The sequence below is a fragment of the Perognathus longimembris genome, chromosome 2, assembly GCF_023159225.1.
Source record: "Perognathus longimembris pacificus isolate PPM17 chromosome 2, ASM2315922v1, whole genome shotgun sequence".
Taxonomy (NCBI): domain Eukaryota; kingdom Metazoa; phylum Chordata; class Mammalia; order Rodentia; family Heteromyidae; genus Perognathus; species Perognathus longimembris.
This window is the reverse complement of record NC_063162.1, coordinates 22952984-23024416: the sequence shown is the minus strand read 5'-3', so window position 1 is coordinate 23024416 and position 71433 is coordinate 22952984. Positions and strand designations below refer to the sequence as shown.

General features: G+C 44.5%; 1 protein-coding gene and 2 long non-coding RNA genes across 3 annotated transcripts; 2 read left to right on the top strand and 1 right to left on the bottom strand.

Annotated features, from left to right (window-relative positions):
- The first annotated feature begins 14551 nt into the window (after positions 1-14551).
- Positions 14552-19218, top strand: LOC125346165. The gene is made up of 3 exons (XR_007209877.1): positions 14552-14922; positions 15993-15997; positions 19174-19218. It is a non-coding gene; the product is annotated as an uncharacterized LOC125346165 (long non-coding RNA).
- Positions 19219-30205: 10987 nt separating this feature from the next.
- LOC125346162 lies at positions 30206-44938 on the bottom strand. The gene is made up of 4 exons (XR_007209876.1): positions 44812-44938; positions 43677-43679; positions 39566-39572; positions 30206-30747 (listed from the first exon to the last, which is right to left on the bottom strand). It is a non-coding gene; the product is annotated as an uncharacterized LOC125346162 (long non-coding RNA).
- Positions 33137-44963, top strand: LOC125346161 (acyl-CoA desaturase 1). The gene is made up of 6 exons (XM_048338472.1): positions 33137-33544; positions 34070-34346; positions 38486-38616; positions 40091-40296; positions 42507-42739; positions 44281-44963. The coding sequence occupies exons 1-6, from the start codon at positions 33521-33523 to the stop codon at positions 44478-44480; spliced, it is 1071 nt and encodes a 356-aa protein (XP_048194429.1). The 5' UTR covers positions 33137-33520; the 3' UTR covers positions 44481-44963.
- Positions 44964-71433: the final 26470 nt, after the last annotated feature.

Below are 71433 nucleotides of genomic sequence, written 5' to 3'. Positions count from 1 at the left end.
GTTCATACATTTTTATAAAAACGGAATCTGAGATGTGTCCAGCATTACAAATAATTATAATGACACCCCCCCCCTCCAATTTCAACTGACTTATGACTAGCCTTTTTGTTGTTGTTGTTATTGGTGTTTTTTTTGTTTTGTTTTGTTTTTGGCCAGTCCTGGGGCTTGGACTCAGGGCCTGAGCACTGTCCCTGGCTTCTTTTTGCTCAAGGCTAGCACTCTGCCACTTGAGCCACAGCGCCACTTCTGGCCATTTTCTGTATATGTGGTGCTGGGGAACTGAACCCAGGGCCTCATGTATACGAGGCAAGCACTCTTGCCACTAGGCCATATCCCCAGCCCCTGGTTTTGTTTTTGTTGCCAGTCCTGGGGCTTGAACTCAGGGCCTGAGCACTGCCCTGACTTCTTTTTGTTCAAGGCTAGCACTCTGCCACTTGAGCCACAGCCCCACTTCCAGCTTTTTCTATATATGTGGTGCTGAGGAATTGAACCCAGGGCCTCATGTGTACGAGGTGAGCACTTTACCACTAGGCCATATTCCCAGCCCCATGACTAGCCTTTTAAAGTGGCTGCCAGTCTCCTATTTGGTCTCCATTGTTGCTTTCTTCTGTATGCCTGCTCTTTCCTGCATTCTATCCCACCCTGTGTCTCCTCCAGCTGTTTCCTGCCATTCTATTTCTTTTGCTTCTTGAACTGCTGTTCTCAGTCACATTTTCTTCTCCCTGAGCACACTGACCTTCCCTTAAGCCTGCACTGACATGCCTCCTCCTGCCCAGGCTGCCACACATGATCCTCCTCCTTTGCAATGTGACACCCATAGGTCTGGTGAATGCTCACTCAGATCATGGCTGTGAACAGCAGTGTGGAAGTTAGCAGTCCTCTGCCAGAACACTTAGCCTTGGCCTTATCCCCCAGCTCCCAGCCTTCTTCCTTCATACTATGAACTATCTGTGTACAGAGTAATGAAATACCTTTAGAGTCCTAGCTGGAGACTTATTTGGCAGGACTTCATCACTAGCTTGCTATTTAGATTATTCTTACTCTATTTGGAGGCACTTTTGTTGTAGATATGTAAATATATATATATATATGCATTTAGTTAGTTAGCTCTTCATGTATTTTAATACAGTGTCTACTTATGTAACCTAGACTAGCCAGGAACTCACAATTCTCACCAGTGCTGGGATTATAATTATTGTAAGGTAAATCCAGTTGGTGAGATAGAGAGAAGCCACATTTGGAGAGACTGAATGAGGAGTCTTTATTAGAAAGCCTGCAAATGCATGGTGGACTATTGTCTCAAACACCAGCAGCCTTGTACAGAGCTTGTACAAAGCTTTTAAAGCCAAAACCCACATGCTTGGGTGGAGACAAAGCCCCCACATAAACAAAGCACAAGGGGCAGCTTCCTGGGAGCTAACCAACTCTAAAGCAGAGCTGAGCTAGGCTTCTACAGTTCAAAGGATGGCTTGTCTTACCTGTTGGCCTCTGAAGCTGGGTAGACAGCATCACCTAGTTAGGCACCAGGATGGCTGTGAGAACTGACTTAGACCTAGTCTTTCCTTTACTTCATTCCCCAACTGGTTTTATGTACATAAAATCAAATCATTTTTTTCTTAGAGAGCTGCATCAGGGCCTTAGAACCAAGAGCCTAACCAAGTTACTTTAACCAAGGGGTCCTCCTGGCCTAAATCTGTTTCCTTAGCATAACAACAGAGCCAGCCTTTCCCAGGTCAGGCTGGGTAAGATGTATAGAAAGAATGTCCCACAAAAGTCTTTGTTTTAGCAGATCCAAAGCAGCATCCACCAGGAATCAGCTGTGTGTGATGGAGCCATGTAGGGATCCCCTCTACTTTTACCATGGGGGTGGGGGTGGTCAGGATGACAATGTAGAGCCCCTTCCAGGCAGGAGTGAGGCCATCTTGAACCTTTTAAGCCAAATGGAATCCCCAGGTTGGAAAGGATGGGCTAGATCTGGACTGGGCAGCAGCAGAGTCTCCCAGTGTCTCTTGGATGAATTGTCACACCTTTTCTGGGTTGCCTGCAAATGTCAGTGAAATTTCACAGTATTCTCCTCGTTGCTTTCTCTGAGTACATGGGCTTTGCAGGCTGGTGCCCCATTGTTTTGGTTTGAGTTTTGTTTTTTTTAGGACAGCTGTAGGAGGTGGCCCCTGGGTAATTTACTAGGGTGACAACTTTTATTAACCAGATTTCCTCCCCAATAATGCTAGAATTTTCTGGGCATGCATAGAAGGCTTGAGCCTATAACTATTTCTCACAAGTATAGTCTACACAATTGCATACTTATTACCATGGTTTCCCATGCCTCTCTTTCTTTCATCTATCCTGCCTCATTTTCCAAAAATGATTTTGTTTTTATTTTTGTTTTTGTTGCCAGTCCTGGGGCGTGGCCTCAGGGCCTGAGCACTGTCCCTGGCTTCTTTTTGCTCAAGGCTAGTACTCTGCCACTTGAGCGACAGCGCCACTTCTGGCCTTTTCTATATACGTGGTGCTGAGGAATCGAACCCAGGGCTTCATCTATACGAGGCGAGCACTTTACCACTAGGCCATATTCCCAGCCCCTCCAAAAATGATTTTGGTATTTTGATCTTAAGGGGAGTTGATGGACAAAGATCCATCTTCTGTAACTTCTTCAAGCTGACTCAGGGACTCTGACCCTGCCTAGCCAGGGACCTAAAGCCTTAGCCTATTTGTCACTAGAAACAATATTTTAACTCCAACCAGGGGGCTGAGAATATGGTCTAGTGGCAAGAGTGCTTGCCTCATATACATGAAGCCCTGGGTTCGATTCCTCAGGACTACATATATAGAAAACGGCCAGAAGTGGCGCTGTGGCTCAAGTGGCAGAGTGCTAGCCTTGAGCAAAAAGAAGCCAGGGACAATGTTCAGGCCCAGAGTTCAAGGCCCAGGACTGGCAAAACAAACAAACAAAACACCACCACCAACCAGGGTATAACAGACCCTTTATGGGGGGGGGGGGCTGGTTTAGCACTTTGGTCTATAAAAGCATTTTCCTGGCTGCTGGGGGGAACTGATCTTTGCATAATGGCTACCTGTGAGGATTCCCTCCCTGACAGCCCTCAATAGGAACAAGATCTCAGGTCCACAAATTTCCTTTCTTGAACAGATGAGTTTATGTGACTAGAACCAGATCAAAATTCACTGTCAATTAAGGTTTTGAGCAAATACTCGGAGCTGGGATTTTTGTTAACTTTAAACTACTCTCCCCCACTGGACAACCTTAGCTTATTACTACCCACCATACCAGATAATTGATAAGCAAGGGTGTAAGTGCTTGACCAGTTGCAAAACAGACAGACATGGACATTAGATAGGCATGATTATAAACTATTCTCTTATGACCTCCCAGCTCTGATTAATTTTTTTAATTTTTTATTTTTTGCCAGTCCTGGGCCTTGGGCTCAGGGCCTGAGCACTGTCCCTGGCTTCTTTTTTGCTCAAGGCTAGCACTCTGCCACTTGAGCCACAGCGCCACTTCTGGCCATTTTCTATATATGTGGTGCTGGGGAATCGAACCCTGGGCTTCACGTATACGAGGCAAGCACTCTTGCCACTAGGCCATATTCCCAGCCCCTCTGATTAATTTTTGAGGGCCAAGCACAAGTGACTCCAGGATCTGACACTATCTCTGTCATCTGAGCAGTATGTCAACTGCCTCTTGATGCCTGTTGTTGCACAATAATGTTAAATGCAAAAATGAATATTAGCCATATATTTTCTGGAATTTCAGTGGCAAGAACTATTTTTACCAATGAAGAAGTAGAATCTCTTACTCTTCCAGATGACCAAGATTTATTTTTATTTTTTTATTTTTTTATTTTTTATTTTGGCCAGTCCTGGGCCTTGGACTCAGGGCCTGAGCACTGTCCCTGGCTTCTTTTTTGCTCAAGGCTAGCACTCTGCCACTTGAGCCACAGCGCCACTTCTGGCCGTTTTCTGTATATGTGGTGCTGGGGAATCGAACCCAGGGCCTCATGTATACGAGGCAAGCTCTCTCGCCACTAGGCCTTATCCCCAGCCCCCAGATGACCAAGATTTAACAAATCACCTTAGCACCCCCCCAGACCCATTTCTCCAGGTTAGCCGGTACATTACCATACTCATGGACCTTTGAATACATGCAGATAGAAGAAGGGAGGGGGTTACCTGAAGCTAAACTGGCCTGACCCTCTCTTTTATCCAATTTTAGGCAAGAGCACTTTTACAAATTTTACACTGACAGGATTAGTTAGATGTCTGAACCATCTCTGTGGCCGTCTGCACCCAGCCTCCAATTTCCTCTACTGAGGGGACACAGCCTGAACTTTGTAACTTTAGTCAGATGCTAGAGGATCAAACCAGGCCTGCCACCATCTACGCCCTGCTCCTTGATTGCTGCCATGCAGAGGGGACATAGCAGGCTTATGAGTGGGCTCAGCTGGAGGCTGACATTTTTATTCTCCCACAGTTGTACAAATAAAGAACAAAGACACAGAAAACAAGGATCCACAGACAGGAACACAAAGACCAAAGGCCACTGGCTGGGCCACTCCCACCTCACCATAACCCTGAACTCTCTACTGTCCTGAGAGCCAAGACTCTACACAGTATGTGAGAACTACCAGGAGGAAAAAAATCTATTATCTTGTATAGAAGAAAAACTACTCCTGAAACAGGCAATATCTTCTTCTTATCATCTTAAAGAAAACAAGAGACTACTTTGTTCCTGTTCTGTTCTAGTAATAAAGTGAAAACAATTTGTTTGGGACACCTCCAAGAACAAAGATGGTCAACTAGGCCATAAACTGTGACTTGAGACTCTTATAACTATGAGACTATTTGAACTTCTCATTTCCTTGCCCTTAAATTTTCCAATTTAGGGGCTGGGGATGTCGCCTAATGGCAAGAGTGCTTGCCTCCTATACATGAGGCCCTGGGTTCGATTCCCCAGCACCACATATACAGAAAATGGCCAGAAGTGGCGCTGTGGCTCAAGTGGAAGAGTCCTAGCCTTGAGCGGGAAGAAGCCAGGGACAGTGCTCAGGCCCTGAGTCCAAGGCCCAGGACTGGCCAAAAAAAAAAAAAATTCCAATTTAACCTGAAGCCAATGTCTATATCCTTAAAAATGGGTGAAGATATACTGAAGTGCTGTCCTCTCATGGCTATCATGTAATAAGTCTCTTCCTCTGCCCTTCACCATGTCTCTTTGTTTGGCACATGGGAACTCCTGGACTTTGGGCCTAGAGTCTAAAAACCCAGTTTTAATTTTACTTTGAAAGGAAAATAAGCATTCTAGATTGAAGACAGTTTCTGTAGTGGGTACCTGTTTGGAAATTCCCAACTCTGGGCAGGACACTTCTTTCTGAACCAATCTTAACAGTGTCCACAACTGAAGTTTCTCAGGTTAGGGTAAAGAGCACAGCGCATTCCAGGCTCAAAGGTCAGAAAATTAGAAGCCAGAACAGCCAACTGGAAACCAACAGTGTAGAGGAAAAGCTAGTTCTTGCCTGGACCTCCTTTTCTCTGACTTCTGGCCAGTGCTCTCCATCCTCACCGCCCCCCCCCCCCCCACCACACCACCACCACACATACACCCTGTACCCTTACAGAGAGTGTAGCCTCAGAGGGAAGATGTGCTGCTTACTCACCACTGTAAGAAACACAGTCACTGTTCTCCCTAGGTCCCTCCTTCCCCATCAAACACATGCACATATATATGCACATGGCCTGTGAGATCTCAGGCAGTAGTACCAAAGCTCAGACATTTTACAAGATATTTCCTGTATTTTCTTTCCTGATCCTCAGAGAGACAATTTTTCCCCCTCAAAAAACTACTCCCAGGGGCTGGGGATATGGCCTAGCGGCAAGAGTGCCTGCCTCGGATACACGAGGCCCTAGGTTCGATTCCCCAGCACCACATATACAGAAAACGGCCAGAAGCGGCGCTGTGGCTCAAGTGGCAGAGTGCTAGCCTTGAGCGGGAAGAAGCCAGGGACAGTGCTCAGGCCCTGAGTCCAAGGCCCAGGACTGGCAAAAAAAAAAAAAAACTACTCCCAGGCATGGGAATTTGAGTAGGATATCTCAGCTCATTGCTAAGGATGCCTCTGAGGCCATCTATTTGCTTTAGAGTAGAAGGCACTGGGTTTACCATTCACTCAATTACAGCAAGATTCTCCAAGGTTTACAGGACCTGCTAGGTAAGAAATGTTCAAAGATGAGAAAACAGCAATCTGCTGAGTTCCCTACCTGTTCTCCTTGCTTCTCTTCCAGGTGAAGGCTTCCACAATTACCACCACTCCTTCCCCTATGACTACTCTGCCAGTGAGTACCGCTGGAGCCTCAACTTCACCACATTCTTCATTGACTGCATGGCTGCCTTTGGGTTGGCTTATGACCTGAAGAAAGTATCCAAGGCCACCATGTTGGCCAGGATTAAGAGAACTGGAGATGGTAGCTATCAGAGTGGCTGAGGGGATTTGTCCAGTTTCTTTTTCCAAAAGCCATCTGATCAGATGTCCTGATTATTAACTACTGACTGATGCTTTGTTAATAAACTAGGAGTAATGCTAAAGGCAATGACCACTCATTCTAGTTTTCTTTTACACTATGCATTTTGAAAGCAACAATTCTTTATGATGCTATACAATTATTGCTATCTTCTTCTATGTTCATTTGCCGTTTTATTGCTTTGTCTTTATTTCTCCACTCTCCTTTCTCTCTACCTGCCCCCTAGACAAGCAGCTGGTCTTGTTAGGTAGCTTGGTTGAGAACAAGTGGTTAGTGTCTACCTTCCAAAGCCTAGCTGCCTTTCTAGAGTCGAAATCTCTCTTCTGGACTTGTACTTGGTCAAGAAGGTGACTCAAGCTTGAAATGACAACTTCTGAGAAATTGTTGGTTAATTATCACCAGCCTGTGTTTTGTTAAATGGGACTGAAAATGAACTTTCTTTGGTACAGACTTTGCAAAGCAGGTAACTTACCAGGGAAGAGTCAGGATGCAGTTATAATTTTTAGGTTAGGATAATACTGAGATGGAAATAAGCCAAAAGAATGTCTTTTCTGAGCTCAGATCTGTTGTCTATGTAGCAAAGAAATGGAGTTTCTCCACATAAGTTTTTTCTTTCTCTCCTGACTGAGCAGGCAATGGCCCAATAAAACAGCAAATCTTAATGTCTAAATATATAGGAGTAAAAATATTAAAGGAGAACTTAATTAATATGAAAATAATTTAATACTTTAATGTGAAAATTTATTTCTGCTAGAAAGAATTTTCTTCTTCAAGGGGGGTTGAGTCATATGGAAATAACCTGTCCTCTACTTCCTAAGGATAACTTATTAAGCCATAGAAGCAGGAAATCAAGTGTCTGTGACATCAAATCAAACACAAATACCAGATGACACCTTGGCATGGGGCAGTGCCAGGACTCCATGTGTAATTGAACACAGGCCCAAGAGAGAGAGCCAGGAGGAGGCTGAAAGCAACAGCAAGAAACTGCCTGTGAAAGTTTGGTTTTTTTTTTTGGCCAGTCCTGGGCCTTGAACTCAGGGCCTGAGCACTGTCCCTGGCTTCCTTTTTGCTCAAGGCTAGCACTCTGCCACTTGAGCCACAGCGCCACTTCTGGCCGTTTTCTGTATATGTGGTGCTGGGGAATTGAACTCAGGGCCTCATGTATACGAGGCAAGCTCTCTTGCCACTAGGCCATATCCCCAGCCCTGAAAGTTGTTGTTGTTTTTTTTTTTTTTTTAACTTGCAGTCCAGATGACAAGCCCAGGTTACTCCAGGGCAGAAAAAGTAAAAAAAGGAGGCATCTTGGTTGGAAAGGAGTAAAACAATCATTACTTGCCTAGGATGACACATTGTATATAGAAAGTTATAAAGATGTCAGCCAAGCTGACTCAAGCTGGTAATCTGACCATTTGGAAGTCTGAGGCAGGAGTATTAAGAAATCAAGTAGGGGCTGGGAATATGGCCTAGAGGCAAGAGTGCTTGCCTCCTATGCAGGAAGCCCTGAGTTCAATTTCCCAGCACAACATATATAGAAAACAGCCAAAAGTGGCATTATGGCTCAAGTGACAGAGTGCTAGCCTTGAGCAAAAAGAACCCAGGGACAGTGCTCAGGCCCTGAGTCCAAGCTCTAGGGCTGGACTGGCCAAATAAATAAATAAATAAAATAAGAAATCAAGTACAACTAGGTTACATACAAATACTCTGTCTCAACAGCAAACAAAAACAAAAAGCAGTCCAGCACAGTTTATGCTATAATACTAGCTACCCAGGAGGTAAAAGTTTGAGGGGGCTGGGGATATAGCCTAGTGGCAAGAGTGCCTGCCTCGTATACACGAGGCCCTAGGTTCGATTCCCCAGCACCACATATACAGAAAACGGCCAGAAGCGGCGCTGTGGCTCAAGTGGCAGAGTGTTAGCCTTGAGCGGGAAGAAGCCAGGGACAGTGCTCAGGCCCTGAGTCCAAGGCCCAGGACTGGCCAAAAAAAAAAAAGTTTGAGGCCAGGTCAGGCAAAATGTTAGTGAGACATCATCTTTTTTTTGTTTGTTTGTTTTGGCCAGTCCTGGGCCTTGGACTCAGGGCCTAAGCACCTTCCCCGGCTTCTTCCCACTCAAGGCTAGCACTCTGCCACCTGAGCCACAGCGCCCCTTCTGGCCGTTTTCCATATATGTGGTGCTGGGGAATCGAACCCAGGGCTTCATGTATATGAGGCAAGCACTCTTGCCACTAGGCCATATTCCCAGCCCATGAGACATCATCTTAACGAACAAGCTGAGCAGAGTGATATGTACTTGTCACCTCAGCTATGACGGAGACCAGGGTTGGAGAACTATGGTCTGAGGCCAGCCTAGGCAAAAATGTAACACCCTATCTAAAAACTAAGTAAAGCCAAAAAGACCTGAGGATGTGGCTCAAGTGATTAAGGCACCTGCCCAGCAAGACCAAGACTCTTGAAATCTCAGTACCCAGTACAACAATAACAAAAATCTTAAAGAATTCATATATACAAGCAAACTATGATCCAATATCATCTATACAAAACTGAATTGTAGCCAGGAGCACTCCTGCATACTTGTGATCCTAGCTATATGAGAGTCACAGATTGGCAAGATTTGAGGTCAACCCAGGTCTAAAAGAAAAGGAAAGTCAGCTAGATACCATCTCAATGAAAAAAAGCTGGGCATACTAGTACACGCCTATTATCCCAGATATAAAGAATGCTTAAACTAGGACGACTGCAGTTCAAGCTGGCCTCAAAAAGAAAAGTGAGGCCTTCCTTGAAAAATAATTGAAATATAGAGGGGTGGAAATATGGTTCAAGTGGTAGAACACCTACATAGTAGATGCAAGGCTTTGACTTCATCCCCTAGTACTGCCAAAATAAAAATCAGTTGTGCTTCTCTTAACTAATAATGAGTAATATGAAATTTTCAGTGGGAAATACAAGTTTTCAGTCTTACCAATGGAAGGATCCAGTGGTAACGCCAATAACTACATTTCTCCAGGCAGGCACTGCATATTGCAGGCTGGCGGATGCATTGCCTCACTACATCAGCAGCAGATGCTGTTACTGTGCACACCTGGCTCATGAAGAGGCAGAGGAAGAAGTAGTGAGAGTGGGTAGTGGTGCTGTGGTCTGGCTACGGAACTGTAGCCCTATCTCCCGATATCCTGGGTATGGAAAAGAGAACAAAGTGACCATACCAGAAATCTAAATACCTAAGTACGTGTGTGATATCCAGTTATTGGTGGTGTGACTCTCTTCTCTGGCTGGCAATGGTAGGAAACTGAACTTGATTCCAGCTAACTTGTACAAGCATCCTTTGTTCTTAAGACCTCAACTTATTCCCGCTGGGTGACTCATCTTAACTTTCAACCACACCTGTGTAACAGGCTCTGCTCAGTCCATAGAAGCTGATCTGATATTACTTTTCAATCATAACCATCTTCCTTTAAAGCTCCAAGCTCCTTTAAGCAGCTTTCTCTGTTGGAAATGTGTCCCTGCACCTAAATAGTCTGTTCTTAAGAAAATGATAAGATATTCTGTGTTTGAAGGTCAGGATCTGCTACAAAATGTTGTGTCATAGTGAGTGGGAGTCCTATTCTGTAACCTACAGTTAACTGCCTATGTGGTAGATTTTTGTACAATGAATTTGGGACAAATGACTCAGGCAATAATCATAGACCACAAGGAGCTAAGACTATCCTGGAATTGCCAGAGGCAAAAAGAACCTTCTTCCTTTGGATACTCAGATCTGTCCCTCCTCACTGTCCTCCCCAAGTTTCTATACCCAGGCCACTGAGAGTCACAAGAGGGTGGCCCATGCTGTGTTGACTCATGGAGGTTCTGGGTCCAGGAGAAAACTTGTTGAGAAAGGTCAAACAGGCTCTGCCACAGAGGCATCTCTCTGGCAGGAGTGAGTAGCCAGGCTAATTGTGACCAATTAGAGGAAATGTGAGGAACATGAAAGGCAGCAGAAGGCTGTCTGGAATTCCTCATGCTTCTACTTCTATTTTAGAGAATTCTAGATGGCAGCCTCTCCTTCTAGTAGTTTCATATATTCATATATATATATATATGCACACATAGATAAGGATTTTTTCATATGTATGGAAAAATAAATTTATTTGCAGTTTTAGCCCAAACTAGGGAATGAGATCATCTCAAGCCAACACTACCTTGCTCACAACAGTGACCCATGCAGGAAGAAAGAAACAAAAGCCTGGAGATGGTCTTTCTTCCTGCATCAGGGCTCCTGCAGGTAGCCCTTCTTCACACAACATAAGACTTCCTAGGACAGTCCTATCTGGAGCCCCTGTTACACGGTGAGAACTAATTGCTCTTCTGTTCTATAGATTACATAGAAAGGGAATTGTGCAGTATGCTACTTCTGTCTCTGGTTCCCTTCTCTCAGCATATTGTTTTGGGGCAGTCATGGACACCTGTAGCTCAAATTACTACTTTACTGCTTGATTTGCTGATTAAGATCTCACTGTATGTGTAAGCCTCAATTTATCCATTCATTAATTGATACTCATTTGAGTTGTCTCTGCCTTCTATTGAGTACCACTCTGGGAATGTAGCTTAGTGGTAGAATGCTTGGCTAGGATAAATGAAGCCATGGGTTCAATTCCTCAGGACAGCATAAACAGAAAAGGCTGGAAGTGGTGCTGTGGATCAAGTGGTAGTACAGTACCCAACCCTGAATTCAAATCCCAGGAATGGCAAACAAAAACAAAAAGACATTGAGCACCAGCTTTCAATTCATTTGGGTGCATAACTAAAGTGGTGGTGCTTGGTAAAAAGACAATATTGTTTTACTTTTGGTGTGACAGCCAAACTGTTTCCACAGTGGCTGCAACACTTTATACTCCCACCAGCAATGTGTTAAGAGTCAGCTTCGATTCTTCATGAGTACTTGGTTTTTTTCCTCCTTCCTCTTTCCAGGAAAGTCATATCCACAGACCAGCTAGTCCCTGGGACAAAAGCCAGAGCGGCTGCCCTCCTAGGAGCACGACTCTCACCCTTACAGCCTCCATCCAGCCATGCCTTTCCAGAACAAGGCAGCGTGAGCAGGAGCAGGGAGGCCAGGCTGCCACCTCCTGGAGTCGTCAGACACAGCAACCACTGCCCTTCCAGGACCCAGTAAACTACTATCCTAGTGACCTAGGAGTCTGTCCTCCATTAACTCTGGACTAAAGGAAGCGATCCCCTTGAGGCCACAGATCTGGCCACCTGGTGGTGAATTCTCAGCCCCAGCTAAAAAGCTCTAGCCCCAATTCTAGGCCTTTTTCCACCAGGTCTGAAGCAACTGGAGGGAGAAGCCAGCTCAGCACCTCCCCTCTCCCGCAGCCCCACCCCGGGGTTACTACCGGTCACTCACTTGGCCTCGGGGTTATTTTCCTTCACTCGGCTCACAGCGCCTGACTCCATGCAGCCAATCAGCAGCCGCCTAGCTCATGTGTCCAACCCTGCTCCAATCAGGAGGCGTGGCCCCCTAGCCCCGTGCACCCAGGCTGCAGCATTTTTCCTTTGTGGGCTCCTGTCTCTGGCAATACTCACAGGGCCCAGCCCTTCGTCTGGTGTGCAGTACCTGTAGCGGGGCAATGCAAGGGAACGTTTTAAGTCGAGCCAGGTGAACACTAGAATAGAGTTTTCCATAGAATAGCAGGCCGGTCCTCCACAGCTTGTGTAGGCTTGGTTCCCCAACTCCTTGGAGGTGGAAAAGACCTGGCTTGTGGGCAGGGCACATTTCTGTTCTTGGCCACCTTGTGCAACACCCATCACGTAGGAAGTAAAGTGCCAGGAGTAAGCAAAATAGAACAAAGACTGGGTGGTGGCTCAGACAAGCGCGCAAGAAATCACACATAGAGAAAGTGTTAAGGAACGTTCAAGGCTGATGTCACCCTGCACAAAGAAGAGGTATGAAGAATAGGGAGAACTGGAGAGGAGATCATAGGAAGAGGGTAGGTGGCTTCTCTTCCCCACACTCTGTACTTCAGCCCCACTCCCAGCACCCCAGGTTTCCAATCTTCAAGCCTAAGTGGAAAGTCACTGTTCAAGAAGTTACAGTGCTGGTAATAGCAGAGCACATGGGACAGACTAGGACTGGCAGGTAGGATGGAAGCTTTGTTATAACTCAAAGAAGTATCAGATACAGAAATTCCATAAAATCCTCTAAAGGGTGTGGAAAAAAATAATTCCAGAAGAGGTCAAAACACCATGCTAATAAATGATCGATGTATATTAAAATCATATTTTAGCTGGGAAAGTGGCTTAGCAGTAGAGTGTTTGCCTAACATACACAAAGCCCTGGATTCGATTCCTCAGCACCACATAAACAGAAAAGGCTGGAAGTGGTGCTGTGGCTCAAGAAATAGAGTGCTAGTCTTGAGCCAAAGAAGCTCAGAGACAGTGCCCAGGCCCTGAGTTCAAGCCCTGGGACTGGCTAAATAAAAAATTGCATGGGGGGTGAGGGAAGGAATCAGGTTCTGTTTGGGAGGGGTAGTACTAGGAAGAGGGCGTTGGACTACTGAAGGTAAAGGAGAATGGATATCAAAATAGATTTTCAACCAATATAAGAATAGAATAGGGCTGGGAATATGGCCTAGTGGCAAGAGTGCTTGCCTCATATACATGAAGCTCTGGGTTCAATTCCCCAGCACCACATATATAGAAAACGGCCAGAAGTGGCGCTGTGGCTCAAGTGATAGAGTGCTAGCCTTGAGCAAAAAGAAGCCAGGGACAGAGCTCAGGCCCTGAGTCCAAGCCCAAGACTGGCAAAAAATAATAATAATAATAATAGAATAATAAAACCTCTTAAAATAGTAGTAGGAAGGGGGAGAAGCTAAGGGAGAGTAATGGTGAAGCTGGTTGTAATATAACTCTGGAAATGGGACCATGAAATCCCCTTTCCTATAAATAATGTATAATAAAAATAGTATGTACACTACTAGTTTTTTTAAAAAACATTACATATGTGACTTCAAAAAAGTCATGAGAGACCTTTTCTGTGTCTTAAAAAGGAGGAGGATATACAGCTGAAGCTTACAGAGTGACTGAAGTCCTCAAGGAAGGAACTGTTGATAGTTCCCACTTCAAAGGGTGGTGCTGGGGATTAAATGGCAAAGGGAGCTGGGTGCCTGGGTCACAGGAAAGGCTCAGTGTAGAATGGAAGGATAACCCAGGAGTACTGAATGGAGGAGGAGGGACTGGGAACAGGCCTTAAGAATGAGAAGAGATAATTCCTGACCTTCCTAAATCAGCCCCACACAAAAGACACTGCATGAATCTATAATGAAAAGAAAAACACTAGAAATTACTTTCAGAAGCCCTGGGCCCAGTGGTTCAGGCCTGTAATCCTCCTCCCTACTCAGGAGGCTGAGATCTGAGATGGAGGTTCAATGCCAGCCCATGCAATAAAGTCTGGCAGACTCTTATCTCCAATTAACCACCAATTAACTGGAAGTGGTACTGTGGTTTAAGTGGTAGAGTGCTAGTCTTGAGGTGAAGAGCTCAGGGGCAGAGCCTAGGCCCAGAGTTCAAGCCCTACAACCAACCAAAAACAAAACAAAACAAAAAAGAAACATGAAAAAGAAAATAAGTTGCTGGGCTGGGAATATGGTCTAGTGGTAGAGTCCTTGCCTTGTATACATGAAGTCCTGGGTTTGATTCCTCAGCACTACATACATAGAAAAAGCCAGAAGTGGCACTGTGGCTCAAGTGGCAGAGTGCTAGCCTTGAGCAAAAAGAAGCCAGGGACAGTGTCAGGCCCTGAGCTCAACCCCCAGGACTGACAAAAGAAAAAAGAAAAAAAAAGAATTGCTTTCAGACTGAATAAAAGAATGCTTTGGAATGAACATGACAAAATTATTTCATAGCTGATTGAAAATATGCCTCCCCAGCCTGATGCAGGTGGATCCTAGCTACTGAAGAAGGTGAGACCTGAAGGACTGAGATTTGAAACCAGTCTAGGCACAAAAGTCTGTGAAACTTTGTCTCCAATTAACCAGAAAAATGCCAGATTGGAGGTATGGCTCAAGTGGTAGAGCTCCAGCTGTGATCAAGAAAGCCAAAGAGTATGAGGCCCTGGGTTCCAGCACATGTACCAGTGCAAATAAAACATGTCACAGATGGGCAAACAGGCCTTTTCCTTATTTCTCCAGAGATCTGAGTAAGGCAGTCAAAGTACATGTGAATGTCAGTGTGGCTGTCAAAAGGGAGAGTGAATGGCTGTCAAGGTCAAAATAATTTCAGCTATCCATTATGTGCTAAGAGGAATAAACTGTATCCCACCAGATTTGTCCAACCTGTCCCAGATGCTGAGAAGATTCTTTCATAGAAAATAATGAAAAGATTTCTTCTAGGCTCTATCATGTTTTAAGATGGATTTGAAGTATATGAAAGCCATTTATTCCAACATTATGAAACAGTAATTTTTTTTTTTTTTTTTTTGCCAGTGCTAGAGCTTGAACTCAGAGCCTGAGCATTGTCTCTGGCTTCTTTTTGCTCAAGACTAGCACTCTGCCACTTGAGCCACAGCGCCACTTCTGGCTTTTTCTATATATGTGGTGCTGAGGAATCAAATCTAGGGCTTCATGTTTAAGAGGCAAGCACTCTACCACTAGGCCATATTCCTAGCCCCCAGAGTAAATTTTATTATCATCAGTCTATGGAATAGATGTTAATTTTGTCTCTTAAAACTTAGGTATGTTTCATTTCTTCATTTTCTTTGTGTGTGTGTGTGTGTGTGTGTGTGTGTGTGTGTTTGAAAACAATAAAGCTTTTATTAAGCAATTGCCAGAAACATGGGTTGTATAAGGTGGGACCAAGGAAGTAATGAATCCAAATAAACAAGCAGCAAATGAAATAATGATTGGTTAACATCAGATATGTATATGTGGCACAAATGCCACTCCTGGGGCTTGAACTCAGGGCACTAGTCCTGAGATTATTTTGCTCAAGGCTAGCACTATAGCACTCAACCACTTGAGCCACTACCCTACTTCTGGCTTTTTAAGAGTACCACCCAGCTAACATTAGATAGTAAAACATAATAGCAAATCTCAATGTCTCCATGCTTTAGACTGAGGATGAAGGAGAAACAATACAATTTGCATAGTAGGAAAAATGGTTTCTGCTGTGAGGGGTCTTATTTTCTTTTAATACCAAGGAGAGCTGTTTTTGTTTTAATGTATATGCTAGTCCTGGAGCTTCAACTCAGGGCCTGTGCACCATCCTTGAGCTTTTTTGTTCATGACTAGCACTCTATCAACTTGAGCTATAGCTGTCTATTTGAGGCTTTTTGCTGGTTAATTGGAGATAAGTGTTTCACAGATTTTCCTGCCCAGGCTGGCGTCAAACCACAATCCTCAGATCTCAGTAGCTAGGATTATAGGCATAAACCACCAACATCCAGCTACAAGGGGATTTTTTTTTTAATTTCATAGAACAAGAAGTCTTCAGGTAGAGTGTGTTCAAAATTGGTGGCTACAAATTATAAGAGTTTTGGGTGTCCTTCAGCTGTTCATCTAACTTCTCATAGTGTTGAGATGACCATGGTATTTCCAATCATCCAAAACAAGGCCTTTAGAAGGCAGACTTGGGTCAATCAGAGTGTGTGTCGGTGTGTAAAACATGAACAGGTATGTTTTAATCCTAGCAGTTTGGATGGTGAGGCAGGAAGATCAAGAGTTCAAGGGCTACATGGTGAGATCCAGGCCAACCTGGGCTACATAGCAAGATCTCATTTTGAAAACAAACAAAAAATGCTGATGTTGTGCTACTAAGTCAGCCACACAGCAAAAAAACTTTATTGTTCGTCTCCTCAGTCTGGGTGAGAACAGAGAGCCTGCTGAATGCCCCCTGTGTTTCCAGAAAGGCTGCTTCAGCTGCTCAGTACATGCAGCTCACAGTGCAATGCTTTCATGAGGAGAAGGAAAAGGTGGAGGAGGAGGGGAGGGGAGGGAGGAGGAAGAGGAGGAGGAGGAGGCAGCGGAAACCTAGTCCTCTGGGAAACAAACAGAGCAAGGGCAAGTTCCCAAGGTCATCACATTAAAAGGACACCAGATCCTTGGAGTCAGCATGTGCTCAAAGCAGAAGTGTCATGAACTTTGCTGGAAACAGCTTCTGTTTAGCAAATTAAGTGGCATGCTCTATCGACCAGGACAGATATTAGGTTAGAAGTCTGGAAAAACACATTTTGTTGTTGTTGTTGGTTGTGGGGCTTGAACTCAAGTCCTGGGCGCTGTCCCTGAGATCTTTTGCTCAAGGCTAGGGCTCTACCACTTTGAGCCACAGCTCCACTTCCGGTTTTCTGGTGGTTAATTGGAGGTAAGAGTCTCAGGGACATTCCTGCCTGGGCTGGCTTTGAACTGGGATCCTCAGATCTCATCCTCCTGAGTAGCTATGATTACAGAAGTGAAAACACAATGTTTTGAAGATTAGGAACTCTACTTTCCTCAGTCATGAGTATAGAAGGCTGGCTCTGCTCTGTTAGGATTGGGCATGTGTAATACCAAATGTTCTGTCCACACCTGAGTCCCAGTTGTGGGAGGGAACAGGGCCTTTCTTCCTGTGCTAAGTGAAAAGAGGCTATAAGGAGCAACCTGCACTAAGCCAGCCTTGTCTTTGAGCTATTCATCTCATAGAAAAGAATCTCACGGAAGATCAGATTAGACCTGCTGAACTGTGTATGTACTCCAGGGAAATGTCCCTTGGGTGATGTTCATGGTTCAGGCCATGGGATGCTTGCTTTATGATATATGAACTTTTTTTTTTTTTTGTGGCCAGTCCTGGGCCTTGAACTCAGGGCCTGAGCACTGTCCCTGGCTTCCTTTTGCTCAAGGCTAGCACTCTGCCACTTGAGCCACAGCACCACTTCTGGCCATTTGTGGTGTTGGGGAATCGAACCCAGGGCTTCAAATATACGAGGCAAGCGCTCTTGCCACTAGGCCACATTCCCAGCCCCATATGAACATTTTTTTTACAAGGGAGTTTCTCGTCTTTTAATACTGCTCACTGGATCTGATCCATGCCATCCATGTCCTGAAGTGATGAAGATAATTAATCTGTTGCTATGCTAGCTTTCAACAACAAAAGTGTTCAATGTAGAACTTTTCTTTTACTGTTTTGTATTGTTCAATGTAAAACTCTTCTGAAGCTGGCCCCTGCTGTAAAGTTAGGTAGTTGTATTTTCCCAACTTGCTTTGGACTTGTTTAGCTCTGTATTGATCACACCTGGAACCTCCTCCTGGAGCGTTTCATCCTGCTTTGGCATCTGGTGCTAGGTGATTTCCAGTGAAGGTCAACCTGTTTGTTGTGACTGACACCTCTTAGAAGTGACAAGCCCCTATAGTTAAGCTAACGGGAAAATTCCTGTCGTTTTTGTAGTTTTTGAGTTTATAAGCAACCTTCTGAGATGGCCAGGGACTGCCTCTTGAGATTCCCCACCTGCAGTCCTGGTGCACCAGTACTTTCTCGCTCAATAAAATCTTTTTTAATTTTTCTAATCTGAGTGTCTAATTGCCTGTCGATCGGTGGAGCCCATAACAGTCCCTACAAAAGAATGGATGAATGACTCAGGCTTTGTTGGTAAGTTGTAAGATTCTGTTTCAGTAAAGAGCACCATTTTCAAAATTCTAGTGGGGCAAAAGGCCCACACATACAATCCTAGCTACTCAAGAGACTAAGATCTGAGGATCACAGTTCTGAGCTAGCCAGAGCATGAAAGTATATGAGACTCATCTGCAGTTAACCAGCAAAATGTGGAAAGTAAAGCTATGGCTCAAGTGGTAGAACACTAGCCTTGGGTGACAAAAGCTAAAGAATAGCACCCAGGTCCTCAGTCCAAGCCCCAGCACTGGTTTTAAGAAAAGAAGCTGGGCGCTGGTGGCTCACACTTGTAATACTAGCTACTCAGGAGGCTGAGATCTGAGAGGATCTTGATTCAAAGCCAGCCCAGGCAGGAAAGTCCATGAGACTCTTACCTCCAATTAACCAAAACTGGAAGTGGTATTGTGGCTCAAAGTGGTAGAGCACCAGCCTTGAGCAAAAGAGTTAAAGGATAGTACCCAGGCCATGAGTTCAAGCCCAACGACTGCCAAAAAAAAATAAAAATTATGGCTTAATTCAAATGAAACAGTAGTGAGAAACTGATCCTATCAAGGACTGAAATGCCAAATGGTACTGACTCCATCTTAGGCTGACACTATTTGAGTTTTGTTTTTGTTTTTGTTTTGGCCAGTCCTGGGCCTTGGACTCAGGGCCTGAGCACTGTCCCTGGCTTCTTTTTTGCTCAAGGCTAGCACTCTGCCACTTGAGTCACAGCGCCACTTCTGGCCATTTTCTGTATATGTGGTGCTGGGGAATCGAACCCAGGGCTTCAAGTATAGGAGGCAAGCACTCTTGCCACTAGGCCATATCCCCAGCCATGGCTGACACTATTTGTATCAGAGCTTACTTGGGGTTTAAAAAAAAAAAAAGGCCATCCCAGCTGGCAACCTACTAACAGTCAAACCCATAACTGTCACACTTTGTTTGGACTAGGAAAACATATGATATCACTTCTTTACCTTCCCTTTTCTGTGCCTCTTCATGACACCAGCTTGTGTAATTTGCAGTTTTGCCTTTAAGAACTCTGCTTAAGGGACTGGGAATGTGGCTTAGTGGTAGACTGCGTGCCTAGCAAGCAAGTGGCACTATGTAAGAGGCAGAGTGCTAGCCTTAAGAAGCTCAGGGACAGTGCCCAGGCCCTGAAGTCAAGCCCCAGGACTGAGGAAAAAAAAAAAAAAAGAACTCTGTTTAACTTGCCTTCAGGGTTGAGAGTTCTTTTTGGCAATAGCCTGCTCTACGCCCTTGCTTCAATAAAGGACCTTCAAATTTCTCAGTGTTTGGCACTCCTCTGTTTCCATTCTCCAGGGTACAACAGGATGAATTTCTTTTGTTGTTATTTTTGAAACATGGTCTTACTATGTACCCAGAAAAACTTAGAACTCACTATGTAGCAAACTTATGAACAGTAACAAAGTATACATGAATATGTACACTGCACACTGTTCTTTTCTGTGTGTATAGTAGTTATCTATAACCTAAGAATAATTTTAGAATAATTATATTAATATCAACCCTGAAGCTGGCTGAACTGATCTGAGATTGTGACTATTCTTTTTTTTTTTGGCCAGTCATGGGCCTTGGACTCAGGGCCTGAGCACTGTCCCTGGCTTCTTCCCGCTCAAGGCTAGCACTCTGCCACGTGAGCCACAGCGCCGCTTCTGGCCGTTTTTTCTGTATATGTGGTGCTGGGGAATCGAACCTAGGGCCTCGTGTATCCGAGGCAGGCACTCTTGCCACTAGGCTATATCCCCAGCCCCGTGACTATTCTTAATAAAACTGAAGGGGCTGGGGATATGGCCTAGTGGCAAGAGTGCTTGCCTCGTATACATGAGGCCCTGGGTTCAATTCCCCAGTACCACATATACAGAAAACGGCCAGAAGTGGCGCTGTGGCTCGAGTGGCAGAGTGCTAGCCTTGAGCAAAAAGAAGCCAGGGACAGTGCTCAGACCCTGAGTCCAAGCTCCAGGACTGGCCAAAAAAAAAAAAAAAAAAACTGAAGTGAATCTGATTTTACTGTGTCAGGGAGCTTTGGGGCTGTGTTAAAGTCTCCTGAGATCTGTCTCTGTGGCCCATCAACCTTAGCCATGTCCTGTAACTTTAAAAGTGAAAAAGTAGAAGCTTCAAAGGTGGAGTCATACCCTAGTAACCTGCCCCCTGCTTCCTAAGGGTAACCAGAGGTTAAACTCTGGTAAGCAGGAAATCAAGTGTCTGCTGGCATTAAACAGAAAGCACCAGCTGACACCTCAGCCTGGGATAGTGCCAAGTCTTCATGTGTCACATGGCACAATCCCAAGATAGAAATCCCAGAAGAGGATGAGAGCAGCAGCAGGAACTGCCTAGAAAAGCATTTTTTTTTTTTTTTTGCCAGTCCTGGGGCTTGAACTTAGGGCCTGACCATTGTCCCTGACTTCTTTTTGCTCAAGGCTAGCACTCTACCTCTTGAGTCACAGCACCACTTCCGGCCTTTTCTGTTTATGTGGTGCTGAGGAATGGAACCCAGGGCTACATGCATGCTAGGCAAGCACTCTACCATTAAACCACATTCCCAGCCCTTAGAAAAGCATTTCTTAACCTTGAGATCCAGACTGGGCAGTCCAGCTCATTTCTGTCCCTGGAATGCCCTGCCTCTTAGGAACAAATGGCTTCCTGACAATGCTAATACATGGCAGCAGGAAAAAAGGAAGGAATACAGTCCTCTGCAGCTTTGTAAGCATCTGGAATAGAGAGAATTTCATGATCCTGACATGGGAAAGGTGGGCTGCTTTGCTTTGTTCTTTTATTTTGCTTCACAATGTTTTTCTTGATCTGAAAGAGTGAGACAGGCTTTATTCAGTAAGACCCTACTTGACCAACATCTAGGCCGCTAAGAGTTCCAAGAACCAACTCTGCCAATCATATATTGTCTAATTCTATTTATATGAAATGTCTAGAATAGACAAATAAGTCAGAGAATAGATTGGCAATTGCTAGGGGATGAAGGGGAGAAGAATGGGTGTGACTGCTAATGATTGCTAATGTCAGTTGACTTTTCACTGTTTTGACAAAATTTAGTTTGCCTCATGGTATCACAGGTTTCAGATCATAGTCTTGGTCCCATTACTGTGGCTCACACTGACAGAGCATCATAGTGGAACAGCTACTTGCTTCATGATGATGGTTGGGAAGTAAGAGACTGAGAGGGAGGGACAGAGTTCAAGCTATGTCCTTCACAGGCCTACCTACAAGTGACCTACTTTTTCCTCTGCCCAGCTCCTAATACTCCACTTAGCTATGAAAGCAGCCTCCTTGTTTTTCAATCACTTCACAATGACATCACCAGCTGGGGACTGAGATTTCAATACATAAGCCTTTTGGGGTGAACATTTCCTATCCAAACTGTAACATTTGGTCCCTGGATTCCCAAGAGACTTATAATATCCATTTCATAATGTAAATTACATTCATTTCTACCTCCAAGAGTCCCCAAAACAATTCTAGCATGGGTCAAAAGTCCAGTTTTCCTTTGAGATTCAAGGCAAACTCTTAGCTCTAAGTGTATATATATATTTAATTTCAATACTCCCAACAAGCACTGGAACAGGGTAAATATTCATATTCCAAAACAGAGGACTAGAGTTGCAAGGAAGACCAAAGCAAGACCAATATCCAGCAGAGCAAACATTAAATCCTATAGTTCCAACATCCATGGCAAGTGGCTCCATGATGTGGGATCCTCATCTCAGGGTCTCCTGGGCAGCCCATCCTATGGCCTTGCCAACTGTAACCTACACAGCCTCTCTCCTGGGCTGGCTCTGCTATAGCATAGGGCTTTCCTGAAAAGCTATTTCAGGTTCTTGGCATATCCAATTTGCTAGATGTCCACTGCTTTAGCTTTACTCTCTTAGCTTCAAACATTGCCCTCTAGAAGGCTGCCTTGAAGAGACTCCAATCCTCCCATATACTGCCCTGGCCTCCCAGGCCTTCCCTTGAAATGTGAGCAGAAGCCCACGACCCTGCAACTCCTGTACTCCTCATGTCTTCAGAACCAGCAGTATGTGGATGGCCCAAAGGTTTACTACCAATCTGGGTAGTAATGGGGGCCTGGTGGACCAAGGCTACATCAGCCATCAGATGGCTAAACACAAGGAAACACTTCCCTATGCAATTCTGCTCTAAAAGGGTACCAGGAGCCCTCTTGTCAGTCTTTCAAATGCATTGACACCTTTTCATACTAGAGCCTATGATAGGTAGGATCTGGCCAATTCTTGAAATGGCCTCCAGGCACATTTTCTATCATCACTGGTGCACAGTATTTAGCATAAGTGTTTAGTTTTGCTTTGTTTTAAAGTCAGGGCTTTGTACTTGTTAGGGTGTCAAGTTACCACTGAGCCACAGAGACATACCTCTAACCCTGTTATTCTCGGATTATTCTTACTTCCACTCCCTACCAATCCCCACCCCCCCCCTACACCTAAACCTAAACCACAATCTGCCTGGATTGTGGCACAGGCTTACTGGATCACAGGTGTGCATTACGGTGTCCAGCCTGGGCAGGAAAGTCTGAGAGATTCTTATCTCCAATTAACTACCTGAAAACTGGAAGTGAAACTATGGCTCAAAGTGGTAGAGCACTAGCCTTGTGCACAAAATCTCAGGGCCCTGAGTTCAGTCCCCTTGACTGACCAAAAAAAAAAAAAAAGAAAAAAAAAAAGTCAAAGAACAACAACCTCGCTTATCAGTACCAATTTTGTATGTGAAGTAGGGTTCCTTAGAGGAACAGAAACAATATTCATAATTCATATATATATATGTATATACTATAAGGGGACTAGATTGACTTACATGTTTGAAGTCTGGATAGGCCCACAATGGCCACCTGAATATCAAAGACATCAGTTACTGCACAGTCCAAGAAGATGGAAGTCGGGGGCTGGGGATATAGCCTAGTGGCAAGAGTGCCTGCCTCGGATACACGAGGCCCTAGGTTCGATTCCCCAGCACCACATATACAGAAAACGGCCAGAAGCGGCGCTGTGGCTCAAGTGGCAGAGTGCTAGCCTTGAGCGGGAAGAAGCCAGGGACAGTGCTCAGGCCCTGAGTCCAAGGCCCAGGACTGGCCAAAAAAAAAAGAAGATGGAAGTCTTAGGATAAGAGGGACCAGTGATATATACCCATTCAAATGGTGAAGGGCTAAATGTCCTCTGGAAAACTGCTGGTACAAGTCTATACTGGAAGGCTGAAGAATCTGGAGTCTGAAGTCCATGGATGATAGCAGCAGTAATGGATTAACCTATTCAGGAAGAATTGGGATTTCACATGTAGACAGGCTTCTTCCTTCTCATCACTTCCAAGCCCCCAGTCTATTGGACGGTGCCACCCATACTCAGGGAAGTCCTTCCTCATTACTTGCTATCCCACATGCCAATCATATCTGGGAAGGCATTCACAGACACACCCAGAAGAGTGCTGTAACAAGCTCTCAATCTAATCAAGTTGACAATCAAGATCAACATTACAATACTGTTTATGGGGAGTGACAAAAATGTTCAAAAGGTTAAGATTGTGATGATGGCTTCATGACTGTGAAATACTAAAAATGGTTAAGGTGATTTTTCTGCTTGCCAGCCAAGGAAGAAGGACACATCACCAGGCTTCACCTCTATGTAAAAATTATATTATATGATGAAAAAGTACACTATATCTTATTATTTTTCACCCTGTGTAGTAGCTGAGACTCAAGCCTGAATCTGAGCAGATTAAGGAGCACTGATGAAATTCAAGTCTTTAATTAATGAAAACACTCTGTATTTTCTTAACTTCACTGTGATGTGGTTTCCAGTCACAAAGTTAAAGACAAAGACTAACCACATGACAAGAAACAGTTGCTATAAGCCAGAATCTAAGTTTATAATCTTGCTACATCAAATTATGGTAATTGTGAACATCTAGATAGCATGTTCTAAATACAGAAAAAAAAATATATGAAAGAGGTGTAGGCAACAGCATAAAACCAAACCTAACTTATTTTTTATTAGGAAAGTCTAGTTCTAAGTATACCTGGCTGGAAGACATAATAATAATACCAATAATGCCATTTTTTTTTCTGTTCAGGTACTACATAGAGGCTGGAGGATGCATCATCTCTCAAATCAACAGCAGGTGCTGCTGATAAAGGGGCTGAGTAAAAAGAGAAGCAAATGAGAGTGTGGATAGTGGTGTGGTAAATTGGCTACAGACTTGTAGTCTTATCTCTTGGCTATCCTGGCTATGGAGTAGAAAGGACAAAGGGGTCATGTCAGAATCTTCCTTATACCCAAGTACCTGACCAGTAATACTCATTTAAACTCAGAGGTGAAGCCTGGTGTAGTAAGTAGCTCTCCTCCCTGACTAGCAATAACAGGGAACTGAACTCAAGCACAGTGAACCTGCTTAAGCTGCTTTTTATTTCAATCACACGACTCACTACACCTTGTTATTCAACAACCACACCTTACTTTTAAGCCTTTCTCTCAAATCATAGAACTGCCTAATATTTCCTCTCTACATTTCCCTCCCCCTATAAACTTTTGAACTCCTCAAAGGCATTTTCCTCTTTTAGAAATACCTCCATAACACTATAAACAGTCAATCCTGTATGCAGTGATGGAAAGGTCTTATGTGTTATAAGTTCTATCTGGACTACATCTTGTGGAAAATGTGTCAAGAAGTGACAGTAATAATCTGTGAACATTCATTTCTATGGCACAAAGAACTAATTTTATACACTGACTTTTAGACAAATGTGTCTGTCAAGCAATAATCATAAGCTGCAAAGGAGCTGAGAAGCTATCAGAACTTTCCCCCACCCAAAGGTCTTTCCTCCTCCACTGTTCTCAGGCTTCTATACACTGTCCACAGAGAGCTCACAAAGTGAGCAGGTAGGTTGTATAGGTCAGTGTGATAAAGTATTTGCGTAGAATCTGCAAAACTTTGAATTTAAAACAAAATAATACAACAAAAAACAAAGGGGTTATGTGTGTTCTGTTGATTCACAGTGACTCAGGCCTTAATGAACTGTGAAAGATTTTGAAAACAAGCAGAGGAAATGAGGAAAGTGAATGTGGAAAGAAATATAGGGCCCAGGCAATGGCAGGACCGAGCAGTCCGCTGTGGGCCTGGCCAAGAACACTGCCCTTTAAAAAAAAAAAAAAAAATCTGCTTCCTTGTTAAGCCCTATGTAAACCCAGCCCAAACTCCAGTCCCTTGCACAACCTCCAGACCCACTGGAAGATCTGTGCCTCTCGCTGGCAATAAACAGTCCTCACCTGTTGATCACTCTGGCCTATTGCTTTTCCATTCTCCTCCATTTTTCTATCATACACTCACACACACACACACACACACACCCCGTAAGAGGAATTCCAGAGCATAAAAATAACCACTAATGGCACTAATGGCTCATACCTGCAATCCTAGCTACTCGAGAGGCTGAGATGTGAAGATCACGGTTCAAGCCATCTGGGGCAGGGAAGTCTGTGAGACTCTCCAATTAATCACAGAAAAAGCTGGATGTGGGGGGCTGGGGATATGGCCTAGTGGCAAGAGTGCTTGCCTCTTATACATGAAGCCCTGCGTTCAATTCCCCAGCACCACATATACAGAAAATGGCCAGAAGTGGTTCTGTGGTTCAAGTGACAGAGTGCTAGCCTTGAGCAAAAAGAAGCCAGGGACAGTGCTCAGGCCCTGAGTCCAAGGCCCAGGACTGACAAAAATTTTTTTAAAAAATCACAATGATATTATTTTCTGTTCTCCCAAGCACCAGTCCCACATGGTTTCCTTTTCTCTTTGAGGCAACAAATGTGCTTTCTATCTCTAGGAGTTACTGTTAAGAAACTGGGTCCTTAGGGCATTAGAAGAACAGAAAGCAAACTCAACAGACCAGATCAACTTGAATGGAAGGTTGAAGAGGGATGCCTTGGTTATCTGAGGAGTCAGGAAATGAGAGGCATAATGGGGGCAGGTGGAAGGACTCAATAGCAACCTAGGTGGGGCCATGGTGGACAGTAGCTGGAGAGTTGCAAGGAGGTTGGGAGTGTCTAGAGAGTATGCAGTAATGGCTTGGTTCTGGGGAACTTTTTGTGTGGGTTAATGGCTTGGCCAGGTGTGGCCTGCTTGGAAGAACTCAGGTGCTTGTTACCTGAGGGGTGTGGATGGGTAGGGCAGTTAAGAATCTGGGCTGGAGAATGGGGGGGGGGAGTCAGTGGGCCAGGCCACGGGAGAACATTGAGTTAGAATAAAGCAGATTCCTATCATTTACTAGTCATGATTCAACAGAAAAAAATGCCGTGAAGTATGATCTTGTGTGTCTGGCTCCTTTCTTCAATATATTTTGAGCATTTATTCACACTGTAGCATAAATCATTCCATCATTCCCTTTTACTGATGAATAACTCTGTGTATATCACAAGTGGTTTACTATTTCACCTACTGATGATCATGTATTCCACTCTCTGGCAAGTGGGAATAGGGCTGACATGAACCTTCAGGTCACCCTTCTTTTGTGGCACCCTTATTTGGGTGCTCAGCCAGAAGTGGTTAAGCTTGGTCATATGGTAATTGTTTTAATTTTGCGAGGCCAACTATTTCACAGAGACATAAACACTCATATTCCCACTAGCAATGTGTGAGCGTCAGCCCTGGCTCTTTCCATGCCCTTTTCCTTCTAGCTCCTACCTGGGAAGGAGCCTCACAGCTACTCTCAGAATGCGACAGCGTGAGCAGGAGAGGCAAGGACATGCTGCCACTCCGAGGAGTCAATAAGAAACACCTCGGCAGCCATTCCGGTGATCCCAACCAACCCAGAGACCTCCCCCTCTTGGGTCTACACCCCAGCCTCCACCCCCCCACCCCCCCCCAACAAAGCTGAGGATGGATGAAAGCAGCCCTGTTGTCGGTCTCAGCACTGCTCACCTGAGGCCCGGCTGGAACTCAGGAGAGCACACGCTAACCAGCACTTTAGTTCCTCCCACTCGACTTGCTCAGCCTGGGCGGGTCTCAGCCGGCGGCGCCAACGCGACAGGAAAGAGAGGCCCTCTCGGCCCCGCCTCCAGGGTTACTGTCGGTCACTCACCGGGCCTCGGGGTTATTTTCGTTCACTCAGCCCACAGCGCCCGACCCCGCGCAGCCAATCAGCAGCCCCCCTCCTTGTGCGCCGGCGCCTGCTCCAATCAGGAGGCGTGACCGCGGCAGCCGAGCCCCGCGGGGCCCGCATCGCGCCCTTTTTTTTTTTTTTTTTTTTTGCCGACCTCAGTCTCGTTGGGAGTTGGGCTCCCAGCTCTTTAACCCCCGAGCCCCAGCCCCAGCCCCAGCCCCTTGAACCCTAGACTAGAAGAGCTTCGGCAGAGTGCGAGCGGTTTTCTCCCAGCACCCGCTCTCCTTTGAGGAGGGAAAAAAAAAGCAATAAAGAGCTGCCAGCCCCTCCCCCTGCTCCCGGGGATGAAGCCTGGGTGGGCTCCGGCTTCCCAGCTGTCCTGGAGGTGGGGTAGACCTGGCTGAGCAGGGCAGGAGGGGGGTAGGGAGCGTTTCTGTGCTCGTCTGCAAATACCCATCACGTAGGAGGCCAATCGCTGGGAGTCAGCGAAACAAACCCAAGATTGGGTTGTGGCGGGGGAGAGCCGGTGAGAACAGAAAGTACTGGAAAATGTTCTATGCTGATGTCATGAGGGGTGTGGAGTAGCGAGTTTAAGGGAATAGTGAAAGAGAGTCTGTGAAGATTGTTTCTTATGTGACCAAATGTTATCAAATGTGTTATCAAATATGTCCACGCAGTACAAAAAAAATCTGTTTCAGAAGGTTACTGTGTTGGCAAAAGCAGAGGACAAGCTGGAATGCCAAATCAAAGCTTGGGGACAAAGACACTCCAAATGTGGGAGAATGTTGGTGGAAATGGAAAGGGAGAGCATAGGACCCCTTTGGAGGGGAATCCATGGGCTTCAGTTGATTGAGTCTGTGAGATGGGAGAGAAGTGGAAAGTGACAGGTGTGTATTCTGAGTGCACCAACTAATGTAGGTAGTTTTGTGGGGTGTTTTTTTTTTTTTTTTTTTTTAGAAAGCATTTGAAAGGGATTAGCTGATTTTTTTTTCTTTCTTTTTGGAGGGAGTTTGATTATGGGGCTTCAGTTGAGGGCCTGTGCACTGCCCTTTTGCTCAGGGCTAGCTAGCTCTTTACCACTTTGAGTCACAGCTCCATTTCCAGTTTTCTGATGGTTAATTTGAAATAGAGTCTCAGACTTTCTTTTTTTAACTCTATTTTTTGTTGTTGTTGTTTTTTTCTTCTTTTTTGGTACTGGGGATTGAACCCAGGACGTTGCAGTTGCTAGGCAAGGGCTTTGCCACTGAGCTACAACCCAGCCCTCATATACTTTCTTACCAGAGCTGGCTTCCAACTGCCATCCTTGGACCACAGCTTTCTGAGTAGCTAGGATTATAGGCATGAGCCACCGGTATTGGGCAGGAATTGAATTCTTGACATTACAGTTGAAGTTGCAAAACAAGGAACTGAAATATTACACAGTAGGCTGTTGGAAGTCAGTATCCAGTGTTGGGTTTTTTTTGGGGGGGGGTATAGAAATGACTTCTAAAGAGTTTGTAGTGAAGCTATGGAGAAACTATCAGTAAAGTGAAAAAAAGTCGCATAAAAGAAGTACCATAAATAATTACAAAAAGATACATAGAACAACATTTAAAATAGTATTTTTAAAAATTGTTGTCTTAGGTTTTTTTGGTGCTAGTACAGGAGCTTGAACCCAGGGCCTCACCCTCTTGCTTGGCTTTTTCAAAGTATCTTTCTACCACTTAAGCCACTGTTCCACTTCTAACATTTTGCTGATTAATTGGATATAAGAGTTTCTCAGATTTGTCTGCCCTGGCTGGTTTCAAACTGAGATCCTTAGATCTCAACTTGTAGCTTATGATTACAGATGTGAACCACCTGTGTGCAGAGTAATAGTGTGTAAACTTCATTGTTACCAGGCGCAGGTGGTTCATACCTATAATACTAGCTTCTCAGGAGACTAAGATCTGAGGATCAAAGTTTGAAGCCAGCCCAGGAAGAAGAGTCTTATCTCTAATAAAAGACTCTTATCTCCGATAAAGTACTCAGAAAAGGCCATAAGTAGTGCTGTGGCTCAAGTGGTAGAGCACCAGCTTTGAGCCAAAGAAGCATGGGGACAGTGCCCAAGCCCTGAGTTCAAGCCCCAGGATTGGCAAAGAAAAGAAGCAAAACTGCACTGTCATCAAAATATACTTGCTGCAACCAGGCACTGGTGGCTCAAGCCTGTAATCCTAGCTACTCAGGAGGCTGAAATCTGAGGAATGCCAGCCCTGGCAGGAAAGTCCCTAAGACTCTTACTTCTAATTAATCACCAAAAAAACAGAAGTGAATTTGTGATGCAAGTGACAAAGTGCTAGCCTTGAGCAAAAAAATGTGCAGGACAAAAAATTAAAAATACCCCAAGTTCAAACCCCAGGACTGGCAGAAAAAGGACAAAAACTTGGCAGTCATGACTCCCATCTAAGGCAAATGAACTATAAGGGCATTCTACCCTATGAGAAGGAGAACCTAGAGAAAGGAAGAGGAAAAAAATGGTGGGACAAAGGACAAAGGGTGAGCCAGTGCAACAGCTATACAATAACATATGTTGGAAATAAACTTTACAACTTGTGGGGGGAGTTGGGGGAAAGTGGGAGAAAAACAAGGGAGGGGGAGCAATGTTTGACAAGAAATGTACTCATTACCTTTCATATGTAACTGTACATCACCTTGACAATAAAATTTAAAATAAATAATAAAAGAGATGTACATTTAAAATTAATTGTTTGGAATCAAGACATTCAGTGGAAAGTAAAGAAAGCAAATATGTGAGGATTGATGCTTGCTCATTCTGTAGTAAAACCTTGAAATAGCCTCAGGAAGAAGTCATGTAATGACAATCCATTACATCTGACCTAGGGCCTCAGACATGAGCTTGAGAGCAGATCCCAGACTCATTGTCTTTTTTCTCTCATTGTTTGAGTGGGAGAGAAATGGGGTGAAGGAAGATGGTACAATCTGAACTGTCTCGTGGTGCATCCAGTGCAAAGAGGGAAGAATATCACAAAATGAAAAAACACAGTGCTTGAAGAAGATATGATGGGAAGCAACCCTAATAAACTTTCTAGAGACTAGAAGAGGGGAAGGTATATTCTCAGGATCATAAAGTATCATGGGAATAGAAAGGAAGGAGGAAGGGTAGCCAAGATGAGAGGAAAATGTAAATAAGGCAAGAGGGGTTAGATCTCAGATGTTCTATAACGCCCATGACAAGAAACAGACCATCTTAAAACCAATAGAAAGTTCTTGCTATTGATTATTTAAGATGGCAAAAGGGGCTTGTTCTTTGCCTTTTTGAATTGAAGGATCAAAATGAAATTTTAAAAATTTACATTGTATCTTGTGCCCCTTGCCATACAGGAATGTTAACAGTTCTAATCTCCAAGTGTATTTTTCAATCTTCTCTTCTATGGGAAAATGTCCATCATCTGAGTCACTGAAAATTGTATTAGAGACAAATATTGGTCACATACTTAAGACTTCTAATTTGTCACTCACCTGCTACTTCTTAATACTAAGCATCATTATTTCTAATAATTCCATACAGCCTTATGTTGTGTGCAGTTGGAAACTCCTGAAATTGGTAAATAGTGGATGACACAGCTGAGGCAGGATAACTTAAGGAAACTGAGGCCTGGTGAAGGTTACTCAGAAATATAGTATTTACAAACACAGATGTGCCATTTTGTTTCAAAGAGAGACAACAGGATGCATGCCTTCCTGAGAAAATTGCTTCCCCAAACTTAAGCTACCTCCTGCCCCAAATGCTGGTAACAGGGTGCCTCCTTATCTCAAGGCTAAGGATCTGTTTAATGGCAGAATGCATTCTTAGCTGGAAACTCAGAAAGTAACACCAAGTATGATTAGAACAAAGACAAAACACCTATCTTTGCATAACTTTGAAGCCAGACCCTTTGCCTTACTACATAAATACCCCAACAGCCAAGGAGCTGTGTGGTGTGTGGTGTGTGTGTTCCTCTATCTCCCTGTGAGAGTATCCATATTCTGCTAGAGTTTGCCCCACCGTTCTGCTGGTCTGTTTGTCTTCTTTTTGTCTGTTTGTCTGCTTGTTTACTTAGTCAATAAAGCTCCACCAAGTTTTCTTACTTGCCATCATGACTTGTCCAGAAATTCTTACTCTGCAATCAAAGTCAAGGACCCTAAGTGAAGAGTTCCTACCTTTAAAGGAAAGCTTCACTAAACCCTCACCTGCATCCAGTGACACAGTCACATTCATCTGACACGCACAGGATGAATCAGTTGCCATTCTATCTCTATAATCAACTGAGAATGAGCTCTACCTCCCTAACCCAGACCTCTAGACTCCTCCCAATGCTTTCCCTACAGGGCAGCAGCCTGTCTTTAGAAATTCAAGACTCTTGTTCTACAGTATTTGTCTTGGCAGACTGGCTTTCTCTGGCACAAAACGAAAGCCAAGGCAACTAATCCAAGTGACACTATCAGCCTAGGTCATTATTACAGCAGTGTTAGGGACCAGAGACTAAGTAGGAGGGCAAGTTGCAAGGGACCCTGATATTTCAGATTGTTCCCTGATGATGTCTGCAAAAACTTCATTTGGTAAAGGAACTAAGATTTGATGTTGTAAAGAGAGCCCAAAGAAGAGCAACACCTGCAGACTTCTATCCCACGTTAGCACACCTGAGCTATCCATTTCTGAGGACATCTGTTTCCATTCAACACTTTTCCCACTGGCCAAGGAACCAGGCTTGGAACGGAGTGCCTGATCACTGGCCATGGAGTCAGTCTGCCTCTGAGACCAGAGTGCAGAACTCTGCCAGGTCCCTCTGTTCCTGAGAAGCCAGTTAGTTATTGCCCCCAAATCCCAATCTCCTCCTTTTCCCAGGGCAAGATACAATGGGGAGACTTGAGCATGGGAGCAGATTGTATTAGTGCACATCCCTCCTAGTAGGGCTAAAACAGACCCAGAGATGGAGTCATGAGGAAAAGGTTTAATGGGCCAGAGCACTCCAGGTTCCTAGGCCAGTGAAGTCCTGAGCAGAGATGAGAGATTAGCCAGCATTACATCTGTGCTCCACTCTTACTCCACCCCTTAATGGCTGCTCTGACCAGGAGAAAGTCCTTTCATCTCTATCTCACTTCTCTTTAAAATGGAACCATGTGAGAGTTCACAAAAACCAGTGTTGTGAATTGGCTTGCAGAAATCTTCATTCAGTACCGGCTCACTATTCAACTGTCTGCAACTACCTTTCATTCCTTGTGGAACCAGACAAGCAGAAAAATCTCCCAAATGCCGCTCCCTTCCCCCATCATTCTAGGGTAATGGTCAGAGGTTGGGCCTGGATGACTGGTGGCCTTCACAGTGTGCAGGAGGAACACAGCACTGATAGGTAGGAGAGTATAGACACTGCAACTCCCAGTCTTGAGGTTAAGCATCTTGGAGCCGGTGGGCAGGGCTGAGCCTTTGTCGGCTTTGGAGCCAAGGGGGCTACGCCGCCTGGGTGGTGATGGCCTATTTTCCCCTCCCACGCGCATGGAGAAATGGGAAGAGAGGATGGAGTTGTGAGTAGAGCACCACAGTGGCTTCCCTACTGTTTCCTGTGCAACTGCTCCGCGGGTCCCGGGTCTGCCTGGCTTTGGACCCAACCCCCACTGCAGAGTTGGGTCTTCTCTCCCAGAGAGAGCTCGAGAGCGCCCCTCAAGGACGCGGGGTGCTGGGCAAAGGACCCGGCAGCCTATTGGTGAGAAGCCAAGATGCAGAAAAAGAGGGAGGAGGAGGGAGGGCTTGGCGGCCGAGGGAACAGCCGATTGTGCCGAGCCAATGGAAACAGCAGGACGAGGTGGTACCAAATTCCCCTCGGCCAATGACTAACCAGAGTTTACAGACGCTTCATTAGCATTTCCCTTGGGGCTGGGGATGGGACTGCGCGTTGTCTGCAGTATCCCGATGCTTGGATCTCCGGACGCTGCCAGCTGCGCTTGTGTGTGCGTGCGCGTGTGTGTCCTGACTTTTCCTTTCCTTATCCCCCCCCTCGCGCGCGCGCGCGCGCACGGCGGCTTCGGCCAGCCAGCTTTGCGCTAATCGTTAATCGATAAAAACGAATTTAAAGGTGTACAGGTTCCGATCACTCCCCCTTCCCCTTAAGACAGCTCCAGCCTTAAAAACATAGCCCAGAGCACAGCGATTTCCGGCCTGGACACCCACGGAGCTTGCTCACCGCATCGCCGCACACTAGCCAGCTCAAGAAACGAAGTCATTCCTCTTTCAGTCCTGGGAACGTGAAAGCCAGAGATGCCAGCCCACATGCTGCAAGAGGTGAGTTCCCCAGAAATGGCCTCCACCCGGCTGCGTAGCAGACGCGGGTTAGGCCTCTAGGTAACTGGTTTGGAGAGACAATTCGGTTCTCCTGGGAGCCTTTGGCCCATCTTTTTCGAGTTTTGCTAGCCTTCTGTTGAATTCCCTAGCTTCTAGGTGATAAGTATATGTTTACCTTGGGCCCTAGATTCTCCAACTTGTGTTTTTAGACTTTAAAGTAAGATCCAATCCTTTATGTGTACGTGCGGGGATTTCCTTTGTGTTTCGAGGGGTGCAAATAATGCATTTCTTCCCTTCCCCACCCCCTTAAAAACCATAATTGGTCTGCATAGTTTCTGGAAATTTGTCCCTGCTCCATCTTGGGTTTACACTCGCCCTTCCTACAACCAGATACTGGAGAGTCTAGCTTGCATTGCGCCCCCCCGCCCCCCGCCCCCGCTGCATTTAGAGAGCAAAGTGCCCCCTGCCGCTCCTGCAGCTGCTTGCAGCTGCTGTCTCCTAATACTTCACTCCTTTTCCTTACAGATGTCCAGCTCCTACACCACCACCATCACAGCGCCTCCATCTGGGGGCCTGCAGAATGGGGAAGAAAGGATGGAAAGGACCCCCCGCGACTTGGGAGAAGACATTCGCCCCGAAATGAAAGAGGACATCTATGACCCCACCTACCAGGATGAGGTGGGCCCCCCTCCGAAGCTGGAGTACGTGTGGAGAAACATCATCCTCATGGCTCTGCTGCACCTGGGAGCCCTGTATGGGATCACACTGCTTCCTGCCTGCAAGGCCTACACCTGGCTCTGGGGTAAGCAGCTCCCCTCCTCCTGAGCTGTTTAATGAGGAGCGGTGCCACAGCCGCCAATGTCCCCTCTCAGTTTTCCCAGATATTTATTTGGTTCCTGGGAGGCGGACTGGTCAGGGATAGAGCCTAGTGGAATTAGAATGCAGAGTGTTAGTTCTTCATGGGTTCCCTTAAAAATGGGTGTTGAATACTGAACTCTGGAACCATGTGCAAGGCTAACCATGAAAGAGCTTTTCTATTTGAGACAATTTCCTGGCTACCTCTCCCAGCCTTGCTTTGTCCCTACCCTGTTCTAGCTCAGTAATTCGAGAGTCCTGGGTGTGGGCTCATGGTATATGGTAGGGCTGCTTTGTATGTCCACAGTGCCCGCTTTAAAAAAAAAAAAGGGTAATGGTTTATTTAATAAGGCAAAAGTAAAGACCGTTCAGGAGAGTGAGCAGAGAGACCTGGAAACGGGTTGTCTCCATACATCCCCTTTGCTGGAAAATTTTCCTCTGCTCCTGAAGCCTGAATCAGAAAAGAGGATAAGGGAGCTTTGTATACTCACACCTGTAATCTTACCTACTTGGGAGGCTGAGATCTGAGGATCTTGTTTCTAAGCCACTCCGGCAGGAAAGCCCACAAGACTCATCTCCAACTAATTACTAAAAATGTTGGAAATGGAGCTGTGCCTCAATGGTTAAGAGTACTAACCTTGATCAGAAAAGCTTAGAGACTGTGCCAGGCCCTGAGTTCAAGCCCCAGGACTAGCACCAAAAGAAAAAAAAAGGTTGGTTAAGCCATGCTTGATCTGTTGTATGCCTCCCAATATTCCTCTTTAATTTCTCTTCTTGGTGCCAGTACTGGGGCTCCAATTCAGGACCTCACTTTTTCCCTTAGCCACACCTTTCTCTGGGCCACACCTTTGCTTCTGGCTTTTTGATGTTTAATTCAAGATAAGAATTGCTTGGACTTGTCTGCCTGGGCTGGCATTGAACCTTATATTTCAGCCTTCTGAGTAGGGTGGATTACAGGTGTGCGCCACGTGTCCCCAGCTTCTCAGCTAGATTTCGAAAGACTTTCATGTTTCTGCAGACTCACATCACGTCCTCAGAGCAGGACTGAAGTGATATCTCTGACAAGACTGAGGGTAGATGGGGAGAACATCTCGATTCTACTTGGAGTAGCACTGTGCCATACTGCTTAAGAGTGTTGACATTGACACTCTTCCTCTGGGGGACACAATAAAGCGAAGTGACCTGAGCCTTCAGTTTAACAAACCCAAAGGTATCGGATGAACAGGCTGCGGAGTGCCTTGCCTATGTCTGGTCAGTTCCCTTGTTTAGATGGCATGTCGTGGCATGTTAGATGCAGGTGACAAGGCTGCCTGCAGCATGAAACAAAAATGGAGGCTTCCTTTACTTTTAGCTGAGGGCTCCTGCTTTGACCAAAGTTCTTTGTGTTCTCTCTCTCCTCTCCTTTTTTAAAATTTCCTTTTTTTTTTTAAGTGAGTAATTGGAATCAATTAAAAGAGTCTCATGGAGTTTCCTGCCTGGACTGGCTTCAAACAGCTATCCTTAGATCTCAGCCACTTGAATAGCTAGGATTACAGGTGTGAGCCACTGGTGTGTGACCCCAAAGTTCTTTCTTCATGGTTATTATGGAGCTCTGGTACCAGTTTGATTTTTGCAGGTACAGTTATGATTGTGGGAAGAACTCACACCATGTGGTCATAAGTCATTTATGGCTTATGCTGGCTCAGAGGAATTGTAGTTACTGTTTTGCTTGGGATAGATGCTGGCTTTATGGCTCTCCTAGGGATCATAATGGAAGAATACAATAGATTGAAGGAGGTAGGGGAGGGAAAGGGAAGAGGCTGTTTAGGAATCTGTTATCTGTGGCTGCAGAACACAGGACAGTTTGTTCAGTGGGTGGTGTCTCCCACTGCAACTAAGATCTGTAGCCACTGAGAATCTATTGTTTCCAGCTGCCCACCAGTAGTGGAACATTGTTAAGAATTTCTACCGCTGCCTCAATTCCTGACTTCTAAAGCTGCTTTTCAGAGGAAAAAACTGGGTACACCCAGTACCACTTTCCCTGTTAGGGGTAAATAAGGCACTTCTTGAGCAGGCCTAGAGGCAAGGCAATGTCCAGATACTCACTTGCCAGGTTTTTTTTTTTTTTTTGGCCAGTCCTGGGCCTTGGACTCAGGGCCTGAGCACTGTCCCTGGCTTCTTCCCGCTCAAGGCTAGCACTCTGCCACTTGAGCCACAGCGCCGCTTCTGGCCGTTTTCTGTATATGTGGTGCTGGGGAATCGAACCTAGGGCCTCGTGTATCCGAGGCAGGCACTCTTGCCACTAGGCTATATCCCCAGCCCCTCACTTGCCAGCTTTGAGCATCTCTATGTATTCTAGAATTCATTTGGCAGTGAGAGTCTGAGTTGATAGAGACATGGCCAAGGATAGATGAAAACTGGACATGATTTTTGGTACATGGTGGAGCTGATATAAGAGCAGGTTGATAGCTGGGTGCTGGTGGCTCACGCCTGTAATCCTAGCTACTCAGGAGGCTAGGATATGAGGATCATAGGTCAAAGCCAGCCTAGGCAAGAAAGTCCATGAGACTCTTACTTCCAAGGAACCATTAAAAAAAAAGTGGGGGGTGGGCTGGGGATACGGCCTAGTGGCAAGAGTGCTTGCCTCGTGTACATGAGGCCCTGGGTTCAATTCCCCAGCACCACATATACAGAAAATGGCCAGAAGTGGCGCTGTGGCTCAAGTGGCGGAGTGCTAGCCTTGAGCAAAAAAGAAGCCAGGGACAGTGCTCAGGCCCTGAGTCCAAGCCCTAGGACTGGCCAAAAAAAACAAAAAAACAACAAAGTGGAGCTGTGGCTTATATTGTAGAGTGCTAGTCTTGAGCAAAAAAGCTCAGGGTCTATGCCCAGGCCCTGAGTTCAAGCCCCAAGACTGGTACACACACACACACACACACACACACACACACACACACACACACACACACACACACAGAGTCTGAGATCTGAGGATCCTGATTCAAAAGCCAACAAAGGCAAGAATATCTCCAACTAACCATTAGACATCTGGAAGGAGCTGTGACTCGAGTGGTGGAGTGCTAGCTTTAAGCAAAAAAGCTAGGAACAGTGACCAGTCCCTGATGTGTGCGTGTGTGTGCATGCGCACACACGCACATACACAGCATTTTGACAGAAAAGCTACCTTTAAACCCTGTAACCTTGGATAAATGCTTCACGCAGTCTTTATTTCCTCCCTTGCCAATGTGGAGTATTAATAGCAACTATCCCATTCAAGGTGTGTAGTGATTATAAGAGTGTTAACAACCCTGGTAGAGGGGCTGGGGATATAGCCTAGTGGCGAGAGTGCCTGCCTCGGATACACGAGGCCCTAGGTTCGATTCCCCAGCACCACATATACAGAAAACGGCCAGAAGCGGCGCTGTGGCTCAAGTGGCAGAGTGCTAGCCTTGAGCGGGAAGAAGCCAGGGACAGTGCTCAGGCCCTGAGTCCAAGGCCCAGGACTGGCCAAAAAAAAAAAAACAACCCTGGTAGAGCTTGCCTCTGTGCAGGGCTGACTTTCCTGCACAATATTTGAATGTTACTGTATTGGTTGGTAAATAGCCATGCCTGCATCAGCTGAGTGTCACTTACCACTTGGTGTCTTCCAATTGGCCATTGCCTAGACTTTTCTAACTATTTTCAGGCCACAGTTTCAATGAGTACTAAGCTGGAGGACAAAGGGTAGTTTGCAGCTGAGAAAACCCTAGAGGAAAATCAGGAGAAAGTCACAGAGATAGGACCCTGAATAATGTTCCTGCAGTTTGTACTGTAATGGCACTATAATGAGGATGTATTCCCTGTCCTGGCTTCTGTTTTGCTAATTCCCGAAGGTCCTTAGTTTTTATCCCCAGTCCTAAGTGTAGAGGCTGTGAGGTCGTATTTTTTTCAAATTGTGAAAACTATGAGGCCCCAGAGACCAAGGCATGCTGGAGCATAGAAGGAAAAAAATCAGATCCTTGTCTAGAACCTAAAGAAGCAGCAGCTTCTGACATCAGAAGAGTGTCAGTAACATGTTTCACCTGATGGAACTTGCCTTTTATGACTCTCCCCCACTATCTTCTCCTGCAGTGTATCTATACTACGTAATCAGTGCCCTGGGCATCACAGCAGGGGCGCATCGCCTGTGGAGCCACCGCACATACAAAGCACGCCTGCCTCTGCGGCTTTTCCTCATCATTGCCAACACCATGGCATTCCAGGTAAGAAGCTGGTGCAACTCAACTGATTCTACCCCATTGATGATCCAGAGGGAGCCCCAGCAGGACAGCCACGGTCCTTTCTGGTCTCCTGTGGCACCTGAGGTGCAGGCTTAGTGCTGAGGTTCATCAAGCCGGAGATATTTCAGTCATTGGGAATGGAAATGTAAGGTTAATAGGAAAGTCTCAAGAGTTGGTCCTAACTGACCAGAAATGACCATGGTTTCCTAGTCTGAAAGTAGACATTTAACTCATGCTTTAAAGCAACTGTCTAATGCCTCACCACACTGGGATTCAAAGGGATGTGGCACAATTCAGTAATTGTTGATGCAGATAACAAGAACAAATACTTCATGTCACTGACTGCTAGGTACTATGCTAAGCACTTGACATAGTTTTAGAAGATAAGTGTTATCCCCAGTTTTCAAATGAGGAAAATGAATCACTGGGAGGTTGTATGGATCTTTATGGCTTTATTTGGGGCTGCTATACTTGCTAAAGTATGGATCTTTATGGCTTTCTTTGGGGCTGCTATACTTGCTAAATAAAATCTTTTTGTTTTGTTTTGTTTTTTGCCAGTCCTGGTGCTTGAACTCAGGGCCCGAGCACTGTCCCTGGCTTCTTTTTGCTCAAGGCTAGCACTCTCTGCCACTTGAGCCACAGCGCCACTTCCGGCTTTTTCTATATATGTGGTACTGAGGAATCAAACCCAGGGTTTCGTGTATACAAGGCGAACACTGTACCACTAGGGCATATTCCCAGCCCCTAAATAAAATCTTAAGGTTTGTTGAGGCAATAAGTTTTTAACAGAATGAAGGGAATTGGTAATTAGGCCCAATGAAAGTCCTAAATCCTTTGTGTGTGTGTTCTGGTCCTGGGGCTTGAACTTAGTGCCTGAGTATTGTCCCTGAGCTTTTTCAGGTCAAGGCTAGTGTTCTACCACTTGAATCACAGTTCTACTTCCAGCTTTTTAGTGGTTAGTTGGAGATTAGAGTCTCAGATTTTCTGACTTTCCTGGCTTTTGAACCAAGTAGCCAACTAAGTAGCCAAGATTCCAGGCATGAGCTGCCATTGCCCAGCTGATTCTCATTTCTTGTTTGAAGAATTGTCTTGTTCTATGTTAATGATGGAGCTCACTGCACCTTTATTCATAGAGCTGCACTCTAGGACCTAAGGGGATTTGCAGCTTCTTATCAGGGACACTATGAGCACTGTAACTTAGTACTTTCTCCTTACTACATAGCCAAGAATAGCAGTCTTATTCCTGTCCTCTGGGACTGGAAGTTGACTTTCCACATAAGCATCAGGAACAAGTTGCTCATGAGAGGGTAGGACCCTAACCTCCTTTGTAGCTAGAGGCTTGAGGACTATGAAGTTGGGCTGAGAGCTCTGGGCCCTTGCAGACATCTGAGCATTTCAATCCTCCTGAGAGGGCATCTGTCCTCATGCCTGGTTTCCTTCTCTTCTGTCCCTTCAGAATGACGTATATGAATGGGCCCGAGATCACCGCGCCCACCATAAGTTCTCCGAAACTCACGCTGATCCTCACAATTCTCGCCGTGGCTTTTTCTTCTCTCACGTGGGTTGGCTGCTTGTGCGCAAACACCGAGCTGTCAAAGAGAAGGGTGGTTTGCTAGACCTATCTGACCTCAAAGCGGAGAAACTGGTGATGTTCCAGAGGAGGTGAGTGAAAGGAGGATGGAGCTGGGGTGTGGGCCTTGGAACATAGGGTTGGAGACCTTACTGACTCTAATAGCGAATGATTTATTGGCTTGGATATCCAAGTTATTTAAAACTCCTTTGTATTAATCTAGGATAGAAACACAAAGTGTAACGACCCCAACACCTATTGAAAGAGGAAGGAATAAGTCAAGTAATTACCATCATACAAGGCAGAATATTTTCTGTGCCTGAGAAGTACCAAAAAGAGCGAGATTTTATACAAGTTCAGGTGTGGGCTTATGAAAAAAGAACAAATGAATAGACTTCACAAGTGCTGTTGTCAAGGACAACAAAAACAAAGGTCAGAAGGAGTCAAAGCAAGCATGTTCCAAGAATGAATTCCTTTTCTTGAAGTTTAAGGACTACAAGAGTGGCTGGTGGTCTTGCTGTGGAGTTGTAGATACAGTCTTAGACACAAGTCAGTCAGCAATGAGTAACCACTAAAGGATTCCCTTTGGAGATGCTGCTCTTAGGACAGGTAAAAGTACCATCGAGCCAAAGTAGTGAAAGGCAAGGACATCAAGTAGAGCAGGCTCAGCATAGGGAACGAATAGGATGCAAGGAATATCAGTGACATTAAAGCTGAAGACAGGAACTGTAATTGTACCTAAAGTGGTAGAGTGCCAGCTGTGAGGAAAACAAGGGCACAGTGTTTAAGTCCACAGTGTTAAAAAAAAAAAATGCTGCAGGGCCCTGGTGGCTGGCTCCTGTCTGTAATCCTAGTTACTCAGGAGGCTAAGGATCCAGGGTTAAAGCCTGCAGAGAAAGTTTGTGAGACTCTTATCTCCAATTAAAAACACAAAAAAAGATGAAAGTGGAACTGTGGCTCAAGTGATAGAGCATTAGCCTTGAGCAAATGAGCTTAGTGATAGTGCTCAGGCCCTGCGTTCAAGTCCTAGTACTGGCACAGGAAAAAAAAAAGGCTATGGTCAAGGATACTGAGTGTGCCTACTGCGGGAAAAGCAGAGCAAAGAACTAGGAGGCATTAGCAAGACTGGAGGCAGATATCGGAACTTGGCTGATGAAGTTGTGACTTGATCCTTCCTCTGTGAACCTCATATGCTTGGTTTTTTTTTGTTTGTTTGTTTTTGTTGTTTTTTTTTGTTTTTGGCCAGTCCTGGGGCTTGGACTCAGGGCCTGAGCACTGTCCCTGGCTTCTTTTTTGCTCAAGGCTAGCACTTTGCCACTTGAGCCACAGCGCCACTTCTGGCCATTTTCTGTATATGTGGTGCTGGGGAATTGAACCCAGGGCCTCATGTACACGAGGCAAGCACTCTTGCCACTAGGCCATATCCCCAGCCCCTCATGCTCTTGTTAAACAACAAAAACAGGAGATTTTGAATCAGGAAATGGGTGTTTCAATTCCTGCTCCACGGGTTCCCACTAAGTTGATACCAACCAATAGTCATTTACCTCCATTTGCCTCATCTAAAGAATGAGGTGGGCTGGGATGTAGCTCATTGGCAAAGCGCTTGCCTAGCAAGTGCAACGTCCTGGGTTCGATCCCCAGTTCCAAAAAAGAAAACACACACACACACATACACACACACACACACACACACACACACACACACACACACACACACACAGAATGAGGTGACTGGCTGGGAATATGGCCTAGTGGCAAGAGTGCTTGCCTTGTATACATGAGCCCTGGGTTTGATTCCCCAGCACCACGTATATAGAAAACGGCCAGAAGTGGCGCTGTGGCTCAAGTGGCAGAGTGCTAGCCTTGAGCAAAAAGAAGCCAGGGACAGTGCTCAGGCCCTGAGTTCAAGGCCCAGGACTGGCAAAAAAAAAAAAAAAAGAATGAGGTGACACCCTGTGCCCAAGGGACTTTCCACCAAATCCTCTCGTTAACTTTTTTCTTTTTGCCGGTCCTAAGGCTCGAACTCTGTCCCTGAGCCTCTGCACTCAAGGCTAGTACTCTGCCTCTTGAGGCCACTTCCGGCTTTTTCTGTTTATATGGTGCTGAGAAAGCAAACTCAGGGCTTTATGCATGTCAGGCAATTGCGCACTTTACCACTAAGCCACATTCCTAGCCTTCTTGATAACTTTTGCCCCAGCCGATGACTATTGTAAGAGAAAAGACACAGCTCAGTCCAATGAAATTAGACAATCAAGGTAGGTGAGTTCTCTACAGACTCCATCATGTACGGTCTCTCATGTAGGTACTACAAGCCTGGTCTCCTGTTGATGTGCTTCATCCTGCCCACCTTGGTGCCCTGGTACTTTTGGGGTGAAACTTTTAAACACAGCTTGTTTGTTGCCACTTTCCTGAGATATGCCATCGTGCTCAATGCCACCTGGCTGGTGAACAGTGCTGCCCACCTCTATGGATACCGCCCATATGACAAGAATATTAGCTCTCGGGAGAACATCCTGGTTTCACTGGGAGCTGTGGGTAAGTTCGCAGTGTGCAGACAAACCCAACTGTGTCTGTTAGTCTGCTATTGAGGATACATGGCTAGACTCCAGAAGAACTAGAATAAGCTGTTTTTATGAGCACTGTGTGTGCCAATTTTTCTACAGTAAAAACTAAGATCAATAGGAAACCCTTGTATGAGACAGGTAACAACAGTTGTGCAAAACAGAGTGGAAATCATCTTACTGTACATTTTAAGTTGTGAAACAATTTCCAATTGTTACCTATAATGAGCCCCTTTTAAGTTTCCTTTTTCTAGTCATCTCTGGTGGGTGTGTAGGCTTGCTTGGGGCAAGTGATACATAAGAGAAAAAGCAGGGTCATCTGCATGGCCTGCAAGCCTAGTATTTTCCATTTAACTATGCTATAAAGTGTGGGATGCTTATAATTTAGCTCAGGAAACTTGAAGTATGCTATATTTAAAGCATTTTTAGCTCCCCCTTGTATTTGAATGTGCCATCCTTTTAAGGGTAGACTGTCTTTTAGTGATGTTAATCTGAAGAGCCACTGTTGGTGGAGACCCTTTCTTACCCCACCTCCCTGTCTCTGTCTTCCATTGTATTTTGTGCTAGTCACTCCCTTCCCTTATAAGGATCCTCTGATAAAGCAGATAGTTTGTTGGCAGTTTCTTCCACTTGAATGTATTTTGCCTAAAGTGTCAAGTTAGTGTTATCCTGTGCAGTCCCAGTGGTCTTTTCTCATAAATTATCAGAGCTCTTGTTCCTCTGGTGACCAAGGAGAGGCAACTCGGAGACTTAGGCTCATTTTTTTCATAACACTAACTTTGGCTGGGTTCATGATCAATACTGTTCTTTTTGGGAGATGTATACCATAAACCATTGTATATGTTCATGTTTGGCAAAAATGAATTCGTTATACTGTATAATCTGAGATTTTCATATATGTGGAATACTACAGACTGAGGTGTATAAATGGAAATGCATTGAACTTTCCAGCCTCTTCATGGCCATCAGTTTCCTTACTTTGTCCAGCTGTTATTCACTTCTCTAAACCTGCTCTCATCTATTCCTTTTCTCTGAATTTTGGCTGTCACTGCCCATTTTGTTGGACCGTTTCAGCCTTACAGGGAGCACCGGTTCTCTGGGGGAAGGTGTGCTGCTTACTCACTTTTGTAAGAAGCATAGAAAAAATTTTTACTCTTGACCCTTTATTCCCTGCCTGAAGACACTCACTGTCCTGGGATCTTTGACTAGCATTTTCTGAGGCTTTGGCATTTTCCAGTGTAAAAATATTTTTCCCTGAAGAACCAGCTTCTCTCATCCTGTTATACTCTGAGGGAATCTTTCTTTCCAGGGTAGACATAATAAGCAGGACTTCTTGGTTCATTGATTAAGCACTGTCTCTGAGGCCATCTTTTTTCTTCAGAGTAGAAGATACTGTGTCAGCTGTTTACTCAGTAACAGCAAGATTCTCCAAGGTTCAGAGTACCTGCTAGGTAAGATGTTCAAAGATAAAGCAGAAGCCACTGAGCTCCCTAACTATTCTTGCTTCTCTTCCAGGTGAAGGCTTCCACAACTACCACCACTCCTTCCCCTATGACTACTCTGCCAGTGAGTACCGCTGGAGCCTCAACTTCACCACATTCTTCATTGATTGCATGGCTGCTCTTGGGTTGGCTTATGACCGGAAGAGAGTATCCAAGGCCGCCATCCTGGCCAGGATTAAGAGAACTGGAGATGGAAGTTACAAGAGTGGCTGAGATTCTAGGTTCCTGTTCCAAAAGCCATCTGGGCAGAGGTTTAATGTTTCATCATTAACTACTGAATAATGCTACAGGATGCTAAAGATGATGACCTTAACCCATTCTAGTACAGTGTCTTAAAAAAGTACATAAGTATTGAAAGGCAACAACTCTTCGTTATGATGATGAACTGATGTTCTTTTCTTTTATTCTTACTGTCCTTTGCTTTGTTTCTGTAAACACCCTTTTCTCCCTCATTGCCTCCCAGGCAACTATGGTCAGCCATAGGTCTATATCCCCCTCCAAAGCCTACCCGCCTTTTTAGAACCTAAAAGTGAAGCCTGGGGACAACTCTTTTCTTGAGATATCCCTCTTAATTTTCTTCAGTCCAGGTTTTGCCATAAGGAGTAAAGAATAATTGGCAGAGAGCTTGCATGGCAGGTAAATTGTCAGGGGACAAGTTTCAGCATGTAAGGTATGATTAAATAGTTAGAATGTGGTGGAGGTGGGAACTGGGCAAGGTGAAGCTCTTGCTGTGATCAAAGCCACCTGCGTGCCTAGCAGAGTGATGGCACCTCTCTTCATAGCCTTTCTCTACTGACTTTGAGTAAGTGATATCCATGGAGCTTGGTGATTTTATAACTCAGTACTTAACCTCAGTGTCTCAATATGGTTTAGGCTAAGAATAAAGGAAGAGTATTTAGTTAGTAACAAAAGTAGTCTTTGCCTCAAGCAAAGCTTTATCTTTCTTGAATAACAAGGAGATTTCTTATTTTGCAGAAAAGAAAGTCTTAGGTTTGCTGTACAGAATTGGTGAGCAAAGCCCTCACAGTTTTTAGCAATCCATGAGCTGTGCATCTAACTTCTTTCATTTTCCTGTTCTACCCATCTTCAGGATTTGGGTCACTACTTAGAGTCAGTAAGATGGCTGTGGCATTTCCAACTATCCAATGTTGAAAGAATTTTAGGAGGTAATAATATATAGATGTAAAAACTTCTATTGCAACAAGTAAGTATTCATTTGGGCATTTCCCTTTGAGAAAGATGCTAAGACATTTGAAGGAGAGGAGAAATTATCCAAGTTATCTTTTCCTGCTAGGCAGCAGCTGGAAAGGTGGAGAAGCAGAATTTATAGGCAAGCCCTAAGGGATAACTTTTCAAAGGAATGACTCAGAAAACATTGCCAGGGGATTTAGAAGTTAGAGTAAAACAAGTATTAGCTCCCTTCATTCCAGCTTCTCCTTTCATTCAAAACAAGTTTCTCCCACAGTATTGACCCATGTATTCATTCCTTGCTCTGTTATCATTCAGCCCACATGAAGGACTGCCTAAGGGATGGAGTAGGAATCTGTTTTAAACAACCAACTTGATTCTGAATTACTGTTTCTATTATATCTGTTCCTTTCCTCGTTCTTTCTGTTCTTTGACATTTCTTTGGATTGACAGCCTCTGAGTCTGTACAGGGCAATGGTTTACTGTCCTGGACACTTAACTAACCCAGAGATGCTGTGCTCCTGGACACTATGCCAATGTGTTTCTTTAGGAAGCAGTGTCATTTCTATAACTGGCTGTCCCTTTCCTGTGGTTTTCAGAACTTTCCACCTTCATCCCCAGAGTTCCTGCCATGCTGAAATACTTTTTTAAGGAAAAGTTTAACGAATCATCCAGGAACATCCCTGGCTATAGAGACTCTTATCTCATTCAAGTCATTGCCAAGACAACGGCTTATATAATGTGCAGTAAGCCAGCCATGGAGCAAAAGATGGTTTGTTGTTTAAGTCACCGCTGTGTGGGTCAGAGCAGAGAGAGCATACTCTAATGTCCTCTGAATGTTCAGCAAAGTGACTTGGGCTAATCAGTGTTCCCAGGAGGTATTGCAATGCTTGTAGAAGGAGGAAGGCATATGGTCCTAAATAGGAAGCACAAGAAGCAAGGGCATGTTCCCAAGTGCCTCACATTATTAAAAAAGATGCCCCTGTGCCAGGATGCAGGTTCTGCTGTACAACTTGGGTTGAGCCATGAAATCTGAGATATCCTGGACTTGGTAGGAAAAACTGTATTTGTAGCAGACAATAGAAGTCTAGAAATAACATGGAATGGCAGTGTTAGGAAGACCACAAACCTCTACTGCCCCTTATAGCTCAGTCATCAATGCAAAAGCCAAGCTCTTCTGTATTAGGATTGCCCATGTTTAATACCAAATGCTATATCCACTGTTGAGACCCAATGGTGGAAAGGGCCTTCTTGGGGTAACAATAAAGATTACCAGGACTAGCCTACATGAAAGCAGTCTTATCTTTGAGCTGCTACTTAGAATAGAAATGAATCTCATGGAAGATTACAGTAGGTTATATTTGTTGATCTGTGTCCCTCTTGGACTGTCTTCTAGGTGATTTTAGTTCCACAGACCACTGGATGCCTGCTATATAGTGTAAACGATAAAATTGGCTTTCCCTTCCAATTCTTTTCTAAGGACCTGATCCATGCCATATTCCTACACAAGACAGGATCCCAACATATATGTGCTAGTGTATAGTGTAGATAGGAGTGTGCCAGCTCCCTAAGGAACACTTTCCAACAGAGCTCAGTTCACAAGACACATTAATGAGAAACTCAGATCAAGTGAATTTCTAACAGTCCTTGCCTTGTGGGTGTGCTAACAACTTATTTGGGTGCCTTACCTCTTTTCTAATCAGTATTGCATTTGAGCCTGCCCTAACTCCTTCTGGAGTCCCTTACAACCTAAGAGCCTGCAGATGTGACAGGTATAAAAGCTGGCCTGGTTAAGAGGAATAACTATCAATTTGAAGGATTTCCTTCTGGGCTTCATTTTGGAAATGTTTCTTAGGGTTGTTTTCATGAAGTGACCGTATTTGATGGATGATAAGCATAATTTGAATGCACGTGCTTTACAGTATTTTTTACTAAAACATGGTTGTAGCATTTAGGATGGAAATTTCCCCCTTCCCCCCTCCCATGGTTTGCTAGTGTCCTGATTGTCTTTTCTTTATTCCTTTTTTTTTGAAATGGGTTGATATGAAAAGCTAAGAAAGGTGGCCATGTTCTGCTGGTAGTGAGGCCAGGGCCTCCTGTCATTGTGCCACTGTGATCACTCTGACTGTAATGGGTCCACTCCAAAGATAAGGATGTTATTAAGTGTAGAATCCTCCTGACCTAATCACCTCTTAATAGTCTCACCTCTCAATAGTTATTGGGGATTAAAGTTCCAATCCATGACTTGTGTGGGATAAATTAAAACCATAGCACTGGACAAGTCACGTAACTGTAATGTGGCTCAGTATTACTTCTGTGAAAATGGGATGATAATCCTGACTAAGCCAGTGGGTAGGTAGGTGTGAGCATGACAAACAAATCCTCTTTATAAAACATTTTGGGATATTTGCCTATGTCCCAGATGACATCATTAGTGTACATCATTCTCTTAAGAGACTGGTAAATGTTGAATAGTCAGACACAATTAGAGAATGCATACTCACTGTTATGAAAACATGGAGGATTCCATTTGCTTCCTTGGGTGGGATTTTTTTTTTAATGTGCAAGTTATTTGTAACCTAACAATAATTTTGGAATAATTTCTTTTAATATCAACTCTGAAGTTATTTCTACTCATCTGAGATTGTGTTTGTTCCTAATAAAAGTGAAGTGAATCTGAGTGCCTAGCGTCTGGGAGTTTTTTGTGGATGTTTAGACCTGTCTCTGACCCTGTCTTATTTCTTCCTACTCCATACCTGTCTGTCCTCACTGAACACAGCTCTATGGTTCTACAAGAAAACCTGAATTCTGTATATTCTGTATGTTTCCTTTTTTTTTTTTTTTTCCAGTCTTGGAGCTTGAACTCATGGCCTGGGCACTCACTATCCCTGAGCTTCTTTTGCTTTTGAGCCACAGCACCACTTCTGGCTTTTTCTGTTTACGTGGTATACTGAGGAATCAAATCCAGGGCTTCGTGAATGCTAGGTAAACCCTCTACCACTAAGTCACAATCTCAGCCCTATATTTGTTATTTCTTATTCCTAACCGCAAACATTCCCATAGGGAAGAGGAAAGGAGAATAATCAAATATACAGAAAAGAGTTGATCAATTGAATTAAGACTGAAAAAGGGGGAAAGTGATGAGCTTTCCTGTAATGAGGAATTACATAGTAAATGGTCCCAGAAGGCAGATTAATACATGTTTTGTATGGGAGAGTATAAGATTAAGACCCTACTTAGGAGTCAAGATTAGCCTATATCAGAAAAGTAGTAGTTTAAGGTAAAAATGAAGAAAACTAGAAATGTCTAATGCTCAATGGCCACCAAGTTTCTCCCTCTTCTATAGGGGAAGAAAAAGGCAAATCTCTGAACTGTAACCTGACAGTGCAGGTAAAGAAATGAGGGATCTAGATTGGAAAGGAAGAGGTTGGACAGTTTCTAGATGACAACTCTAGAGTTGATAGTCTAAAGGAAACATAACAATTGGAGTTCATTAACATTTAGCAAAGCTGCCAGACAATATACAAAACTCATTTAACCTGCATAAACTAGCAATGAATAAAAGTACCAAGAGTTGAATTCCATCTACTATATGATCAAAAAGGATAAATAGGAATAAAGTAAATGAAAAAATACTGAAGAATGCTACATTGGAAACAACAAAATGCTATTGAAAGAAAGGATACCTAAATAAATGGGGGGAAAGGCCACAATTACAGATTTGAAGCCTTAATATTGTTAAGATGGTAATGACTCCAAAAATTTAAAGCACTCAAGTTCTAACTTTCTTTAGGCAAGTAAGTAAATTGATCATGATATTCATAGGGAAATTCATTAGATTCTGAATCAGGAAATTCAATGGGTCCTCAATCAGAAAATATAGGGGAAAAAAGCCCCAAAGTTGAACTTTTTCCCTTGTTTCAAACTTTATTCAAAAGGTCAAATGGGGCTGGGAATGTGGCCTAGTGGCAAGAGTGCTTGCCTCATGTACATGAAGCCCTGGGTTCGATTCCCCAGCACCACATATACAGAAAATGGCCAGAAGTGGTCCTGTGGCTCAAGTGGCAGAGTGCTAGCCTTGAGCAAAAAGAAGCCAGGGACAGTGCTCAGGCCCTGGACTGGCCAAAAAAAACAACAAAAGGTCATTGATAAGAAAGTGTGGGCCAGTACTAGAATAAAGCCTAACAAATCAGTGGAATAGAATGAAGAATACCAAAATAAATTCATGTACCTAAGTATCTAAGATTAATGGGAGGGGAGGAATGCACATGCACTTGCTGGTCCTGGGATTTGATTTCTACCTAGGCACTGTCCCTGAGCTGTGCTCAAGGTTAGCAGTCTACCCACTCACGCATAGTCCCACTTCCTTCTTTTTGGTGGTTAATTGGAGATAAGAGTCACATGACTTTCCTGCCTGGTACGTAAATTCCATATACATTCTCATATAATTTCTTAAGATGCAATCCATATACTATAAGGAAATCATTTAAAAACATATTGGCTGGGCTGGGCACCATAGCTCATGCCTATAATCCCAGCTACTCAGACTAGGTGGAAAAGTCCATGAGACTTTTCTTTTTGCCAGTCCCGCAGTGCTTGGACCTGGCGCTTGAGCACTGTCCCTGGCTTCTTTTTGCTCAAGGCTAGCACTCTGCCACTTGAGCCACAGCACCTCTTCTGGCCTTTTCTATATACGTGGTGCTGAGGAATTGAACCCAGGGCTTCATGTATACGAGGAAAGCACTCTTGCCAGTAGGCCATATTCCCAGCCAAGTCCATGAGACCTTAAATTTTTTTTTGGTGCCAGACCTGGGGCTTGAACTCAGCACTGCTCCTGAGCTTTTGTGTTCAAGGTGGTGTTCTACCACTTTGTGCCACAGTTCTATTTCAGGAAATTTGATAATTAATTGGAGATAAGAATTTCACCACTTCCCAACCCAAACAGGATTTGAACCATGATACTCAGATCTCAGCCTCCTGTGTAGCTAGGATTACAAGCATGAACCACAGCCCCACCCCCTTTCATAAGACTCTTATCTCCAATTAACAACACACACACACACACACACACACACACACACACACACACACACACACACACACAGAGGCCAGAAGTGAAGCTGTGGCTCAAGTTGTAAAGCTCTAGCTTTTAGCAAAGAAAAGTTCAAGGATAGCATCCATGCCAAGTCAAGGGAGAAGGGAGGGGTGGAAGGGCTAGAGGTGTTGCTCAAATGGTAGAATGCCTTAAACAAAAAAGTCTAGTGTGAGGCCCTGAGTTCAAGCCTCAATAATGACACAAAAAGGTGATTTAAAATAAGAAATACATATTTAATGCAGAGTTAAATTGGCTGCGGTAGTAAACAGTTTGAGCCTAGGACCAAAATCCTCAAATTGACTCCATTCTCAAGAAGGAGCTGTTGATGGTTTCCACTTTGTGGGAGAGTGCTGGGGATTAAATGACAGAGGAAACACAATGCCAGTAACAGAAGAAAGGCTCAGCCAATGAAGAATGGAAGCGTGACCTAGGTGCACTGCATGGAGAAGGGAAGACTGGGAACAAGACCTGGAGAATGGTTACAGGCCACATGTTGTCCTCCAAAACAAAACCCCACACAAATAAAAGACCCTGCTTGGGTCTAGACCAAAAAGACAACTATAGGTCTTGTTTGCCTTTGGCTATGTAAGGGGAGGTAGTTTTTGAGAGGACTTCACAAATGACTTAGAACATGCCACAGAAAAGAAAGTAGACCTTTTCTTATTGTTTCTTATTGAAATAAAGCAGTTAGCCTATATAGGAATGAGAGTGTGGGTGTGTAGTGGATCGAAGAGGGACTGATTTTAGGTGAAAACTTCATCTGTTCAATCATGACAGGCTAATCACCAAATTTGTTCAAAGTATCCAAGACTATGAGATTCTTGCATGGCATGAGATGATGGATATAGGAAATAAGATAACAGCTTATTCTAAGCAAAGACACTGAGCAACCCCAGCCTGGGAGCATCGATTCAGGTTTCCTTGAATTGTGTCTTCCATCAAAGAAGCTGCTAGAGGAACTTTAATATTCATAGACCAAAAGGAAAAGCTAAAATCAATACATTTACCAATTGCATTAATCTAGGCATCAGGTAGGCAGGCTACTCAAAGCAGAAAAATCTCTACTGTAGTTTTAGCTTTTTTTTTTTTTTTTTTGCCAGTCCTGGGACTTGAACACAAGGCCTGATGAGCACTGAGTACTGTCCCTGGCTTCCTTTTGCTCAAGGCTAGCACCCTACCACTTGAGCCACATATGTGGTGCTGAGGAATCAAACTCAGGGCTATGAGGCAAGCACTCTACCACTAGGCCATATTCCCAGACCCTAGTTTTAGCTTTTATCTTACACCATTCTTAGCTTTTAGGATTGTTGCTAACTAGAAAGAGGTTAGCATTAAGTCATATAGAATTAAGGTCACTGGCTTGAAAAAGGCCTAAAATAATCCAAGATAAATTAGTCATTCATGGTCAAACAAGCAGTAAGATCTTTAATACACGTGTACTTTAATCAGAGAAATTTTTTTTTTTTTTTTTTGGCCAGTCCTGGGCCTTGGACTCAGGGCCTGAGCACTGTCCCTGGCTTCTTCCCGCTCAAGGCTAGCACTCTGCCACTTGAGCCACAGCGCTGCTTCTGGCCGTTTTTCTGTATATGTGGTGCTGGGGAATCGAACCTAGGGCCTCGTGTATCCGAGGCAGGCACTCTTGCCCCTAGGCTATCTCCTCAGCCCAGAGAAGTTTACTTTTAAGGCAACCTTTTTGAACAGTCTTTTCAGCTGTTATCATTTCCTTCTATATTTCTAAGTGCTATGATTATGTTCATTGATGTCAGTTCTTTCTTTTTTTTCTTCTTTGCTTGTCCTGGGGCTTGAACTTAGGGTCTGGAGGCTGTACCTGAGCTGCTTTTGCTCAAGGCTAGTACTCTACCACTTGAGCTAGTGCTCTACTTCCAGCTTTTTGGGGTAGTTTATTGGAGATAAGGCTCTCAGGGAGTTTTCTGCCTGGGCTAGCTTTGAACTGTGATACACAGATCTCAGCCTCCTGAGTAGATAGGGTTTATATAAGCATGAGCCTCTGGGGCCCAGCTGGATGTCAGTTCTTTTTCTCTCTTTTTTTTGCCAGTCCTGGGCCTGGGCACTGTTCCTGAGCTTCTTTTGCTCAAGGCTAGTGCTCTACCACTTTAAGTCATAGCACCACTTCTAGTTTTCTGGTAGTTAATTGGACATTAGAATCTCATGGCTTTCCTGCCCTGTCTGGCTTTGAACCACGATCCTCAGATCTGTCTCCTGAGTAGCTAGGATTATAGGCATGAGCCACCAGTGCCTGGCTATTTATTGGCTTTTTACCAGAAAAGATGAGAATGCTTTTCCCACCAACACTACTATACCACTAACTCACTTACATGGAAACTTGAGTGGTACATTTCTCCATTTTCTAAGTACAGTTGGGTTGTACTTTTGGTTATATCAGTAGTCAGTGTTTATATTACAACGACTATGTAAATATTGTTCACACTTGAGCCTGCAATATCCCCATGATTTCTCTCTTGCACAACTTTTTGTTTTCTTTGGATGAAACAATGAGGTTTTTTTTTCTTTTTGATTCTCCATGTATTTATTATTCAACTTAGTCTCCGCAATCTCCACACCAACTGTCAATATCTTTTCACATTTGGTTACATCAGGTATTATACATCTGTTATTCTCAGTGTCCTGAAGCAGTCTCTCCTGCAGCCTCTCATCTGCTCTTCTGCCCTGGACTGAGTGTTCCCTAAACTTTTTTTTTTTTTTTGGCCAGTCCTGGGCCTTGGACTCAGGGCCTGAGCACTGTCCCTGGCTTCTTCCCGCTCAAGGCTAGCACTCTGCCACTTGAGCCACAGCGCCGCTTCTGGCCGTTTTCTGTATATGTGGTGCTGGGGAATCGAACCTAGGGCCTCGTGTATCCGAGGCAGGCACTCTTGCCACTAGGCTATATCCCCAGCCCATCCCTAAACTTTTTGCATAGCTCTTCTCGTGGAAATCCTTTTTTTGTTGTTGTTGTCAGTCATGGGCCTTGAACTCAGAGCCTGGGCACTGTCCCTGAGCCAATCTTTTGCTCAAGGCTAGCACTCTACCACTCCGAACGACAGTACCACTTGTTTTCTGGTGGGCAATTAGAGATAAGTGGCTCATAAACTTTCTTGCCTTGACTGGCTTTGAACCATAATCCTCAGATACCAGTCTCCTAGGTGGCTAAGAATCTAGGGGTAAGCTAAAGGCGCCAGGCTTGCTCCTGGAAATTCTAAGAAGTATCATTTTAATGATTCTTCTTCTTTATTGTGTTCCTGGATTCTTTCTTTCCCTCTTTGTTGGTTTACTCCATTGTTTTGGAGAGCACATTCCCTATTAATTGCATGAGAATCAGTGTTTTCAAATAATTCTCTATGTCTTCAGTAATCCCAAATTTCATAATGAGCATGATTTCAGGCCATGGTTTGGATCCATTTCCATGTATTATCAATGGCATTCATTAGCCCCTTTGTTTCTAGAAATATTGTTCTTCCAACTCTGGAGATTATGGAAGACTAGCTTACAAAAGAAACAGTGTACAGAATGTGGTCTCATTTGATAAGGAGTATGTACAGAAAATTATTATTATTTTTTGCCAGTCCTGCAGCTTGAACTGAGGGACTGAGCACTGTCTCTAGCTTCATTTTGCTCAAGGCTAGCACTCTACCTCTTGAGCCACAGCTCCACTTCCAGATTCAGAAAATTAAATTTTGTTTGAGAATTTTTAGGTGCATTTTTGTTGTTGGAGGTGGTAATGGTGGTACTGGGGTTCAAATGAAGGACCTCACATTTACTAGGCTATTTGCTCTACTACTTGAACCATACCTCCAGTCCTGTTTTTTTGCTTGTTACTTATTTTTGTCCCCTGTAGGGCTTGAACTCTGGTCCTGAGCATAGTCCCTGAGCTTTTATGCCCAAGGCTAGAGCTCTACAACTTTGAGCCACAGCCCCAATTCTGGTTTTCTGGTGGTTAATTGAAGATAAACCTCTCACAAATATCCCAGGCTGGTTTTGAACTGTGATCCTCAGATCTCACCCTCCTGAGTAGCTAGAATTATAGGTATGAGCAACTAGCACTTGGCTTGCTTGTTATTTTTGAAATCCTTCCACTCTCAGTGTCCTGAATAGCTAGGATTACAAGCATGAGCCACCAGTGTGCTGAGTAGCTAGAATTACAGGCATGAGCTAATACCAGATGTGTTAGCTGCTCAAATCTGCTTGTCTTTCAGAACAATGAAGTACATATATGTGTAATTCTCAATAATTTGAAATGGGATATATGAGCCATGTAATGCCAACAATTAATTTTTTTCCCCCAGTGTTAAGAATTGAACTCTAGGGCCTCATGCATGTTAGGGAAGCACTCTACTACTGATTACATCACTATCCCCCAATACCAAGAATTATTATTTTGTAGGTTCACTTATGAAGCACTAAATTGCTACTCTTACCAAACTACAAAAAGAAAACAAAATAGAAGATTAAAGCTAGGTGTGGTATAACCAGAATTCAGGAGGGAGAGGCAGGAAGATTAGGAGTTTGAGTCCAGCATAAACTATACAGTAAACTCCTGTCTCAAAAGAAAAAAAAAAAAGAAGAAAAATCAAAGGTCAGCCAGACACCAGTGGCTCACATCTGTAATCTTAGCTACTTAGGAGGCTTGCAGTTCAAAGCTACCCCAGGCAGGAAAAGTCCAAGAGACTCTTATCTCCATTTAACCACCAAAAAGCCAGAAATGGAGTAGTGGCTCAAGTGGTAGAGCACTAGTTTTGGCCACAAAAGCTCAAGGACAGTGCCCAGCCCTAAGTTCAAACCTCAGGAACAGTGTGGTGCGTGCGCGTGCACACACACACACACACACACACACACACACACACACACACACAAGGCCTGGCATGTAGCTCAGTAGTAGAATGTTTACCTAGCATGTATAAAGCTCTGCTTCACACACAAATACACACACACATCCTCAGCCAGCTCTGAAAGAGAAGGAAGGCAAATTATTATAGTTACATTTGCTGAAGAAAACAGTTTCTCAGGAATCAGAATTTCTAGATCACAAATATGCACATATCTGACTTCATTAGATGCTGATAAATTATTCTCCAAAATGGTTGGAGCAACTTGTAATCTTACCAGCAATGCACAAGTATTTCTATTCTTCCACTTCCTCCTCAACATCTTACACACCTACTTTTCAACTTTAATTGGAACTTTAATTCCTGCAGCTCACAATTATGAATTTGATTTTGTGCTAGTTATACTCACTGGTCCCTGATCATATCCATAACTGAGTTCCCTGCAAGAAATCCTATAAAATGTTAGTGGAACAAGATGAAAGGGCATGGTGCCTACCATAAAGGAAGCTTATACTTTACTGGAGAGACAGGCTTACGAACTTTATAATAAAACTCCAGGTGTGTGCAAATTACAGTGTGCAATAGACATAAGGAGCAGTTGAGTCCAACCCATTCGGGGGAAGGGAGAAATGCTCTGCCTGCAACAAATCCACCTCTAAATGCTATGTACATTAAGCCTTTCCAGTTTCCCTTTTCCAGTTTATAGGCTGGACTGCAATATTGCTCAGGGCAGGAGATTCATAAATAGAACAATAGGATCAATGGAGAGGCTAGACAAATACTATCTTGTATTTAACCATACTGTGCAAAACGTAGAAAAAAATTATGACTTACTTCAATAAACTTCAAGTATTCTGGCTTTTTTTTTTTTTTGAGTAGTTTATTGAAGATAACAGTCTCATGGACATTCCTGGCTGGCTGGCTTCAAACCAGGATCCTCAGATCTCAGCCTCCTGAGTAGCTAGGATTATAGGCATGAGCCACTGGCGCTTGACTGTGCTTCCTTGAATTTTCTTATCTCAAGGATGCTCTTACTTTGACCCATGTTTTTTTTTTTTTTAAAATCACCTTGGCTGAGATTTTCATAAGATAGAATAACAGGAATGATGTGGCCTCTATCTTTATTTTATTTATTTATTTTTGCAGTCCTGGAGCTTGAACTCAGGGCCTGAGCACTGTCCCTGGCTTCTTTTTGCTCAAGGCTAGCACTCTGCCACTTGAGCCACAGCGCCACTTCTGGCCTTTTCTATATATGTGGTGCTGAGGAATCAAACCCAGGGCTTCATGTATGCGAGGCAAGCACTCTACCACTAGGCAATATTCCCAGCCCCTCTATTGTTATTTAAGCTAGATGTAATGAACTTCCTCAACTACAGTGTCTTTATAAATGTTAGTTCAAAGTGACTGCCAGCCTCTTATTTTGTCCATGTTGTCATTATCTTCTAAATACCTGCTCTTGTGTGTGTGTGTGTGTGTGTGTGTGTGCATGCGTGCACGCGCACACTCACTCACGAAGGTCCTGGGGTTTGAACTCAGGGCCTGGGCACTGTTCTTGCGCTTTTGTGCTCAAGGCTAGCTAACACTCTACCTCTGGAGCTACAGCTCCACTTATAGCTTTTTGATAGTTTATTGGAGATAAGAGTCTCTTGGACTTTTCCTGCCTGGGCTGGCTTTGAACCACTATCGTTAGATACTAGCCTCCTGAGTTGGGAGTATTACAGGTGTGAAGCACCATTGCCTGGCATCCATCTGCTCTTTTGTTCCTCGCCTCACCCTTTGCTCTCCTCTGGCTATTTCCTGCAATTCTCAACTTTTGTGTATGTATGTATGTTTTTTTTTTGTTTCTGTTTTTTGTTGTTGTTGAGACAAAGTTTGCTAGGCAGCCTAAAATGGCTTCAAATGCAGGATCCTCTTGCCTCAGTCTCCCCAGTGCTGAGATAATAAGCATGTGCCACTATACCTGGCTTCTATTCTAATCCTTTTGCTTCTTGAATCATCTCTCCCACAATCACACATTCTTCCATGTCTTCCAGATCCTCTCTGCTTTTACTGCTATGCTATGTGTTTCGGTCACACTGATGACTTCAGAAAAGCTTAACAAACTCTTTAGAAACATTCCTGGCTCAAACAGGCTCTCTAGTTCCTGAGTCACAGCCACGCCAAATGCTCACCTAGTGCCAGTGAAGCAGCCACTGAGCAAAACACTAGTGGTAGTCTCCTCTGTCTGGGTCATTCTGGGTCAGAGCAGAGTACATGGCTCAGTGTCCTCTGAAAGTTTAGCAATGTGACCACAGTGGATCAATGTTCCCAGGTGATAGCAAGGCTTGTGAGAGGAAGAGGCTACCTACTTCTATCTGGGAAGCACCAGATGTTAAGGCAAATTCCTGAGTGCCTCACTTTTTAAAAAGGTTTCAATGCTTCCAGCCAAGGCATGCTGCAAAGCTTGGCTGAAAAGTGAGATCTGAAATGCCACAAACTTTGCATCAATGAACTGGCACCCTCTACTACACAGCCTAGGGTAAACAATGATATAGAAAAGTCCAGAAGAAAACCTAACATCAGTGTTTTAAAGACCATGGATATCTCTTGTCCCTGTAGTTTAGTCATCAATGCAGAAGCCTGGCTCTGCTCTACTAGGATTAGCCATGTACAATACCAAATGCTCTGTAGACTGTTAAACACAATGGTGGAAGGGAGTAGGGCCTTTCTCTCTGTGTAAATTGAATGGAGGTTATATGCCCAGCCTACACTATGGCAGGCTTGTCTTTGAGCTCTTCAGCTCACAGAAAAAAAGATCACTATAACCTAGCAACAACCAGTGTGCTTCTTATCTCTATGGATTTATGTGTAGGTTTATTTTGTAGACACTGGATCTACATGTGACCTTTTGTGTCTAGTTTCCTTCTCTCAGCCTGACATTTTGCACATTTATTCACACTGTAACTTCAATCAGCACTTCCAATTTTTTCTTTGCTGGTTCATAGCATATCGTATCTGTGGACCACAACTGGTGTATCAGTTCATCTACAGATGGGTATTTGAGTTGTCTCTATCTTTTCTCGCGTCAGTCTTGGGGCTTGAACTCAGGGCTTGTGTGCTGTCCCTGACCACTTAGAGCCACAGTGCCACTTCTGGTTTTCTGGTGGTTAACTGGAGATAAAAGTATCTTGGATTTTCCTGCCCTAGCTGGTTTTGAACCATGATCCTCAGATTTCAGCATCCTGAGTAGTTAAGATTGCAGGCATTTGCTGCTGGCCTTTGGCTGTGTCCATTCTTTTTTTTCCTTTCTGTTTTGGGGCTTGAACTCAGGGCCTGGGCACTGTCCCTGAGCCTCTCTGTGCTCAAGGCTAGCACTCTACCACTTTAGCCACAGAACCACTTCTGGCTTTTTCTGTGTATGTGGTGGAGGAATCGAACCCAGGGCTTTAAGCATGCGAGGCAAGCACTCTACCACAATGCCACATTCTCAGCCCCGTTTCTACCTTATGACAAATGTGAAAAGTGCTGCTTTGGGTCTGGCTAGAGTAGATGTTGGTCATAGGGTAATTGTTTTACTTTTGGTGTAGTCACTATGCTGGATCACTTTACATTCCCACCAGCAATGTGTGAGCATCACCCTCCATTTGTGGTGTGTGTGTGTGTGTGTGTGTGTGTGTGTGTGTGTATCTGAGTCATTGGGCTTGAACTCTGGGCCTGGGTACTGTCCCTGAGCTCTTCAGCTCAAGGCTAGTGCTCTACAGCTTGAGCCACAGCAGCCACTTCCGGTTTTCAGAAAGGTTGTTAATTGGAGATGAGTCTCAGGACTTTCCTGTCCGGGTGGACTTTGCTGCTTTGAGTCTGATCGTCAGATCTCAGCCTCTTGAGTAGCTAGGATTACAATCTTAAGCCGCTGGAGCCCAGCCACACACACACCCGCCCCCAGTCCTGGGGCTTGTACTCAGGGCCTGAGCACTGTTCCTGTTACACTCTACCACTTGTGCCACCGCGCCGCTTCCGGCCTTTTCTGTTTATGTAGTGCTGAGGAATTGAACCCAGGGCTTCAGGAACGCAAGGCAAGCACTCTGCTGCTAAGCCATATTCTCAGCCCCACCTTCCATTCTTGTTGGTCCCTTTCCTCTTCCCTTTTTCCAGGAAAGACATCTCCACGGACCGGCTTGCGGCTGGGATAGAGGCCAGAACAGCTGTGCCTCTGGAGCAGGACTCTCATCAGCCATAGCCTCTAACCTTGCTCACAGAGCAGTGTGAACAGAAGCAAGGGCGGGGGGGGGGGGTGTCAATAAGACACACCTGCCATTGCTATTCCAGTGACCCTACTAACTACGGTCCCAGAGACTTCCAATTCCTACGTCTTCACCCTAACCCCCATCAAACTCCTCCACAATTCAAAGCAGAGGGCAGAGGGAAGCAGCTCACCTGAAGCTGGGGTGGCATTCAGAGGAGCATTTTAGCTCTTCTCGCGCGACTGCTCAGCCTGGGCGGGTCTCAGCGCACCAACGCTGGTAGGGGAGGCCCTCTCGGCCCCGCCCCCAGGGTTACTGCCGGTCACTCACCGGGCCTCGGGGTTATTTTCGTTCACTTAGCCCACAGCGCCTGACCCCGCGCAGCCAATCAGCACCCGCCCTGCTTGTGCGCCGGCGCCTGCTCCAATCCTGGGCGAACCTGGCACCCGGCTGTGAACTTCCAGTCCTGACCTCTCGGTGTGCTTGGAAGTGGGAAATGTGGGGGCGCGTTTTCTGGAGGACCTCAGTACAGTGCGCGCTAGAACAGATCCCTCAGCCTTGCATGCCTTCCCAACACAGGCCTTCCTTCTTTGCGAGGACAAAACGGAAGGAGTTGCATATGCTCCTCTCCCCTGATGCCAGGGTGGTTTCCCCCGCGTGGGGGAGACCTGGCCAAGCGCAGCAGGCACTGGGCGGGGCGCACCACCCCTCGCGTAGTTGGTAGTACAGTAAGTCAGCAAAAAGGCCAAAAGTTGGATTGCCGCAGGTGTAAACTGGCCAAGGAAGCATCCAGAAAGTGTACAGGAACGGTCCAGGTGGATATCACCCGGCAGGGAGGGGTGTGGAGTGGAGAGTGGGAGGGAAAACGAGGCTGTGAATGGCTTCTAAGGGATCTAAATTCTTACCTGACAAGGAGTGGTCGGTGGTTATGTGCACACAGAAACAGGAAAAAATATTGTGCTAAAGGAAATCGCCATTCTAGCAACAGCAGAGCAGAAGGCAGGAAGGTTGGATCTGGGGTTGGTTTAACTGGTGGGGAGCCCTCCAATCTGGGGAATGCTAGCGAGTAAGGAAGGGCACATGTGAAGCAGAATCAGTACTACTTAGTCTCTCCACAACAACCCAAAGGGAGTCATTGCCTGTTTTTCCATTAAGAGTGATCTAAGTACATGGGAGGTGGTATTCGTGGTTTTGATGTTTGCCCTCATGATTAGTTAGGTTACAACATTTTCTTCATGTGCTTATGTGCTCATTTCTATATTGATGCAGAAAACTGAAGGTGCAATGTTGAAAGACCAAAGAGGCAGACAAACCCAGAACTGCACAAAGCTCAATTAGCCACTTAAGGAGTCAAAACACATCAGGCCACAACAAGACAAGAAGATCCAAACGGCCCAAGTCAGAAGAAAGTGGTTTATACTAAGGCATAAAAGTGCACCATAGGGGGCTAGTGGTAGAGTACTTGCCTCACATACCTGAAGCCCTGAGTTTGATTCCTCAGCACCACAAACATAAAAAAAGCCAGAAGTAGTGCTGTGGCTCAAGTGGTAGAGTGCTAGCCTTGAGCAAAAAGAAGCCAGGGACAGTGCTTAGGCCCTGAGTTCAAGGCCCAGGACTGACAATAAATAAATAAATGTTTAAAGTTTCTTTTTTATAGTGCACCATAGGGCTGGGAATGTGGCTTAGTGGTAGAGTGCTTACCTAACATACATGAAGCCCTGAGTTTGATTCCTGAGCACCACATAAACAGAAAAAGCTGGAAGTGGTGCTGTGGCTCAAGAGGTAGAGTGCTAGCCTTGAGCAAAAAGAAGCCTGGGACAGTGCTCAGGCCCTGAGTCCAAGCCCCAGGACTGGCAAAAAAAAGTGCACCACAGTTAAAGGCAATATATCTGGGCTTTCTCAGAAAACATTAACAAATCAGTTACAAAATAGGAGTTGGCAGTATTCTTCTGATAGTCTTTACAACTTTATAGGTTTGTAATGCCTGACAGGGTCACCTACTAGGCAAAAGGGCAGTTACAACCAAGAGGGCTGTAGATAGGTAAAGCTGGATGCCTACATGTATCTTCTTAGGACTGTAAGCCTTCCAAATACTTTATCTAGGGTCCTGTCCCCCTCCCTCCCCCCCAACCTTGGAACTTCAACACAGGGCCTAGGTGTTGTCCCTAAGCTTCTTTTGCTCCATTTCTGGCTTTTTGGTAGTTTACTGGAGATCATGGACTTTCCTGCCCAGGCTGGCTTCCAACGGTGATCCTCAGATCTCAGCTTTAGAAGCTAGTATTACAGGTATGAGCCACTGGAGCCGGCTCTAAATATTCTTTATTAACTGCTACTGACTTACCATTTACAATTTGCAAAGTTTCTACTAATATGTAGGTTATTTCTACATCATAGGCTGGCTTTGAGTTTGAAATCCTCCTGCCTCAGTCTCCTAAATGCCTGCTTTCTTTCTCTCTCCTTCCCCTCTAACACCTCTCTCCCTCCCTTTCTTCCCTTTATTCTGTCAGGTCATGGGGTTTGTACCCAGGGCCTGGGCACTGTTCCTGAGCTTTTTCGCTCAAGGCTAGTGCTCTGCCACAGCACTACTTCCAGTTTTCTGGTGGTTAATTGGAGAAAAGAATCTCACAGGCTTTCTTGCTTGGGCTGGCTTAGAACCGCCATCTTCAGATCTCAGCCTCTTGGGGCTGGGGATATGGCCTAGTGGCAAGAGTACTTGCCTCTTATACATGAGGCCCTGGGTTCAATTCCCCAGCACCACATATACAGAAAATGGCCAGAAGTGGCGCTGTGGCTCAAGTGGCAGAGTGCTAGCCTTGAGCAAAAAGAAGCCAGGGACAGTGCTCAGGCCCTGAGTCCAAGCCCCAGGACTGGCCAAACAACAAAAAAACAACAACAGGGTTGGGGATATGGCCTAGTGGCAAGAGCGCTTGCCTCGTATACTTGAAGCCCTGGGTTCGATTCCCCAGCACCACATATACAGAAAATGGCCAGAAGTGGCGCTGTGACTCAAGTGGCAGAGTGCTAGCCTTGAGCGGGAAGAAGCCAGGGACAGTGCTCAGGCCCTGAGTCCAAGGCCCAGGACTGGCAAAAAAAAACAAAACAAAACAAAAAACAACAAAACAGATCTCAGCCTCTTGAGTAGCTAGGATTAGAGGTGTGCGTCACCAGCACCCAGACTAATCTCCTTTACTTTTTCCTTCTCCTCCTTCTTTCTTCTTTTTTTTTTTTTTTTTTTGCCAATCCTGGGCCTTGAACTCAGGGCCTGAGCACTGTCCCTGAGTTTCTTTTGCTCAAGGCTAGCACTCTACCACTAGAACTGAACCCAGAGCTTCATGCATGCCAGGCAAGCACTGTATCATGAAGCCACATTCCCAGCCCCCTTCCTTTCTTGTTGTCTTCCTTCCTTGTGTTGTTACTAGGGCTTGAACTCAGGGCCTGGCATTGTCCCTTAGCTTTTCGCTCAAGATTGACACTCTTGCACTTGAATCACCATTTCATTCTCCTGGCTTTTAGTTTTTCTCCCCCTGCTCCCAATTTACTTTATTGTTGTTTTAGATGTGACATATAGCAGGGTTATCTTTACATACATCCAGAAATAAGTACATTTGCTTTCATGTGGTGTCCTCTGTTCCCTCATTCTCTCCCATTCCTTCCCTTCCATCTCCACCCATGAGTTATATAGTACACTTTCATCAATGTTCAGTGCAGTCAGTGTGGTCCACTGCTACACTTTTTCATCCTTTCATGATTCTATGCCCTCTCCCCACCCTCCCTCAGATGTGGATATGAATACACCATATATAAGGTAAAGAATACAGAGCCAATAAAAAAAGGAAAAATACATTAAGAAAAAAATCCAGTTTCTTGATAATATCTTTTGAAGCACAAGAGTTTCAATTTTGTTGGATTCCAAATTACCCATCTTTTCTTTTGTTGCTTTGGCTGTGGGTTTCATATTTATCAAACTGTTGTCTGTTTTGAAGCCACATATATACACTTAACATTCCTCTAAGATTTTTATAGTTACAGAGTATTTAAGTCTTTGATTAATTTTGATTATATCTTGTATGTGTGTGAGGTAAAAATGATGCTAAAAGGGGCTGGGAATATGGCCTAGTGATAAAGTGTTCTCCTCATATACATGAAGCCCTGGGTTCGATTCTTCAGCACCACATATATAGAAAAAGTCCAAAGTGGTGCTGTGGCTCAAGTGGTAGAGTGCTAGCTATCCTTGAGCAAAAAGAAGCCAGGGACAGTGCTCAGACCCTGAGTTCAAGGCCCAGGACTGGCAAAAAACAAAACAAAAAATTATGTTAAAAATATAAAGGAATCCTGAAAGCGAAATATTTGAGAATCACTTATCTTTGAGCTGTTTTCTTATCTTTAAGATGATGAGTATATTTGGTCTACCATTTCATAGGGCAGATATGAAGTCAAAAGGGGATAGAAATGGGCAGGACTATTCAAATGTAGTTATCATTATAGCCATCATCTCCTTTGCATATATTGTCTGTTCACCTGATGCAACATCTTTGAGAGATTGCTCTTTTTGGTATGGTTGCTCCATCTCACCATCTGATAGTGTTTTTACTACCTGCCACAGCAACTTCCTCATAGTAAACACATAGAAGATTTTCACATATAGGAGTAAACTAACTGGTAGAGCAATCTTGTAAACAATCTTGTCTGTGTTCTTGTAGAGGCAGAAGGAGAATGCTAAGCAGTTTTTTGGCAGTCAATCTAGTCACTTCCTGTGAATTCATTAAGCTTGTATTAAGTTGCCAAAGCTTTTTATCCTTTTTTTTTATGTGAATACTTATCCTGAGTCTTCTCTTTCCATATTATGAATTTTTTAACATTAGCATAGGAGTTTAAATGTATCCCTGGAAAAATGCAGTCATTTGCCATTTAACTTTGGAATCTGTTGAGAACTTTTAATTCCAGATCTTTCTTCTTAGTATACTAAACATGCCTTCTTCTTTTGTTCACTTGAAAACAGAGTAATGATGTCCTCTCCATCACAGAGAAATGGGTTGTACAGGTCAAAACCTAGGACAGAATTAAATGTTTTAGACTACTCTAAAATTTGACACTTTTCTCTTTAGTACTATACAATGAATATTTGACATACCTAGGCTATTGTTGTGCCAAGTTGCAAGACCACCCCCAAGAAGACCACCGAGATTCAGACACTCCGAAATGCAAAAGCAAGGCAAGGGTTTATTTAACGAGCTGCCAACTCGGGCCTCGTCCTACCCACCGACACAGCGGAGGTTAGGAGGAAGCCCCGAGCTGTGATTACACAGGGCTTATAAAGGCAAAGAACAAGGTTACAACAATCAGGTGTGCAAGCAAGATTAGGACACAGGTACAAATCTGATTGGCTCAAGGTTTAATTCTAAAATGGGGTTCACGTGTCTGGCACTTCATTTCCCCCTTTTTCTTTTTGGTACCTTGGGAGCCAATCATGGCTCCATTCTGTCCATTTCAATACCTTGCATGTCTAGGGGATGATATAGAGGTAAGGCATGGGCCAGTAGGGCCCAATGTAGTAACCAAAGGGCCTGTCACCTGTCACCATTTCTTACAAGAATAGTCTCTGTACCTCTGTTTTGCATGTCTCTAGTTTATCCTGCCTCATCTTCCCTAAAACAACTCTGGTCCCTTGATTTTAAAGGGGGGCTGATGGGTGAAGATCATCCATCTTCTGTAACTTCTTCAGGCTGACTCAGGGGCATAGACCTTACCTAGCCTGGAACCTATAACCTTAGTCTCAGTCTAACTTTCTTTTCTTGAGGCAAAGGCAAAGCGGCTGAGTTGGGTGCTTGGAGACCTCCCATGTTCCATCACGGTAGTTGTCATCCAGGGCAAAGGGGTCAGCTGGCCTGGCGTGGAAGCAATGAACCCAAGTGGCGATGCCGTCTAGGGTCCCTTCCACCGTGGTTCTTAGGATTTCAGTCTCCTGAGTAGGATTTCTTTCAGGATCTTCTTAGCCACTACATTCGCAGTCTCATGCTTTGTTGGATAGACTTCAACCCATCCTGAAAAGGTGTCTACAAAAACTAGCAAATATTTGTAATTTCTGTGAAATCTACTTCCCAATACACGCCTGGCCTATTCCCACAGAGGCGAGCTCCTTTAGTAATCTGTTGATTGGGGCATTGGCAAGCTGACAGGTCTTGCAATTTTTAACAATATACCTTTGCAGGCCTTTAACAGATCTCAATAAGGACACAATCTCAGGTCTACAAGCTTTCTTTACTAAACAGATGTATGAGCTTAAAATTCTCACTGCCAGTCAGGGCTTTGAGTAAATGCGGGGGGTGAGATTTTAATCTATCCTCTCATTTGACAAACTTACCCTTACTAACCACTATCACAGATGACTGGCAAATTCCTGCCCAGTAGACAGACATGGGCATTGGAAAGGCATGCTTATGACTATTCTTCTAGGACTTCCCGGCTTTAACTTTTGAAAGGCCAACAGTAGTGACTCTAGGATCTGACACCATCTCTGCCATCCAAGCAGTGGCTTACTGCCTCTGGATGCTCCATCACTTTTGTCCCAGGAGGAGTGACTTTCCACTCGACTTGGACTCAGGGCCTGAGTGCTGTCCCTCAGCTCTCCAGCTCAAGACTAGCACCGTACCACTTTTGAGCTCCACACCACTCCGTTCCCAGCACTCTGCTGGCTGATTAGAGACAAGTCTCTCACAGGGACCTTTCTTTGCCCGGGCTGGCTTCGAACTGCAGATTCAGATCAATGAGTCTTATAAGGGGCCACTTTACTCCAATTATAAGCAACAAGGTGGTCCACACAGAAGTAGTTTTTAAGCATGCTCTCTTACCTGGAACTTATTAAGGGTCAGTATTAGATCTTGACAAACTTGTAGGAATCACCTGTGCTTCTCTGTGGGCCTGCTGGAAACTGTTACAAAAAACCTACAAAGAAGCTGGAATGGCAATTAAACATTTTGGTAGCCATAATTCTCCCTTTCTCACTTTGCAATAATTATGTAGGACAATTTTACTTCCAAACTTCTTATCTAGAAATGTATTCTTTTTTTTTTTTTTGGCCAGTCCTGGGCCTTGGAATCAGGGCCTGAGCACTGTCCCTGGCTTCTTCCCGCTCAAGGCTAGCACTCTACCACTTGAGCCACAGCGCCGCTTCTGGCCATTTTCTGTATATGTGGTGCTGGGGAATCGAACCTAGGGCCTCGTGTATCCGAGGCAGGCACTCTTGCCACTAGGCTATATCCCCAGCCCTAGAAATGTATTCTTGATTTCCAAAGCCTTTTTAACACTAACACAACACTTTAGCTTTTATCTGCATCGGAAAAACTGAAGCTCACAGGCAATCTGAAACCAGGTGCCGCCCTTTGCTTACGGGCTGCTTGTTTCAAAAGATCCTTTTTTTTTTTCTTCAGTCCCAGTTACTGCATGGCATGAAGACCTTTGAATTTAAACTTAGTTTTGCATCATACTGCAGTCTTGAACATGTTCACACTCACACATGCACACACACATACATTTTCAAAAGATCTTAAAGTGCGCTGAATAAGCATCGGCCGTACATTTTAAGACAAAAACCTTTAACAAATGATTTTAGCATTCTCCAGCCTCATTTTCCAGGGCTTGATAGTTTTAGTAAAATATTTTTAGTCTTAGTAAAACATTTTAGCGCACCAAACAATTTTCTGCTTAAGAAGGCTGGGTGGGGGTCCCCCCAGAGTTCTTTTTGTGGACACTCACACTGTGATTGTGAACCATCGCCTGTACATCTTTCCAATGAGCTAAAGTCAAGTCCAGGGGAGTGGAAGGAACGTTCCCCATCATCCGTTTGTCAGGCACAGTGCAAGAAAGAAACACACAAAAATGAGCTATCTCCTTAACCTCCCTCCAGTGAGCTAGGATCAAGTCTAGGGGGCTAGATGGAAGTCCTCGAGATAGAACATTATCCATAGCTCTGATCAGATGTTCAGTCCAAAAGGCTACAAAAAACAAACAATTAATACAAAAGGAGGAAAACACACAGGCCTAAGAAAAGCTACGAGTTGGAGATCTCCCAAGCTGGCCCACAACCTCCTACAAGGGTACAGAAGGAATGGACCCGAGTTGGCCCACAACCTCCTGCAAGAAGGAGTGGACCCGAGTTGGCCCACAACCTCCTGCAAGGGTGCAGAAGGAGTGGACCCGAGTTACGAGTTGGAGATCTCCCAAGTTGGCCCACAGCCTCCTGCCAGGGTAGAGGAGGAGTAGACCCAAGTTGGCCCACAACCTCCTGCCAGGGTACAGGAGGAGTAGACCCAAGCAAAAGCAAAACAGATAGACAAATTACAGGACAAGACAAATGAACAGCGCTGTTTTCTTACCTTCAGAGTCTGGGATCTCGGGGTCTCTGGGGCTATCCCGGACGAAACCCCAAATGTTGTGCCAAGTCGCAAGACCACCCCCAAGAAGACCACCGAGATTCAGACACTCCGAAATGCAAAAGCAAGGCAAGGGTTTATTTAACGAGCTGCCAACTCGGGCCTCGTCCTACCCACCGACCCAGCGGAGGTTAGGAGGAAGCCCCGAGCTGTGATTACACAGGGCTTATAAAGGCAAAGAACAAGGTTACAACAATCAGGTGTGCAAGCAAGATTAGGACACAGGTACAAATCTGATTGGCTCAAGGTTTAATTCTAAAATGGGGTTCACGTGTCTGGCACTTCACTATCAGGGTCATTCTACCTTTGTTCTCCAAACAGTTCCCTATTTTTTTCTTTGGCCAGTCCTGGGGCTTGGACTCAGGGCCTGAGCCCTGTCCCTGGCTTCTTTTTGCTCAAGGCTAGCACTCTGCCACTTGAGCCACAGCGCCACTTCTGGCCGTTTTCTGTATATGTGGTGCTGGGGAATCGAACCCAGGGCTTCATGTATAGGAGGCAAGCACTCTAGCCACTAGGCCATATCCCCAGCCCCCAGTTCCCTAATTTATGTCATGAATTAATCTTAGAATCAGAGCTAGGAAAACAGTAATGAAGAAAATGTAAGCTAAATCCTAAAAGTTGGTAGACAATAAGTTTATAAAAACAAAACAAAACACTGCCTTCTATCCTCAGTGAAGGCCATACAGAAAAGTGAAAAGGCAAGAGCATTAAAATCCATGGCATGGCAAGTGCTAAGACTACCTAATGCAGATGGTCCTGGTGATATTCTAGCTTTTAGAGGAGAATACCAGAGAAAAAGAAGACCAAAAGTTTAGAATCAAGATTTCCAGTGGAAAGTAAGGAATAAGAAATACATGAGATTAGGGGCAATAGTGGCTTACACTTATAATCATAGCTACTCAGGAGACTGAGATCTTGTTTCCAAGACAGCCCACAGGGCAGGATAGTTCCTAAGACTCTTATCTTCAATTAACCATCAAAAAGCAGGAAGTGGAGCTATGGCTCAAATGGTATAGCACTAGTCTTGAATGAAAAAGGTAAAGGAAAGTGCCCAGGCCCTGAGTTCAAGTCCCAGGAGTCAGTCTCTCTCTCTCTCTCTCTCTCTCTCTCTCTCTCTCTCTCTCTCTCTCTCACACACACACACACACACACACACACACACACACACACACACACGATATACATGAGAATTGAATCAATTTGTTTTTGTTTGTTTTGTTTAAAAATGAATGAATGGTGGCTAATGCCTATAATCCTAGCTACTCAGGAGACTGAAATCTGAGGATCATAGTTCAAAGCCAGCCCTGGCAGGAAAGTCTATGAGACTCTTATGTCCAGTTAGCCACCCCAAAAGCCAGAAATGGTGGTGACTCCAAGTGATACAGCACTAGCTTTGAGCAAAAGAAATGTCAAGGACAGGGCCTGGGAATATGGCCTAGTGGCAAGAGTGCTTGCCTGGCATACATGAAGCCCTGGCTTCGATTCCTTAGCACCACGTAAACAGAAAAATCTGGGAGTGGCACTGTGGCTCATGTGGAAGAGTGCTAGACTTGAGCAAAAAGAAGCCAGGGACAGTGCTCAGGCCCTGAGTCAAAGCCCCAGGACTGCGGGGAAAAAAAGAATTTGGGGGAAAAATAGATTTGTTCATGAGATACAACAGAAAATTTCAGAGATTAACGACTGCAAAAAGTTTTAGGGGATATCAGAAGGAAGTCTAGGCTAGCAAGGATCCATTATTTTTGTTAATGTGGTGGCAAATGGGTAAGGTGAGTTAGCAGATGATCCTACAACAACAAGCACTGAACATATGCACACAGAGGCTACTGAACATATGCACACAGAGGCTAATGCTACAATCACACCAAAAACAGTCAATCTCTTCCATATAGTGCTATCTGTAATTGCAACTGCTCTTCATAGAGATGGGATCTCAGTAGTGCACAATTTATATAAATTAGTTAGTTTTGCTTTAACTGTTGTATTAATCAGCTTTCAGGCATGTTAATAAGAACCCCGAGGCAATGACAAGTAATGTTTCATTTAGCACATGGCTCTGAAGATTTTAGTAGACTATCAGGTGGCCAGATCACTGCAGGTCACTAGAGAGAGTGCCAGACCGCAATGGAGGCAGTGCAAACCACTCAGATTTCTTTTCTCCTGGTCTTGGAGATTGAGCTCAGGACCTAAGCACTGTCCCTGGCTATACGTTCTTTTTTTTTTTTTGCCAGTCCTGGGGCTTGAACTCAGAGCCTGATCACTGTCCCTGGCTTCGGCTTCTTTTTTGCTCAAAGATAGTACTCTACCACTTGAGTCACAGCGCCACTTCTGGCTTTTTCTATATATGTGGTGCTGGGGAATTGAACCCAGGGCTTCAGGTATACGAGGCAAGTACTTTATCACTAGGCCATATTCCCAGCCCGTTTACACTTATTTTTAAACAACAATTCCACTTCTGGCTTTTTGGCGGTTAATTGGAGATAAGAGTCTTATGGATTTTCCTGCCCTGGGCTGGCTTCAAACTGTTCATCCTCACACCTCAGCCTCCTGAGTAGCTAGAATTATTGGTGGTGTGGCATGAGCCACCAGTGGAGTACCACTCAGATTTTGAACCAGGAAAGAGCCAGAAGGGAATCAGTGGAGTCTTGCCGAGTCATAGGCTAATGATTTAAACTTCCCACTAGACCCTCCCATCTAAAGATTCATAGCACCTACCAGGAGTTCCAACCTGAGCCCATTTAACACTACTCATATTAAATCACAGCAACTGCCAAATGAAAAGTAAGTCTCCACCAGCAGCTTTTCTCTGTGTGCCTTGGGCTGGAGAGAACCTAGAATGAACAGCTTCTGAGAGATTCCTGTGCTCTCTGTCCTCCATGACTCAATTGAGTCTTTTTTTTTTTTTTTTTTGGCCAGTCCTGGGCCTTGGACTCAGGGCCTGAGCACTGTCCCTGGCTTCTTCCCGCTCAAGGCTAGCACTCTGCCACTTGAGCCACAGCACCGCTTCTGGCCGTTTTCTGTATATGTGGTGCTGGGGAATCGAACCTAGGGCCTCGTGTATCCGAGGCAGGCACTCTTGCCACTAGGCTATATCCCCAGCCCTCAATTGAGTCTTATAGGTCTAAAAGTTTTCTTCATTACCCTAAGTCAATACCTGAGGGTAGTTAAACTGGAAAAAAAAATCAACTGTACAGTTAGTGGGACTTAGTTTAAAAGGCAAGATTTTTTTTCAAGGATAAACAAGTTGACTAATTCTTATCCATTGTAAACTATAAATAATAATAAAAGGCTCTTTCCTATGTAGGAAGAGGGGAATAGGAAGTGTAGACACTGATATCTGAAGTCTCATAGGGAAAGAAAGTATTCAGAAATTCAAAGACAAATTTCTTCCTATTT

Excerpts from the sequence above, each read along its gene's own strand:
- LOC125346161 (XM_048338472.1), top strand. The coding sequence starts at position 33,521 with ATGCCAGCCCACATGCTGCAAGAG. Across the intron at positions 34,347-38,485 it reads GGCCTACACCTGGCTCTGGG|TGTATCTATACTACGTAATC; the intron begins GTAAGCAGCTCC and ends CTTCTCCTGCAG. Across the intron at positions 40,297-42,506 it reads CTGGTGATGTTCCAGAGGAG|GTACTACAAGCCTGGTCTCC; the intron begins GTGAGTGAAAGG and ends TCTCTCATGTAG.